The sequence below is a fragment of the Maylandia zebra genome, linkage group LG4 (assembly GCF_041146795.1).
Source record: "Maylandia zebra isolate NMK-2024a linkage group LG4, Mzebra_GT3a, whole genome shotgun sequence".
Classification (NCBI taxonomy): domain Eukaryota; kingdom Metazoa; phylum Chordata; class Actinopteri; order Cichliformes; family Cichlidae; genus Maylandia; species Maylandia zebra.
Window position 1 is genome coordinate 32727357 of NC_135170.1, and position 72089 is coordinate 32799445.

At 40.9% G+C, this 72089-nt stretch overlaps 2 protein-coding genes, 1 long non-coding RNA gene and 2 pseudogenes across 8 annotated transcripts in view; 4 read left to right on the top strand and 1 right to left on the bottom strand.

Moving 5' to 3' along the window:
- Positions 1–722: 722 nt before the first annotated feature.
- On the top strand, positions 723–26541 carry LOC106674892 (amine sulfotransferase). Of its 4 annotated transcripts, none has more exons than XM_024801783.2 (8): positions 723–877; positions 9896–10005; positions 13985–14133; positions 14227–14426; positions 25279–25405; positions 25769–25863; positions 25968–26139; positions 26221–26541. In XM_024801783.2, the coding sequence occupies exons 2-8, from the start codon at positions 9995–9997 to the stop codon at positions 26328–26330; spliced, it is 864 nt and encodes a 287-aa protein (XP_024657551.2). In that variant the 5' UTR covers positions 723–877; positions 9896–9994; the 3' UTR covers positions 26331–26541. The 4 variants fall into 4 exon arrangements, with proteins under 4 accessions (XP_024657551.2, XP_024657549.2, XP_024657550.2 ...); XM_024801782.2 differs by lacking the exon at positions 723–877 and adding an exon at positions 6528–7654; XM_024801781.2 differs by lacking the exons at positions 723–877; positions 9896–10005 and adding an exon at positions 2787–2842.
- A 12418-nt stretch (positions 26542–38959) lies between these two features.
- LOC112429972 (amine sulfotransferase-like) lies at positions 38960–47092 on the top strand (annotated as a pseudogene). Its single transcript, XR_013098409.1, has 7 exons — positions 38960–39120; positions 43095–43243; positions 43337–43536; positions 45828–45954; positions 46320–46414; positions 46519–46690; positions 46772–47092. The product of XR_013098409.1 is annotated as an amine sulfotransferase-like (transcript).
- A 1136-nt stretch (positions 47093–48228) lies between these two features.
- On the bottom strand, positions 48229–50215 carry LOC143418408 (uncharacterized). Its single transcript, XR_013098411.1, has 2 exons — positions 49867–50215; positions 48229–49656 (listed from the first exon to the last, which is right to left on the bottom strand). It is a non-coding gene; the product is annotated as an uncharacterized LOC143418408 (long non-coding RNA).
- Positions 50216–51385: 1170 nt separating this feature from the next.
- Positions 51386–72089, top strand: part of LOC101474316 (amine sulfotransferase-like) — a 53772-nt gene continuing 33068 nt past the window's right edge. The window contains exon 1 of the mRNA XM_076883431.1: positions 51386–52531. Within this exon, the coding sequence (XP_076739546.1) occupies positions 52491–52531 (41 nt within the window). The 5' untranslated portion in view covers positions 51386–52490. The remainder of the gene's footprint in view (positions 52532–72089) is intronic.
- On the top strand, positions 54375–67664 carry LOC143412367 (amine sulfotransferase-like; annotated as a pseudogene). Its single transcript, XR_013098410.1, has 8 exons — positions 54375–57327; positions 59581–59690; positions 63671–63819; positions 63913–64112; positions 66400–66526; positions 66892–66986; positions 67091–67262; positions 67344–67664. The product of XR_013098410.1 is annotated as an amine sulfotransferase-like (transcript).

Below are 72089 nucleotides of genomic sequence, written 5' to 3' on the forward strand. Positions count from 1 at the left end.
TTTTTCCTTTAATTCTGTTTTTTTTCCTTTTCGCCCAATGTTAGGCCTATCTGACCTCAACTGTTTAGCTGCCAATAATGGTGGATGTTATGCTATTACAGTACTGTTACACAGAATGTATGTTAATCCATGCAGGATTCATATTTGAATATGTTATTTCTGATAAATAAAATTCATACATTCATAATAATCAGTATTGTGTTTTTGTAGTAATTTGCACCTAAAACCTAAAACTTTTTTCATTTGATGAGTAACACTATAAATAATATCAAACTTAACTCTAGTTATGAGTTAAATTTTACTCTATATGGTAGTAGAAATTTTACTCCATGAGAGTTTAGTTTTAACTCCTATAAAGAGTTGAAAAATCAACTCCCGGAAAAGAGTTACTCTAACTCTGCACTAGAGTTTATTCGATGGTCACGCATGTACACTCAAATGTAGTTAATCTGAACTCCCAGAGAGTTTATTCCAAAGACCAGAATTTGCTGTGCACATAAATAAGTGACATCATATTCAGTACTAACTTTTGAAAGTTTACTCTTCGGCCGCTCCACCTTCTTTCCTGAAGAAATATCCACACCCAGGAATACTGGGATACACGGGACCACGAAGTCTACACCGGACCCACTCTTCAAATTTGGGAAAATTAACCGCATTTGTCGATCGCATTTGGAGTACACTTCGAATTGGGACTCCCTTCGGCGCGTCGCTGTGACGTAATCGATCTACAAACGCGCACTACAAAGCGTGTGGTCGCTGGATTGGGACAGAGCTGTACATACACTCTTACAGACTGGAGGAGCCAGGAATCAAACCATTAACCATCAGATCAGCAGGTGACCTGCTCTACTGCCTAAACTGCAGCCACTCAGAGGTAAGCATGAGTAAATCGTCACTAGGTTTTGGATAAAGTGTACACTCACAAACCTGTCAAATCTGCATTTGAAACATTGGCTACTATAGCAGTATAGTATTGCAACGTGGCATTTGGCTCTTCTAACTAAAATAGGAAAACAGGAACATAAATTGTGCCATCTATGCCAGGCCTGGCCCATATCTGGATGAAATACGTCTTATCATACCAGAAGTCAACCAGCAGTACTCGCTTGATACCAGATGCAGGCCAGACATGCTTGCTATGTGGGTATAAGTTACATATACTGTATATAACTAGCAGCTCTCTCCAGCTGTGTCGATCTATATTATCTTTTTTGACCCCAAGTGTTTATTTCCAGAGAAAAGAAACAGCAGACTATGCTAATAGGATGTGATGTTACAACACTAGTCAAATATTAATGCATAATATTTGTTTATGACATAATTCTTTGTTATGGAAAAAAATATTTTTTAAATAATCATGAACATTAGGAGTAGTGATTTTAGAACTTTATGTATATAATTTGTCATTTTTTACTGATGTAGGCCAAAAATAAATACTTAGTACCATTTAATTTAGTTTAAAGGCTTATTTGCAAGATGCAGGAACCTAAAACATTAAAAGCTAAAAATTTATTTCGCATGAAACGGGAATTAAAACATGGTGATAGAGCCAGGTGCAGATGCAAGTCAGATGTTAATTTGGCTGTAGGCTATGGCACTTGGCCACAGCTGGAGCTAGTTGACACAACTTGGTCAGGAGCAATAGGATTGACGGAGTGTGTTTAAATGAACCTGACAAATGTCACAGATGAAATATTAACTGTTTATTTCCTGGATTGATGTCTACTACACATCTGTTTGACCGTTACCAGTTAATCTGTGACACCAGTTAATCTGGAACACCGGCAGATGAGTTTGCACTCTTCCGTAAGAGAAATATTCCAGCGTGAAAAGTAAAGACAGCAGACAGTGTGAGGAGAGGTTCTGGTTCGGTTGTTGTGGGTAATCACTCAAGGTCAGGTAAGGTTCATTCATTTAAATTCGATTCTAAGCTTGATAAAAGTCTAATAAAAACCAATGCCTGCAATTACTGTCATGAAAGGGGCGATTGTGGCTCAAGAGTTGGGAGTTCGCCTTGTAATTGGAAGGTTGCCGGTTCGAGCCCCGGCTTGGACAGTCTCGGTCGTTGTGTCCTTGGGCAAGACACTTCACCCGTTGCCTACTGGTGGTGGTCAGAGGGCCCGGTGGCGCCAGTGTCCGGCAGCCTCGCCTCTGTCAGTGCGCCCCAGGGTGGCTGTGGCTACATGTAGCTTGCCATCACCAGTGTATGAATGTGTGCGTGAATGGGTGGATGACTGGATATGTAAAGCGCTTTGGGGTCCTTAGGGACTAGTAAAGCGCTATATAAATACAGGCCATTTACCATGAAAGGTCCCTGGAAGGCAGAATTTGCAAGGTTGCAGGCCAAAACCACAAGAATTACATCTTATATTAAACCGGCTGCAGCCTCTGCACCTGTTACATGAGTTACATGTGCAAAATGCCTGATGATGTTTTGTTAATTCCTGCTGTTTGGGATGCTATAGTCCTTTTATTAGGGATGTTTTTGTTTTCTTGGTGGGAAGTGGGGATAAAGTCCCAGTTTAAATTCTGAGTGATTCAGGAGACTATGACTCCTATATAGTGAACCTGTATAGTGTGCTGCCCTTCTCAAAGGAGTCTGACACAGGTGACTGCCTCCTCAGTAGTGGGAGGGGTTTTACCACCCTCCCTGTTCCTTTGCATAAGCTCATCAAACCATTAAGCTAGCACCATTACAACTTATTCTTCTGATATTGGAACCTTTTGAACATCTTGTTCTATACTGTGTGGGTCCTTTGCTGCCCTCAACATCTGGAAATAAGTATCTTCTTGCAGTGATGTGTCAAAGTACCAAAATTCCTGCTGGATATCCACTGAGGTCAGTGACGAGCAAGGCATTGGTGACAGCTCTAACTCAGTTTGTTTCGGTGTGAGTGGTCAGAGTTCAAATTTTTCATCTCACATGTTCGTCGAAGTTTTGTAAACCCTGCACATAAACCATAATTGGTCATCAAGATACCATGCACAAAGACAGGGTGCTCTGGAAAGGTTTCCCCAGATGCTAAAGTCTCTTTAGCGTACCTATTGTATAAAGCTTAGTAGAGACTGGGAAGAGGGTCTTCCATGGCTGATTTTGGCTGAAAGAAAACATAGGTTTCAGCCCTAATGAGCTTGGGTTTTGACATAGTGTGCGTCGGCCCTTGGCTGTAATAAAAAATAAAGGGGTTTATTCCGAGCCACCTAAAAAACTTGGTTGAGTTTGTAAATGGATTTAGACTTTCATTGCTTGTAGCTGGGATTGCCAGTTGTCAGTTTTGTTGTGGGGACCAAGTTTCAGCCTTTTTGCCAGTTGTGGCATCTCTGTATCGTCCCCCATTTACAGGCCCTCACAGGTCCTTAATGAGAAACTTTTGATCTAAATTACTTTCAACCCTAAAATGAAAAAAGTTGGTTCAGCGCTGTCATGTAAACTTACTCAAACCGTATTATGCAAGTGACCAAAATTCTAGTCGGTGTGTTAAGGACACCGTTCACCCTTGTTTGTTTCTTCACTTCCGTAATTTTCTGAAATTGATGAAATACCAGAGCCTGATGACAGTTTGGTCATTTGAAAAAATTTCAGTCTCTTTGTATTCTGGATAAATTCCTGTCTCATTTGCCGGTAGATAAATGCAATGAGCTGTCAGAACTGATTTTGTATTGCTGTTTGTTTGGTGAGGTTCCTACTTGCACGGACTTGATTGATCATGATACATGATACATGATGCAAATGCATTTTCTTTCCATCAACGAACTATTAATTGAGCAGATTTGACACGGTTTCTTGAGCTAATTCAAAACTTGCCCCCTCCCTCTGCTATTAGTGTACCATATTTAGTTCCAAATAATTAATGAAGTAATTATGAAGTAGAATCAAGTAATCTAGAGGTGGTTGTAGAAGTAGGCTGAGTGTAAAGTCTCCCAGTTCATCAGGGCCAGAGTTGGAGATCTGTGACTCTCTGAAGGTCTAACAATATCAGAGAGAAAACAGCACTTTGGACTCTCCAGGTTATCTTTTCAGCAAATAATGCTGTGGCAATGTTGTGGAGGATTGTGGAGGCTCAAAGCATGTGCATGATGATAAGAGGTGTAGGGGTCATTCACTCTATTGGTCTTGCTGCAAACACCCAGGTAATACAACACTTACCTTTCTACTGTTAAACTGGTTCTAAAAGTAATGCAGGTTCAGGTGAATTTCTTTTTGTAGTTTTCTGTCTTGAGAACTTGTTTACATATATTATCAGACTGTTTCGATGCTTTGTTGTTTATCAACCTCTGACTCAACCTGGCTGTCACTGCACACATGTGCTTTAGTGAGTCATAGTGGTTTTAATGATTTACTATGAGTTACTAAATTGTGTTTAACATAATAATAATAATAATGGATTGGATTTATATAGCGCTTTTCAAGGCACCCAAAGCGCTTTACAATGCCACTATTCATTCAGACTGACAGAAGTGAGGCTGCCATATCGCGCCATCGGCCCCTCTGGCCAACACCAGTAGGCGGTAGGGTAAAGTGTCTTGTCCAAGATCGAACCGGCGACCTTCCGGTTACAGGTGCTGTTAAAACTGTTCAATGTTTTGCAAAAAGACTGATTTATTAAAAAAGCTTAGGACACTGAGAATGTGGTTCGGAGAATGGGAAGTGTTTTACCATTTCAGATAAACCGCAGAGGCATGACCAAGGAGTATTTGGAGTAAATTATTTCAGTAATTCATATTAATTGCAATTTAATGTAAATAAATTTAAAAAAAGTCTAACATTGCTCCTAATGGGACTATGATAATTGCAATTATGAGTGTTTATTAAATAGCATTTATAGGAGAAGAGTCTGGAGTGGGTGAATTGCTTGAAAGTGTGAGTGCAGTGCCTTTGCCAGTGTCCAACTTCTTGGTGAATATCTCAAAAAAGTTGACTTTTTATCTATACGTAACCTTTCCTGGTGGGGGAAATGTTTTTTCACTCATCCAAGTGATTTCTCAGTCTAAGCTGACTGCATGCTTCCACTTGTTGAACAGTACTTTTGCATAATGACTGAAATTTCAATCATTATGCAAATTTGAAAATGCTACGTCCTGATGAAGAGAATCAACTTTTTAGAGATTTCCTTAACTGAAGGGCTGAGCATGCATCTAGACTTTTTGGTGAATATGCTTTGAGATCAGGTCAGCAATATGAGAATGCTTTGGACTGTTGAATGATTTTCTTACCAGTTAAATTTCTTTTTAGGTTTATGATTTCCTCCTTATAGTACTGTTTGCTGACTTAATCTTATCAGTTCTGTCTGTGCCATAGCTAATTATTCTATTTCAAGTAGAGTTGCCTGCATTGGTGATATGAAGTCCTTCATAAGATGCGTGATAGAGAAATTCTACTTCTCTGAAATATTCCCATATTGAACAACTGTAAAACCAGTTGTTCAATGTCCGTCATTTACAATATTACATTCACAATAATATATTTTTGATTGGATCAACCTTTTCTTCTGTACTGCTTGTGTTTAGTGTAACACATTTTAACACATTTCTTAATCTGAGAGTCACATTCAAACAGTGCAAATGTGCACTCGCGTTGTTTTTGGCACTGGCTTTCTGGTTGGTTCAGTAGCATTGAGTCTTAAATACAGGTTTCATTCTGGATGAAGCACTCAAATTTTCAAGCAAGAATTCTGATAAGATTTGATTTTAAATACAGATTCCTATAGTACAGTGTTAGACTTTTTGTCTCCACTTTGTGGTAACATATTGGCGTCACTGTTGCCAGCGTCATACGGTGACGCCGTGTTACGATATCTTACCGTTCTGCAGGATGATACAGTTTTTTGCTGTTGTGGTATAATACTCTTGGACAAATTATGGTAACGCACTGTAGCTTTTTTTTTTTTATGTCGTTATGTCGTAAATTACGTCAACAAAGTAACATCATACAGTGATTAAGAAATTGGTATACTACCGTTTATTCATGGTATGTCACTGTAAGCCCACTGCAAGGTAATTAACTGCAACATATTTACCAGTAACTTACCGTTAACACGCATCATCAGTACCAAAAATATTCATCTCTGTTAGAGGATACCGTGTTCCTACAGGCGGTCATTTACTGTTGAGCAGGTTGTAATTTACCGTAATTTCAGGAAACAGTAACATACTGTAAGAGACTGGAGGGTTCCAAAAAAAATTGTATTGTATGAAAAAAAAAGTATCATTTATTCATTTATATGTATTTTTATATAAAAACACACACACACACATATATATATATATATATATATATATATATATACACACACACACACAAAATATAATTCATGTGCTTCACACCACTTTTTCATTTCTGTTCTGATTTTCCTCTGCAGAAATACACATTTCCAAAGTCAAAAACTGAAAAGAACTGAAAACATATTTTCATTGAGGAAGCACTTGTTTTTACTAAACTATGTAATACATGTATTTTCTCAGATGGTTGTACAAACAATAACGATATTATGTCATATCCATATCATGCCAGACAACATATACTCAAGTGTTGGGTTTTCTTAGTTATTTTTTGTAGGGTCTTAAACCTACAATGTGAAGTTGGCACCTTACAAATAAACTGAATTGTAATAAATATAATATCAAGCCCCACACTTCTGCCTTTATATAAACTTTGTCCAAAATACTGGCTCACACCACCAAATCAATGCACAAAGCAGGGTCCACAAGGACATGGATGAGCGTGTGTGGTGTGAAGGAACTTGACTGACCTGCACTGAACCCTGATCTTGCTTTGTGGACTGAGTTCATTGATTTGTAGGGTGAGCCAATACATGTGACAATTAAAGTGTAAGTAGTGAAGTCCAAGGTCAGTGAGAAGTACTGAGTGATGCAACTCGAGCACAAAGTACAATTCAGAATCATTAACAAGTATAACAGCTATCTTCCCAAAAACCAAGCCATCATCAGTGTCATCTACAATGGAAACATAGCCTTCGACATACTTGGTACCTTTGTAGACAACTGCTGACACATCCAAAGTGGTCTGATTAGTGCAGCCTGCTTTTGCCACAGCTTCTTGAATGACAGTTCTTTGAACTGTAGGTGGAAACAGTTGGCTCACTGAGAGGTAGGACTGCAGTAACTGATGCCGTTCTGTCACAGTCTTGCATAAGTTGACAAACTTGTGCACTGTTTTTGTACATGCTTTGAAATATGAGTGCTTGCTCTCAAATCTAAGGGTCCACAAACAAATGAGTGGTCCAAAGTGAAGGATAAGCTCTGCATAATGTAACAAATAGTGATGTTTAGCTTTTAAAGCTTTGTCAGGAAACCTACTGTGTCGCAGATGTATATAGTCCTCTATCAGTATCTTTAGGTAGGCAATGTCATTGTGACTTATTTTGGGGGAACATACAAGATCAACAATGTCTCTAAGTTTAAGGCATAACTACCAAACCTCACTATCCACAGGATGTTTTATCTTTCCACCAATGTACAGAGGCAGAAGTCGCAGAAGACACCAGTTCTGTGCTGCTGAACTCCCCCAGCCTCTGCCCTGTTTTCACCCCACATGGCTTACTTAAAGCATCACTTCCTACGTGTTTGAACTGTACAATTGCTCTGTTTAACTGGCAGAGGTGGGACCAAGTCATTGTTTTGCAAGTCTCAAGTAAGTCTCAAGTCTTTATCCTCAAGTCTCAAGTCAAGTCTCAAGTAATGTCAGGCAAGTCAGAGTCGAGTCTCAAGTCACTGGTGTAAAAGTCCGAGTCAAGTCACAAGTCTGAAACTTTGAATTTCAAGTCCTTTCGAGTCTTTAAAAAAAACAAACGAAAAAATAATGTTGCAGTTATATGCTAAATGTAAATATTAGACCATGTAATTTTAAAATCTGTGTTTTTCTCAACACATACAAAATAGTGAACTTAGAAAATATACACAAATTGTGAAATTGCACCTCTTTAAAATGCAGCTCAATTAAACTTAGCTCCAAGAATAATTTTCACCGACAGTTCTGAGATGCGCTGCATGTTATTCTTGGATGCGGTTGTAGGACCAGCTTTAAAATCGCATGACAAAAATATCATACACATTAAAAAAAACTGTATCACCAACGTAGCCTGGAAAACATTTGCTAGTTAGATGAAGTCAGCTATCTCATCTTAGCATATTTATATGCTTATTTATAATTATACGGTTCTTGGAGTGAGTGCATACACTCATGAAGTTTAGTAACTTCCGGTCACTGCAACAAGCCCAGGTACAGTTTACCGACGGATGGGTGCAGGACCTTGAAATGCACCGTGTAGAACGAAAGACCATCGTACGTATCATAAGTTTACCAGTCTCACAAATCGTCTTCATAAATACACATTCGTTAACCGTTTATTAATATAACCTTTGAGCTCAACGGTAATTAATTAGTAGTGGAAATAATTTCTGGTAGCATCACAGAAATGTAGCAGTGACAATAATATTGTATGCTGTAATCGTACTGGGCAATTAGTGATACAAAAAACCTGTTTTATCCTGTGAATAAAAGTATGTGTTTTTGTCAATGTACCATAATAACAGAAGCGAAACGCAATATTGTATCAGGATAATTCACTATTTATGCACAATAAATAAAGGAGCATAGCGCGACAATTTCTGTTCAGCGCCAGACTTGCTTGTAACCTATATCACCAATTATGTTAAGAAAAATGACGTATTAACTACAACAGCAGACTGACCTTTGTGTAAATGCTTGGAGCAGACTAACCTGTGAGCTGGAGTGTTCTAGGACGTTATATTTGATCTTTGAATGGCTGCAATCCAGTCGCCTCTTTGTTACTTCGGAAACATGGCTCGAACAATTTCTCTTCCACGACGTAATCCGATAACAACCGATCTCTTTACCCGTCGGCTTCCCGTGGCTGTCATGCGACCGGCTATTGCAGTTAATAATACAACAGCTTCTTGACATTTTTGTGTTTCTTTTTATCGCTGTGTGACTGATTTTAATTGAAAGCCTGCGTGTGCTAGTACCGCTTGCCACGAGTTCCCAGAATCCTTTGCGGTTCTACCCGTGAATGACGTCACATTTTCAATCTCTATATAATATGCATGTTAAATTTTATATTTGGGGTGAAATATCAAGTCTTTTCAAGTAAACCGGTTCAAGTCCAATTCAAGTCCCAAGTCATTGGTGTAAAAGTCCAAGTCAAGTCACAAGTCTTAGAACATTTTTTCAAGTCAAGTCTAAAGTCATAAAATTAATGACTCGAGTCTGACTCGAGTCCAAGTCATGTGACTCGAGTCCACACCTCTGTTAACTGGTTGTATGTGAAATGCCCTTCCACTTGCACAAGGGTATCAATACAAAGCGACAAGTCACTGGAAACCACTCCTTCAAATAAATCATGGCCCAAACATGGAGGTAACCCAGAGCACACATGGAAAGACTTCAGTGAATTAAACACAGAGTCAAATTTAATTCCATTCACAACCAAGTGGTAACTTGTAGATAGGACCTCAACACTGTCTTTATAGTTATCAGCTGTTCTTTTTTGTCCAAGTGATAGTGGATCATTGATAAAGCTTTCCCTGTCAATTAAGCATTATCTGCAAAAATGTTTGCTGCAGCTGAAATTCTCAGTGAAACCACCTATGCAGTGGGAGCCCAGATTGTCTCCTAAGATGGCTATCAAAGCTGCCTTCATTATGGTTCCATCCTCTACCAGAACCCCTGTCTCTTCCATATCTTTAAGGTCTGCAATAAGACTGGAAAAAACTTTGTTATGGACAAAAGTTTTGAAGTCAGTGTCCTTGGAAAGCAGAACAAGTTGCATTGCATCAACAGAGGACCGGTTATGTGGTAAGATCTCACCTAGAGTCATGTACACTGCCAGGATTTTATGTTTATTTTTTCCAGACCCTAATGGATTAACCACTTCAAATGCATCTCACCCTGGGTCAACACACCTGAATCACATGATTAGTTCATTACCAGGCCTCTGGAGAACTTCAAGACATGTTGAGAAGGTAATTTATCCATTTAAATCAGCTGTGATGGATCAAGCGCTTTGGGATCCTTAGGGACTAGTAAAAGCACTATATAAATACAGGCCATTTACCATTTATTGTTGTATGAACTACACTTCTTGTAAAAAAAACTGATTGGTAATGCGTTTGAGAAAAGCTCCTGCTGTGAACTTCCTTCTGTGAGGGCACACACACACACACACACAGAGAGAGGGGGAGATCATTAATATAAAGGATTGGAGCCGTTTTTGGATTTTCACTTGTTGTTGACTTTAATATGAGTGGTCACATAAAATTCATTCCAATTTTTTGCCTTTGCTTCAATTAGGTTGTTTCTTTAAATCTACAACACTTTCCTTTTCAAAACGTTTACTGACATAGTAAGGAGGTAGCTAGGGAACTCAGTAAGTATGAGCAACAGTAGCTTAAGGACACTATCTCCAATAAAGAGGATTTCATCATCTGCAGTTCATAAAAAAGTGCCATATTAAAAACAATTCAGCAGACCTTCAGAGTGCAGATACAAACTGTTTTCAGCTATAGAGGTAGAGGTACACTTCATGCACTTATCAACATACAGTTTAGAGGCTTGCATTAGAGTGCATTGGTGCTTGGGCATCTTTTATTTAGCATGGTTATACCATTGTGAATGTAGCTATATAAACATGCTCAAGAGTCTATCATATGTTTGACATGCAACTAAAAATTCGAAAATATATTTTTAAATCAGTAACTTTGCAAATTTAGAGGAATTGTTTTTGGACAACATATGTATCACATTTTAAACAGGGTTTGAATAATCAGCGCCGACATACAGACATTTATGCACTGGGTATAACAGACATGCTTACCGTGTGAAAGGCCCTCTGATGTCTTGGAGCAGAGAAACAAGCTGTATTGTTGCTTTTCTGTATTGTATAAGCAAAGTCGTATAAGCAAAAATGACTAAGATGTTGGTGTTAACATGTCTTTTTATTTCATTCACACAGACAATGAATACTGAACAGCATACATTAAACCAGGTATCTCCCAACCCAGTAGTTACCAATCATGCGAAGCATGGCTGGTTTAACACAACGGGCATAATGACTTGCTTCTATCAGCTGTGCAATATTGTCGTTAATTGCACATACTATATGTTGTGATGATCTCAGTTCAGTCATGGTGTGTTCTGCAATCCTGCTGAATTGTGTTTTAGTCCCATCGTTTGTGTATGCGCGTACAAACAGGCATATGGTGGGGATGAATCGGAATGTCTTGAGCCTCAGCATCACATCGTCGTAGTAGGTGTCAAAGTAATATTCGGGCAGTTCGAGCAAACAGCAGTGTTGCACCTGACTGGGATGAGCTGTTCGACATCCGTAGCATGTTTCCTGTAGAAAGGCGTTTAGCGCCAACATCACCAGGTGATGGGTTGCAAGCATTGCTTTTTACGATGAGTGCATCGGGTGCATACACCTGTAGACGTACCTAGAGCGGCTGTGGCTTGGATGATGTTCCAGCTGTTCGTGATGGTTGATACCGACGTCATCATGCACTCCTTAGTTAGAGGTGTCTGTGTTCCTTAGGTCACTCTGTTGATGTTCCAAATGATGAAAGAGTCTTTATATGTATAAGGGTTAGACCAGACCACTAGGAGGTGTCATTACCCCCCGGGGGTTGGTCATGGTTTCAGTTGACCTCTGACATGATAAGATAAGATAATGGAACTGTTTGTAAGGGAACTACAGTTGGGATGTGAGAGTGCTGGGATGCTCTTGATAAGGGAGCCTCTTTTATTGTTTCATGACTTCTTTTGCTGACTGTTGGGGGCCTAACTGTAACCCCCTCTGTCTAACTGTTGCAGAGTTAAGAATCTGTAGTTTTTAGAAGTAACACAAGAAAAGTTTATTTCTAAAGGAATACCTGTTGTTTGTGGTGCTCTATTTAAAGCTATTAGCCTCTGTGTCTTTTCGGAGCGCTAAAGAAAAAAGTAAAATGCTCCTAAAGTAGTTAACTCATCTATGTGTAATCAACAAGTCTTACTGTTGCAGTGTATTTGTGACTAGTAGATAATTATAGGGCTAGTTGCATTAAAGGAACATTGGGGGTTGATACAGTGCTAGTGTGGCTAGGTGTGAATATGTGCTTTTAGAAGTATCACAGTTTATTTCTAAAGGGATACATGTTGTTTGTGGTATTCTGTTTAAAAACTATTAGCCTGTGAAACTATTAGAAAAAGTGAAATCTTCCTAAACTAGTTAAATTAAATGCTGTGTGGGAATACACGGTTTTTAGAAGTATCACTGTTTATTTCTAAAGGGATACCTGTTATTTGGCAGCATGGTGGCACGGTGGTTAGCACTGTGGCCGCACAGCAAGAAGGTCCTGAGCAAAAAAAAGTGCCATTATATTACTACTGACAGCTTTTTCCACCAGGCCAGGAACTTCAACATTATGCACTCCACACTGTATATAAATGCCACTTGTTTTACACAATATCCAACTACCAACCTCTGTATATTTTAGATATTTTATTTATTGTTTACTCTATTTAATTTGTAAAATATGTATACACACACACATAAACACACACACACGTAGAAAAACATATTTAGTATACACATCCAGTAATGCATACACTCTTATATTGTACATATATTTATTACTCTCAGATTTAGCCATTCTTATATTTTACTTGTTTTATGTTATTGTATTTTTTGCACACCTCTGTTGCTTGTGAAGCTCGCACACAAGAATTTCACTTGCATGTACTGTACCAGTGTACCTGCACTTGTGATGTGACAATAAAAGTGATTTGATTTGATTTATCGTTATGTTTTTTACAACTACATGAATGTACTATTGCTATGTGATTTTTTTGTTTTTTTACTATTACTGAAGGCTAACTAGATTTTTTCAAAATCTTAATGTAAAACGAGTAACAGTATGGTGGACACATTAGGCAAGGCTCCACTTTTTGCAGTGACCTCATATAGAAAACTATTTCTGTATCAGTAATATGTTTTCTTTTTCTCTGTTGATAATCATGTGGAACTGCACATGATTATTTGCAGCTAGCAGGTTGCTAATGCTATCCATCAAGTCTAAAAACAGTATGTTACAATGTGGAGATAATCTGATCAAAAATGATCAGGTTATATTCTAATTTGTATTCAGGCGTACATGTGCACTATGTTTATTCAGAGAGGTTAAGCTTGTGTTTCTGTCATGGAGGGATTGTGCTCAACTGAATGAAGGTTATCAGACATTATGAAACAGATGATACGTAAAAGCGAATTTTGCCAAAGTGCTTCTTTTTTTAAATTATCTTTTTTTTCTTAAAGAAATCTACTACATCATGTGTAATTTTTTTGTCATGTATAATTTCCATTGCAAATATTAACCACAGTTAAATTAAGAGAGGATGGCAGTAAAAACTCTGGAGGTGTGATGCCATCAAGTACACTGCTGTAGAACGATCGCACTGCATTCTCGGGAGGACTCCCGTGTAAACTTATGAAGTCTGGACTAGCAAGAACACAAGGACTGGCGTACTTGAGTATTTAGAAATGGCCTAACAGTCTGCAGTCTATGAACTAACGCCAGCTAACGCCAGATAACAATGTTAGCTTGGTGGCGAGTAGCATTCAGTAATTGTAATAAAAATCACACAGCAATAATACATCAAAGATACTGAGGTTTCGCCCATCCCTTTCTTTTTATGAAGTGGTGTTTTAGTTTCCAAGTAAGAAAACCATTCATGCCCGTTCACTGCTGGCCCTGTTATTCTGGCTCTGGGTCCATTGTGTAACTGACGCCACCAACATTAACAGGACGCTTACATTAGAGCTTCTTATTGCACGTTTTGTCTGGGTTTCCAGCAATCAAAATCAGAGTATTCCCTTACTCCCCAACACTGCTCACCCAGCATCAACAAACACCATGTGACTCACAGATTTTTCGTTCCTGTGTATATTTTTTTATCTGTCTTATGTAGAACCAGTATGGAGCAGATCAGAGACCGTGTTTTCAAGCATAAAAACTACAATTTTGTGGTCAGTCTGTCAACTCCAGAGTACATAGACTCTCTTGAGAGTTTTGAAATAAAAGACAGTGATGTCTTCCTTGTCACTTATCCAAAATCAGGTTGGTGAAAAATTTCATACATTATTTATATTTGCTGTTTTGTGCTAGCCAGACTGATCCACTGATCACCTCTAATGTCTTTCCCCACATCAGGCACTGTATGGGTTCAGCAGATCATCATTTCCATCCACGAACTGGATGGGAATCAGACTAAATATTCAAACAACATGGAGAGGATGCCGTGGCTGGAGTACAAGATGGCTGACTACACTCTTCTTCCCTCTCCACGACTCTTCACCTCGCATCTCCCTGAACACATCATGCCTCCAGGAGTGAAGGAGAAGAAGGCAAAAGTCAGTACCTTATAGAAGCTCAATTTTCTTCTGGTTTTTTTTTTTTTGCAAAAATAGAGCAAATTAAATTAGATTTGTACTTGCTAAGTTTAATTACATTTTTGTGATGTTACCTATTGGTCACTGAAGTCCAGTTTTTTGGGACTTGCACTTTGACACTTGGTAGCTTTTACAAACCAGCAAATCCTAGCAAATGAAAATAGAGTGGTTGATCTTTAATTATTTTCAAAACAAATGTTGTTTATTTGACAGTGTATAGGGTGCCCCAAGCAAGTGAGACTTAAAACAATGAGCCTCTAACACAATTTTGTAATGGGATCATAAATCAAGGAATCTGAGGGTCATTTTTATCATAGACTTCTGCACAAACACGTGGTTCCAGGTCCAAAAAGCTAGCACTAGCATTTGTTTTATTTTAAATAATTCTGTGTTTTTCCATCCGTCCATTTTCTTCTGCTTATCCGGGGTCCGGGTCGCGAGGGCAGCAGAACAAGCAGAGAAGCCCAGACCTCCCTCTCCCCAGCCATTTCCTCTAGCTTGTCCGGGGGAAAACCAAGGCCGAGAGATATAATCTCTCCAGCGTGTCCTGGGTCTACCCCGGGGCCTCCTCCCGGTGCGACATGCCCGCGAATCGCCACCTTATCGTGGTAAATGGTAAATGGCCTGCATTTGTATAGCGCTTTTACTAGTCCCCCCTAGGGGACCAAAGTGCTTTACACACTCAGTCATCCACCCATTCACACACACACTCTCACACACTGGTGGAGGCAAGCTAAAGTTGTACCCACAGCAGACTGACAGAAGCGAGGCTGCCATATCGCACCATCGGCCCTTCTGGCCAACACCAGTAGGCGGTAGGTCTTGCCCAAGGACACAACGACCGAGACTGTCCGGGCCGGGACTCGAACTGGTGTAACCCCTGGTCAGCTTCTCTTTCCAGCGCTGTGTGAATAAAACTCTCTGGACTCGAAGTGGGTAGAGCTCAGGCGTGATTTATTCCCCTGCAATAACATGGGACATGAATAACCATGGGTTTCAGCAACAGGATTCCGCCCAAACACAGCGAAAGCTTCATTGCTACTAACTATAGGCTTATGATCGTATAGTGGAACTCTTAGTTTTCCCAAATAAATAAAAACAAATATTGATTGAAAAATAAAATGGCAACAATACTTATCACGGAAAATAAAATAGAAACATTACTGCGTTGTGGTTTAGATAACAAAAGAAAAATTAATTCACTTAAATGCACATTCATGTAAATATAAATAAACCAAAGCCAAAATTCCCTTTTACGTACAATAGTAAATGGAACAATGCTGCCATCTACTGGGCAAACTTAATAAGCAATATGTCTTAAACAGAATTAGCCTGCAGCTCAACCATATACATGTTTCAAAGTACACATACCTGCAATAACATGGGACATGAATAACCATGGGTTTCAGCAACAGGATTCCGCCCAAACTATTGAGAGAAGTTTCAAAATTATTAGACACGACAGCCTCCTCTAGCTGTTAGCCGCTAGCTCCACGTGTCCATTTTTCTTACCGTCTAATCTATTAACTGCAAAACACGGTCATAAACCTGAAATCTACTCAAGTACTACCGTATGGGCAGTTCATGCAGTTAGTGCACTGTCATATTAGCTTCAATGAGGATTTTCAAATATGTTTTAAACTCATGCTCTGTGAGAGCGGACGGAGAGGAACTTACCACAGCGAAAGCTTCATTGCTACTAACGATAGGCTTAGGGGGTAGCCCGTTTACCAGTAGCAGACTTCCGCTGCGGATTTTCAAAATAAAAGTTCCAAAATAAACCCATGGTTGCGATCCCAAGTTTAACAGGAATTTAACAACAACAAAACCATATCCATTCTTTTACATCGTTACATACACCCCCCTTAAATTCTGTTAAACTCCAAACCAGTTCAAGGGAGTATCAAGGGCCAGAAACAAAAGAACTATGAACAGCAGGTGCTTCGGGGTAAAATCGATACACTAACATTAATCATTGTCGATACAGAATCCTTTTATATAAAAGTGTCGAGACATTGGGTGGTACCAAGCCCAATACCTTCAACAGACTAGAGAAGATGCCATCTACACCTCCTTAACATCACATATAAGAGCACCCGAAATAATACTCCAAATCACATCCTGGACCACACAAAAAAAATAAGTCGAAAGATACATGAAACCAAGTCAATTCCCTCAGAGCTAAAACATACTAGTCAGAAATGCAAAAACTGACCCTGAAACAGAAGAAGTTTCCTCAACTTTCTGCGCTGCCATCTCACAAATCAGTCTCTTGGGAGGCCTAACACTTCTCCCATACCTAGTGATAGCTAGCCCATCCATGCCCGCCTGAATAGTCTGAGGCTGTGTGCAAATAGCAAGATCTAAGTCAACATCAGCCATGGGAACCACAGGAGCCACGGCAACAGGTTCAGAGCCTTGACGGAGAGCAGCATCACTGATCACGGGAGCAGGCAAGGGGAATTCACTAATGGAGTTTTCAAACACTTCAGCATTAACTTCAGGGGGTGGGTCCTCCGCTGCGATAGAGCCACTGCTGGGGTCCACAACGCAGAGAGAATGGTGTCCCACGTCGAGGGAACCTTCAACTTCCACCGGCTCATTAGCGAGACCCTGTATCTTCAGCAGCCAGTCCAGTGTCCTGTCATGATGATCCATCTGTGTTGACCTCACAGACCCTTGGTCATCTCCACTGTTCGGGTTCCCTCCGTCCAAGTCAGCACGGGAGGCCAGACTCCCTTCCACACCTAAGCCCAGGAAGTTAACAGGGAGAAGGAGGTTCCTGTGTACAACTCTTTCCTTGCCTGTGTGGCTCTCTCTTATCCTGTACACATTGATCCCAGACCTAACTGACACAACATCATAAGGCGTGGGATCCCACTTGTCGGCTAACTTTCTTTTTCCCCTTTCACCACGATTGGCCAACAACACTCTATCACCTACAGCCAGAGGTGAGCCTTTGACTTTGCGGTTGTAGAGTCTGGCATGGCGCGCTTGCTCGTGAAAAGCGTGGTTCTGGGCAATCTGTGAGGCATCAAACAGGTCTTTCCGCAACCGTGAGACAAACTCATGGTGGCTGATCACATCATCATTTTGCAGCACATGTTGGAACATCATGTCAACAGGGAGGCGTGGGACTCGCCCAAACATGACATAAAAGGGGGCCAAACCAGTCGTCTCATGCACTGTGCAATTGTAGCAGAACGTGAGAGTGCGTAACATCTGAGGCCACCTAGCCTTGGCTGTAGAAGGGAGAGTCCTCAGCATATTCCCAAGTGTCCTGTTGAACCGTTCAGTGACCCCATTGCCCATAGGATGATATGGCGTAGTATGCGATTTCTGCACACCTGCCATCTCTAAGAGGTCCTTCAACAGTCTGCTCTCAAAGTTTGATCCCTGATCCGAATGAATCCTCTTGGGAAAGCCATAAACACAAAAGAAATCATCCCACAACCTGCGTGCGACATGTTTTGCAGACTGGTTTCGGCAGGGGAAGGCATGTGCCATCTTGGAGAAATGATCGGTTATGACCAGGACATCCACTTTCTTATTATCGCTGAGCTCAGCAGTCCAAAAGTCTATGCACACTAGCTCCATCGGCTCTGACGTCTGGATGTTCTCTAGTGGTGCACAGGCATGAGGTTCAGGTGTTTTTCCAACCACACATCTCTCACACTGTCGAACATGGTTGGTTATGTCTCTCTCCATCCCGACCCAGAAAAACCTCTCACGGGCGAGGGAAAGTGTTCGTGCCTGGCCCTGATGGCCTGCATTATCATGAAGGCTGAGGAGGACTTGAACCTTCAGGCTATCAGGAACAACAAACTGAAAAATCTTTCTACTCAAGCGGTGATGCCTCATCACCCTGTACAGGATGCCGTTCTGTACTTTAAGCTTCTTCCACTGCCTGAGAAGTCCACCAACACCACCTGGTTCTGAAGCTGCTTCTCGCCTCGTAGCCTTCCTTTTTCTTCGCACATAGAAAAGGACTCTGTTTATTGCCTGATCTTGTTGCTGAAGGCTCGAGAGCTGGCTTTGGGGAAGAGGAACGACCGGGTCCACCTCAGGGAGCTGTGATAAAGGTGGGTTGACATTGGTCAAACCATGGTCACACTGCGCACTCAGCACAGCTGACACCTCATCAGCATCGATCGAACCCCTCTCGCTCTGAAGGTCGCACTCAGAAACAGAGTCTGGTGAGTCTGGCTCTGTGTCTTGAACAATGTGGCAGTTGTTAGTCAGCCGAAAAGCATCCTGCACAGTACCTCTCACAACCCCGTTGACCTCATCTAGCAGGGCAACATAAGGTTCTTTCAGCAAACGATGACCAATACATGACTCGACAAATGGTTCACGGCTCAAAGCATCAGCAACTGTATTTCTAACCCCTGGCACATACTTTAGATCAAAATCATATGCCGCGAGCTTCGCCACCCATCTCTGCTCACAAGCATCTAAACGTGGCTTTGTCAAGATGTAGGACAAGGGGTTATTGTCTGTCCAAGCAGTGAAGTGCCTTCCTTTCAGCCAGTGGCTGAACTTGTCACACACGGCCCATTTAAGCGCCAAGAACTCTAGTCTGTGCGCTGGGTAGTTCATCTGAGACCGTGACAATGTCTTGCTGGCAAAGGCAACAGGTCGAGCCACTGTCTCGCCAGGAGAAACCTGTGAGAGTACTGCCCCGATGCCATCAAAGGAGGCATCAACCGCCAGGATGAAAGGCTCACTAAAGTTGGGATGAGCCAGGGTGACAACATTAACTAGTTCCATCTTGAGCGTTTGAAATGATGTGCGACATGCTGATGTCCAGTCACTTGGTGTCAGAGATGGTTTGGCAGAGGGTTGCTTCCTGAGCTTCTTTCCTTTCCTCCCATGGGGAATTGCCTGTCGTCCCGAAAGTAACCTGAACAAGGGCTTGGCCTTCGCAGAACAATCAGGGATGAAATGTTGGTAATAGAGGATCATTCCTAAGAAGGACCGGATCTTCTTCTGGGAGGGAGTCACACCATCGCTCTCCATAAGCTGTTCTTCCCTGATGTTGGTAATGGTGTTAACCTTGTCCGGATCAGTTCTCACACCATCCGCACAAATGACATGTCCAAGAAATCTAACTGACCTCTTAAGAAGATGGCATTTCTTAGGGGCCAGCTTAAGGTTGTGACTCCTCAACCGAGAGAAGACCATCTCAAGACGCTGAAGGGCAGTTGCCTCGTCAGGCGCAAACACCATCAAGTCGTCCAAGTAACAAAGCAAGCTGCTGAAATTCTCGTCACCAAAGATCGACATCATCATTCTCATGAATGTCGCCGGACTGTTCGACAGGCCCTGAGGCATCTGGTTGTACTCATGGAGACCAAAGGGCGAGGAGAATGCTGTGTATTTCTTGTGAGGCTCGTAGAGAGGCACATTGTAAAATCCAGAGGTCAAATCCATTGTTGAAAAGAGAACATTTCCACTGAGAGCAGCCAGGGCGTCGGCTTGGTGTGGCAGCGGGTGCGCGTCTTTAACAGTCTTTGCATTGAGCCATCTGAAATCAGTGCAAATGCGCAGGCTGCCATCCTTCTTCCACACCAAGACCAGCGGCGATGCATACTCACTGTTCGACTTCCGGATTATGTCCCTTTCTTCCATCTCATTCAGAGCAGTTCTTAGCTTCTCATACTGACTCGGCGGTACTCTGCGATAAGGCAAACGAAAAGGCTTCTCATCCACAAGGTGTATTTTGTGGACAAAATCGGTAGCTTCTCCACAGTCCATTTTATCCTTAGAAAAGATAGACTCATACTTTTCCACAAGCTGCAGAAGCTGATCTTTCCATCTGTCAGACACCTCACAACTGTCTAAGTCCAAGTCTTGTAGTCCTAGTCTGTGCAAGAGTTCCTTCCTTTGTTCAACAGACCTTATGGGAACAGAACCCTGTTCAAAAGAGTGGCTGTTAGACATGATCTTTTCAGGGGGAGACAGCTCTTCAACTGCGACACAGAGGTAGACATCAGCGATTTTACAGTTCTTCCTCAGAATCACACGCTTGTTGCTGGGGTTAATCACCTTGAGAGGAACCCATTTGTCACCCCACAATGATGAGACGGAGCGGCCAACCAGGATGTCTCTGGGTCTACACCGTGACTGTGTAGGCTCAACAATAACAGTGCAGCCTGCTGATAGAGGTGAAGAGGGAGGTAATTTACCCCACACAAGGTGTTCCTGAAGGGGTTCCAGCGTAACACGCTGTCTCAACTTCACTGTGCCAATCTTATCAGGCACCGCCCCTCCTCGCCAACGCTCAACATTGGAAAGCATGGATAAAAACTGTCTACAGTCATCATTGGTGACATCACCTGAAATAGATACAAGCCTCCAATACTCATCCGTATTCTTCATTACATGACTCAACGACTTAATAGCGTTACTGCCAATAATCATGTCGTCACTTTGGCCTGGAATAACCAGCGTGGGGATGAGCAGCTTGAAACCATAAAGAGTCACTTCCAAATCACAAACTGCTTTAGGTTGGAACTGGTGGCCCCCAGCACCAACAACAACAATGTCATTAGCTGGTTCGAGCTTCAGATCAGGGCAGGACTGTAAAAGCCGCGTAGCAGTAGCCTCACTAATAGAGCACGACATAGAGCCACTGTCGATCATGGCTCTCAGTGAAACTCCGCCTACAGTCCCCACAGTCGTATAAAACAAACTGTCAGATTTCTTAATTCTTTGCGTCATTTGGAAGACAACTGTCGTACCAGGTGGCGAAGTGGAGCACAGAGATTCATACATGGATCCCAGGTCATCGCTGTCGCAAGTGGGAGAGTCACTCAGATGATCCACACTTTCCTCCCTCAAATGTGGATCAACTAGTTTTCCGACCGTCGAGGGGCAGAAGACGACGAGGATCCAGGACAGGCACGCCTGGTGTGGTCAGGTGAGTGGCACAGAAAACAGAGTTTGTGATCTCGGCAGTGCATGAAAGCTGTGTGCGACATATCATGACAGACGGAGCAGGGCTTATCATGTAGGCCCTCAATCCTGGAACGTCTGGAGTTAGGCCGTGTGGTCAAACCAGGCTGAAAGGATCTTTGCAGAAGAACCTTCTCAAGCATGCCTATGAGCCGCTCCAAAGCAGCTGAATCTGTCGACTGTGGCTGAATGTGCTTCTCTGTTGGCTGGACAGGCAACGCTGTTGATATCTGCTGCGTATTCACTGCAACTCTCTCGGCCGTCGTGCTGCTTGAGTTCAACGTTCCTCCAGAGTGGGACTCACACAGGATTTCCTGGACCTCATTGGCTGTCCATTTATCAATTGTCTTTGATCTAAAGATCATGGCAAGCTCAGGGGAGGGACAGTTTTTGATGAACATTCGGGTGACCTCAGTGCTGGGGCTACCCAATGCCTGTCCTCGTTCCTTCAGGCGCTCAACAGCAAGATCAACAGCACGGTGCAGCCTAAGCCAGTAATCGAATGCACTTTCGCCTTTCTCTGGGAGAGTGGTGTAGAAGTCTGCCAGTGGAAGAGGTGAGCACTGAGCAGAGTCAAAGTGTCTCCTCAGGATTCCAAAAATAGCCTCAGGATCACGTGTGACATCTACGACACTGTTTCTAATGCCAACCTGGACCACATCCTTAGCCTTGCCTCTCAAATGAACAAGAATCTCCTCAGCCTGTTCTTCGGGTCTCAGACTCCCCAGCTTTATAAAGGCTCTCATCAGATCCTCCCACTCTCTCACAGAAATGAGATCAGAACCATCCCCTCTAAAGCATGGTGGGTCCTTAAGCTTCCTGTGGGACACAAATTGCACCGGCGCAGCATCAACAGCAGATGTAGATGACACAGCATGGAAAGGTGTGGCCGTAGGTGCAGGTAAGGGGGTACTAGCAGACGGGCTGAGCTGGGTTAAGATACTCTGCGCTACTCTCTGACCAACCAGTTGGATCACATCCCCCATCTGACTCACAATCTCCGTGGCAATAGTATCTGGGTTAGGAGAAGGTGAACTGTTGTTCTGAGACGTGTGTGACACATGGCTAGGGGGAGGGACAACAACCCCTTCACTGGACTGGGGCCCTGGGATCCCCTGACTATCCCCCCTAACAAAACCACGCCCACTAACAGGAGTGTCATAACGCAAACGCAAAGGGGAACATAACAACCCCCTACCCCTACCAACAACATTAGGAGTACTCGATCCCTCCTCTGTGATGTCCATCACAACAACTAGAATAAAACAAAAATGCTATATATGCTCCTTTTTAAAAAAAAATTGTGTCAGAAAGAACAACAATGAATCACAAACGTGCAGCGCTGAAACTGGCCCACGTTGCTGAGAGGAGTCCACCGTCCAAACACTCGATTGACGGCTCACGGCACCAATGTAACCCCTGGTCAGCTTCTCTTTCCAGCGCTGTGTGAATAAAACTCTCTGGACTCGAAGTGGGTAGAGCTCAGGCGTGATTTATTCCCCTGCAATAACATGGGACATGAATAACCATGGGTTTCAGCAACAGGATTCCGCCCAAACACAGCGAAAGCTTCATTGCTACTAACTATAGGCTTATGATCGTATAGTGGAACTCTTAGTTTTCCCAAATAAATAAAAACAAATATTGATTGAAAAATAAAATGGCAACAATACTTATCACGGAAAATAAAATAGAAACATTACTGCGTTGTGGTTTAGATAACAAAAGAAAAATTAATTCACTTAAATGCACATTCATGTAAATATAAATAAACCAAAGCCAAAATTCCCTTTTACGTACAATAGTAAATGGAACAATGCTGCCATCTACTGGGCAAACTTAATAAGCAATATGTCTTAAACAGAATTAGCCTGCAGCTCAACCATATACATGTTTCAAAGTACACATACCTGCAATAACATGGGACATGAATAACCATGGGTTTCAGCAACAGGATTCCGCCCAAACTATTGAGAGAAGTTTCAAAATTATTAGACACGACAGCCTCCTCTAGCTGTTAGCCGCTAGCTCCACGTGTCCATTTTTCTTACCGTCTAATCTATTAACTGCAAAACACGGTCATAAACCTGAAATCTACTCAAGTACTACCGTATGGGCAGTTCATGCAGTTAGTGCACTGTCATATTAGCTTCAATGAGGATTTTCAAATATGTTTTAAACTCATGCTCTGTGAGAGCGGACGGAGAGGAACTTACCACAGCGAAAGCTTCATTGCTACTAACGATAGGCTTAGGGGGTAGCCCGTTTACCAGTAGCAGACTTCCGCTGCGGATTTTCAAAATAAAAGTTCCAAAATAAACCCATGGTTGCGATCCCAAGTTTAACAGGAATTTAACAACAACAAAACCATATCCATTCTTTTACATCGTTACACTGGCAACCTTCCGATTACAAGGCGAACTCCCAACTCTCAACTCTTGAGCCACGATCGCCCCATGGTGGTGGGCTTCCGGTGGTGGAGGGGTTTGTGTGTCCCGAGGATCCCAGGGCTATCCCTGGTAGGGTCTCCCATGGCAAATTGGTTCTGGGTGAGGGACCAGACAAAGAGCGATTCAGAAGTCCCCTATGAAAAAACCAGAGAGGGAGCAGTTCACCCTGCCCGGGATAGGGTTACCTGGGCCCTGCCCTGGAGCCAGGCCCTGGGGAGGGTGCCTGAGGGCGAGCGTCTGGTGGCCGGGCCTTAGTCCATGGGGCCCAGCCGGGCACAGCCCGAAAAAGGGACATGGGCCCATCTTCCTGCGGGCCCACCACCCGCAGGATTCACCGTAGGGGTCGGGTGCAGTGTGAGCCGGGCTTGGGACCAATCTCCGTCTACCAAGACTGGCAATTCTGTGTTTTTATTTCAGTATATTTTTTTTGTCCTTTTCCTTTCGTACAATGAGGTCATTGCAGAGTAAGGCTATGTTCACACTGCAGGCGAAAGCGCATCAAATCCGACTTTTTTGACCCTATGCGACCCATATCCGTTCATGGTATGACAGTGTGAACAGCAGAAGTCCGACATTTTCAAATCCGACCTAAGTTACTTTCGTATGTGGTACTGAATCCGATACATATCTGATGTTTTAGAAAGCGACTGCTGTTTGAATGGTCATGTCGCATTAAATCCGTCTTTTACGTCACTGACACAAGACAGATGCCAATTATCAGCGCCCAAGAAGACATTGTGAACGCTTCCTGGCCATCCAGTGAAACTTTTGGGAATACAACGTTGGAGAAACGTGAACATTTTATTTGTACTGTATAATCTGCAGATTCTGACAGAAATCTGCAACTATCCCTATCCTTTGAAGCATTGCTCCTCTCTAAAACAGCAATAAGGATCATTATTAGGCCATTTGTAAATAACAAAATAACTTTATAACTTAAAGCAAAATTGGGAAACGTAAAGTCCGAAACAAGTCTTTATATTAAGGACCATCTGTCAAACAATACTGTTTGGTCTGGGTCTAAACAGAGCGCGTTGTGTGTGATGTCTTCTTTTGCGCATGCAGGCCCCTTTGAGGGTTCACACTAGAGCGCATTTGCTGTCACATTTTATTTGTAGTGTGAACAAGCAGACACAAAAATCAGATTTGATCAAAAAATTGGAATTGTGCACTAAGACCTGCAGTGTGAACGTAGCCTAAGAGGTTCATCAAATCAAGTAGAAATAGGAGAAAAAGAACTATAAAAATGTACAGGCTTTAAAACATATTTTAAAAGATATTATTTGAAATCAAATTTTGACCCTAAATTTTAAATTGTTTTTTTTTTTAAACTATTGACTTTTATAATTTTTACATTTAAGTAACTAACTGTTAATATTCTGAATTTTTTTAAAAATATATATCAGATCGTGTATTTGATGAGGAATCCAAAGGACAACATGGTGTCTTTTTATCACTTCAGCAAAGCCCTGGCAGACCTGGAAACTCCCGAGAGCTTTGACCAGTTTTTTGAGTGGTACATAACAGGAAACGGTAAGTTTCCTCACTTTATAGTAATCAGTAATTGATTCATCATTACGTGTGGACCCTCTGTTAGAGGGCCTGCGCTTTAGTACCCAGTGATTTTGTGGTGCTGTGCTAGTATTTAGCACCGACTCCAGTTTTGTGTGTGTGTGTGTGTGTGTCATGTGCGGATTGAGCACATTGACAAAATCTGTACTACATTCGGAGGCACACTACCACTGCATGATTAGCATGGGGGACTGATCATGCCTGCAGTCATGCTGTAGGTAACTACAGAGCTTACACTTGAGCTCCTCCTCTGACATGAGGGTTGTATGTGAACTCAATTAAATGACAATGCCAAATGACTGGATGCATTATGCCACTACACAGTTTTTGCGTCATCCTGGTTTGACCACGTCAGGGAGTGGTATTTAAACAGAGACCAGTACAACATCCTCTTCCTGACCTACGAGGAAATGATTTTGGTAAGATGTTTCTTCGCATTTTTTGTTGTTCCTAAGGAAACTCAAATAAAATATCTGGCAGAGTTTAAGGTTCTTTTTCTGTTGTGTTCCTGCTTTTCTTTCAGGACCTGAAAGGATCAGTGAAGAAGATCTGCAACTTCTTAGGGAAAAACCTGACTGAAGCTGCTATCAGTCAAGTTGTGGAAAAAGCTACATTTCAGAACATGAAGAATGACTCGAAAGCAAATTATCAGCATTTTCCGCCAGAGGACTTCAGTGGAATATTCCTGCGCAAAGGTAGCATAACAGACCTGCAGCTGCTGTGCAGGTAAATGTGACTTCAGGGTATCAGGTTTTGTGCTTTTCTCTTCATTACAGGTCAGATTGGAGACTGGAAGAACACACTGACTGTTGCACAGAGTGAAAGAGTGGATCAAGTCCTTCGGGAGAAACTTGGTGATTTGCCTTTAAAGTTCATCTGGGAATAAGCAGAGAAACCCGTCTCCCAGGAGTTTTTAAAGCATTGATCATTAAGTGCATTAATCAGAAAACCATAAAAATGTGTTTTTCTGCTATTTAAATAATAAAAAAAACATCAACAAAAGATTAATGTTTGTTCACCCAAGATGGATTCATGTCATGTAGATCATGATTCCAGAAATCAACAACGTTCATTAATAAAATGTTTATCAGTCAGTACACGGTGCTTTGGATTCTCATAATGTCTGAATAGTCACTAACTATTAATTGTGTTTTTGAATTACATTGCTTTTGAAAGTAGCCTTGACCTTCAAATATAAGAAATGTTTTTACATAAATTGTCACGGCTCGGGTCAGCGGCCGTGTGAAGGGTGGAAAGGAGGACTCAAATGCAGCACTTATTCAGACGTGAGGGTGATTTATTAACAATACCAAACATAAAGTGGAGATGGCAAACAGAACTAAGGATGAACTAAACTGGGAGAAACTAAGCCAAGGAGTAGCAAACCTGAACATCGAAGTGAGAAACAGCAGGGAGAGCACGCAGGGAATTTCACAGGGTATGAACACAGACAACGCGACGAGGAACAGAGGTAACACACACCATAAGTTCACAGAGAGACACTGGGAAATTACACACAGGTGGGAGACACAGCTGGACCCGATTAACCTGACGAGACAGGGGAACACTAACACCAGGGACCAATAGAGGGAGCACAAACCCAGAACCCAGTATCTAAAATCCCAAAACACAAACCATCCCAAAACAGCCCATGAATAATAAAGAGAATAATAACAATAAAGAACACAAACACAAAGTCACTGAGTCATGGTCGCAGGACCATGACATAAATGTACTTTTGCCATGAAGACAGTCTTTCGTTATTTAATCTGATACAGAATCAAACCTCAGACCTGCAAACAGCATCCACTGGATATCATGTAATTAATATGTGCAATACAGGTTCTTAACACGTAATTTATTGCAAGATAATAGTCTATTAAAAAATAATAATAATAATATAAAATAATCTTATTTCTTTAATGGTACTTACATTTGTGAGGTTAAGCTGAAAAGAATGATACCAAGCGAGGCAAGATAAAAATAAATAAATAAAATAATTTAAAGGTGAAATACAAATGTAACATCAAAAGTAGTCAGAAATGGCCAATTGTATTTTGGACCCCATAGGGTTAACCCAACAAAACATTTAAAACTTAGGTTTAAATTTTAGTTCATAACAGTGCAGGATTCTGACATTTTGTGTAAATTTAAGCATGTAGCAATTTGATTTTTTCTAACAAAAAGGTGTGAAACTTAAGTTGTTTGTTGTTTAAGACTTGTGTTTGTAACACACCCCCCCCCCCCCCCCACACACACACACACACACACACATGTTGTGTAGCTTTCTGGAATTTATACTTATTGGGTTACATATTTATTTATTATACAGGCTATACAGTACATAAAATCTAAATTCACATATTTTATGTAACTGAAATGTTTAATTATGTGGGTTACAGAAAATAATTAAGTTATAGACTATATATGTATGAAACATTGTATACTTACTGCATTTGAATCATTTTAACCATTTGTAACACCAGCATATATGCTTAAAAACAAAGGCTTTGATTTTGCCACCCAATTTGATTTCCAAGCCACCCTCATAAAAGTTCTCTAGATCCACCCCTGGCCATGGGACAGTTTGACAGTATCTTTTGTGTGGTTTTAGACTTGGACGAGTTTCTAAAACACTAGATCAACAAAAACATCAGAACATACACTCTTTTGCCCATTAATCATGCCTACTTATGGGGCACCGTTTGTAAAGTGACGCATTTCGGGCAATTTGTCCAAAGTTTGTTGATTGCGTTAAAAATTTTAATTGCGTTAATCGTGATCGTTGACAGCCTTACGGTGTGTTCACACCGAACGCGATGGACGCGAATAAAACGCCCCAAACGGTATGGCAAGCCGTTAGAGCCATAAATCGCCACTTTCCTAACCCGTTTGTTTCAGAAAGAGCATACTGTCATTTACTTGCTTTTATTATTTATTTATATGCCCTCCGCGGACCATCTCTGCACTGCGTGGGTGATTAGTGGCTCCCTGCACAGTAAGGGCTGCACACACAGGGACAAGACGCACTCGGTTACGATCGGATCTTCCCTGGGCAGGGGGAGGTGATGAACTGTATGCCACTTTTTCATTGGCATACATTAAGTACAATGTTTTATTGCCTACGGTGGGGCAGGTCACATACTGGGTGAAGGTGGGCAGTGTGGAGTCCAGCGAGACATGATTAAAGTCCCCTGATATTAGAAGAAGAGCTCTCGGAGATTGCGTTTGCAGTCTGCGGACCACAGAGAGTCACAGGCTACCTCCACGGATGCTAACCGCTAATAGCGCAATGTCTGTGTTGCAGAGTTGTTCTTTCACAGCGATGTGCCCAGAGATACCACAACCGTCTTTAACAAACACTGCCAGCCTCCCTCCTTTCCTCTCACCGCTGTCTCTCGTCTTGTCCGCCCGCAGCAGCTGGAAGCCGGGCAGCCTACTCACAGAGGGAGTACCGGGATACTGCCACTGTGACCGGGTTAGCGTCATTAGCTCCTCAATCATATCAGGGAGCGATCTCACATTTAAAGTGATTACAGGAAGGAGAGATGGTGTGTGAGGTGTCCTCGGGAGACATCACCCCCGTTTCTTCCCTCACTGGGGATGTAGGGTCTGTCTGCCGGTAGCGCAGCTGCAGGGCGCAGCGCTAACAGCTGATCCCTAATGTAAACAAAGGAGCCATGCGCCGAGTGTCCAAACACGGGTGAAAAAAGTGGAGACAAAAGAAGAGAAAAGTCAACATAACTAGCACGAAGCGGTAATGCAAGATGGCAGGATCTGATTGCTAAAACATAAGTTAAAGGTTAAGAGAAGTAAAGAGGAAAATAAGAAAGAAGCTCAGAAATGAGCAGAGCTAGCTCTGCTCATTACCTGTTAGCTGCCATAACAGGTAACACAGTTAAGGTTTCAGAAAAAGTATTCTGTCGTTTGTTTGCTCGATCATGCCTTAAACACATCAAAATGCATAGTGGGATTATAATACAAGTGAATACTGTGACAAGCACTGGTACTGAATAGGCAATCACTTAGCAGCAAGGTGAATCGGTGATGCATTAGTGTGGTCTGCACTTCCTCTTCTTTGATTGGGTGAAATGAGTTGAAAGTAATTGGATGAGGGAACCATGGGGAGTGCCCTGCATAATTTCAATAAAACGCCGTTTTAAACGCCGTTATAGCTGGCAGAGAACGCCGTAAAAAACGCCGTTCAAAGATGCATAAAAACGGCGTTTTGTGCCGAGTAACGTAAAAAACGGCGTTTCCGTCTGTCTTTGAACGCCGCTTTTTACGTCACTCGGATGGTGCGTTCAGGGCACCATCCGAGTGGCGGAAAAAGCGGCGTTTGTCGGAACAGAACGCCGCTTTTTTCGGCGTTTTGAATAATTAAACGGCGTTTTTTTTACGCCATTTCTTAACCAAACGGGTTAGGAAAGTGGCGATTTATGACTCTAACGGCTTGCCATAAAATGTAGTTAATCTGAACTCCCAGAGAGTTTATTCCAAAGACCAGAATTTGCTGTGCACATAAATAAGTGACATCATATTCAGTACTAACTTTTGAAAGTTTACTCTTCGGCCGCTCCACCTTCTTTCCTGAAGAAATATCCACACCCAGGAATACTGGGATACACGGGACCACGAAGTCTACACCGGACCCACTCTTCAAATTTGGGAAAATTAACCGCATTTGTCGATCGCATTTGGAGTACACTTCGAATTGGGACTCCCTTCGGCGCGTCGCTGTGACGTAATCGATCTACAAACGCGCACTACAAAGCGTGTGGTCGCTGGATTGGGACAGAGCTGTACATACACTCTTACAGACTGGAGGAGCCAGGAATCAAACCATTAACCATCAGATCAGCAGGTGACCTGCTCTACTGCCTAAACTGCAGCCACTCAGAGGTAAGCATGAGTAAATCGTCACTAGGTTTTGGATAAAGTGTACACTCACAAACCTGTCAAATCTGCATTTGAAACATTGGCTACTATAGCAGTATAGTATTGCAACGTGGCATTTGGCTCTTCTAACTAAAATAGGAAAACAGGAACATAAATTGTGCCATCTATGCCAGGCCTGGCCCATATCTGGATGAAATACGTCTTATCATACCAGAAGTCAACCAGCAGTACTCGCTTGATACCAGATGCAGGCCAGACATGCTTGCTATGTGGGTATAAGTTACATATACTGTATATAACTACCAGCTCTCGCCAGCTGTGTCGATCTATATTATCTTTTTTGACCCCAAGTGTTTATTTCCAGAGAAAAGAAACAGCAGACTATGCTAATAGAATGTGATGTTACAACACTAGTCAAATATTAATGCATAATATTTGTTTATGACATAATTCTTTGTTATGGAAAAATTTTTTTTAAATAATCATGAACATTAGGAGTAGTGATTTTAGAACTTTATGTATATAATTTGTCATTTTTTACTGATGTAGGCCAAAAATAAATACTTAGTACCATTTAATTTAGTTTAAAGGCTTATTTGCAAGATGCAGGAACCTAAAACATTAAAAGCTAAAAATTTATTTTGCATGAAACGGGAATTAAAACGTGGTGATAGAGCCAGGTGCAGATGCAAGTCAGATGTTAATTTGGCTGTAGGCTATGGCACTTGGCCACAGCTGGAGCTAGTTGACACAACTTGGTCAGGAGCAATAGGATTGACGGAGTGTGTTTAAATGAACCTGACAAATGTCACAGATGAAATATTAACTGTTTATTTCCTGGTTTGATGTCTACTACACATCTGTTTGACCGTTACCAGTTAATCTGTGACACCAGTTAATCTGGAACACCGGCAGATGAGTTTGCACTCTTCCGTAAGAGTAATATTCCAGCGTGAAAAGTAAAGACAGCAGACAGTGTGAGGAGAGGTTCTGGTTCGGTTGTTGTGGGTAATCACTCAAGGTCAGGTAAGGTTCGTTCATTTAAATTCGATTCTAAGCTTGACAAAAGTCTGATAAAACCAATGCCTGCAATTACTGTCATGAAAGGTCCCTGGAAGGCAGAATTTGCAAGGTTGCAGGCCAAAACCACAAGAATTACATCTTATATTAAACCGGCTGCAGCCTCTGCACCTGTTACATGAGTTACATGTGCAAAATGCCTGATGATGTTTTGTTAATTCCTGCTGTTTGGGATGCTATAGTCCTTTTATTAGGGATGTTTTTGTTTTCTTGGTGGGAAGTGGGGATAAAGTCCCAGTTTAAATTCTGAGTGATTCAGGAGACTATGACTCCTATATAGTGAACCTGTATAGTGTGCTGCCCTTCTCAAAGGAGTCTGACACAGGTGACTGCCTCCTCAGTAGTGGGAGGGGTTTTACCACCCTCCCTGTTCCTTTGCATAAGCTCATCAAACCATTAAGCTAGCACCATTACAACTTATTCTTCTGATATTGGAACCTTTTGAACATCTTGTTCTATACTGTGTGGGTCCTTTGCTGCCCTCAACATCTGGAAATAAGTATCTTCTTGCAGTGATGTGTCAAAGTACCAAAATTCCTGCTGGATATCCACTGAGGTCAGTGACGAGCAAGGCATTGGTGACAGCTCTAACTCAGTTTGTTTCGGTGTGAGTGGTCAGAGTTCAAATTTTTCATCTCACATGTTCGCCGAAGTTTTGTAAACCCTGCACATAAACCATAATTGGTCATCAAGATACCATGCACAAAGACAGGGTGCTCTGGAAAGGTTTCCCCAGATGCTAAAGTCTCTTTAGCGTACCTATTGTATAAAGCTTAGTAGAGACTGGGAAGAGGGTCTTCCATGGCTGATTTTGGCTGAAAGAAAACATAGGTTTCAGCCCTAATGAGCTTGGGTTTTGACATAGTGTGCGTCGGCCCTTGGCTGTAATAAAAAATAAAGGGGTTTATTCCGAGCCACCTAAAAAACTTGGTTGAGTTTGTAAATGGATTTAGACTTTCATTGCTTGTAGCTGGGATTGCCAGTTGTCAGTTTTGTTGTGGGGACCAAGTTTCAGCCTTTTTGCCAGTTGTGGCATCTCTGTATCGTCCCCCATTTACAGGCCCTCACAGGTCCTTAATGAGAAACTTTTGATCTAAATTACTTTCAACCCTAAAATGAAAAAAGTTGGTTCAGCGCTGTCATGTAAACTTACTCAAACCGTATTATGCAAGTGACCAAAATTCTAGTCGGTGTGTTAAGGACACCGTTCACCCTTGTTTGTTTCTTCACTTCCGTAATTTTCTGAAATTGATGAAATACCAGAGCCTGATGACAGTTTGGTCATTTGAAAAAATTTCAGTCTCTTTGTATTCTGGATAAATTCCTGTCTCATTTGCCGGTAGATAAATGCAATGAGCTGTCAGAACTGATTTTGTATTGCTGTTTGTTTGGTGAGGTTCCTACTTGCACGGACTTGATTGATCATGATACATGATACATGATGCAAATGCATTTTCTTTCCATCAACGAACTATTAATTGAGCAGATTTGACACGGTTTCTTGAGCTAGTTCAAAACTTGCCCCCTCCCTCTGCTATCAGTGTACCATATTTAGTTCCAAATAATTAATGAAGTAATTATGAAGTAGAATCAAGTAATCTAGAGGTGGTTGTAGAAGTAGGCTGAGTGTAAAGTCTCCCAGTTCATCAGGGCCAGAGTTGGAGATCTGTGACTCTCTGAAGGTCTAACAATATCAGAGAGAAAACAGCACTTTGGACTCTCCAGGTTATCTTTTCAGCAAATAATGCTGTGGCAATGTTGTGGAGGATTGTGGAGGCTCAAAGCATGTGCATGATGATAAGAGGTGTAGGGGTCATTCACTCTATTGGTCTTGCTGCAAACACCCAGGTAATACAACACTTACCTTTCTACTGTTAAACTGGTTCTAAAAGTAATGCAGGTTCAGGTGAATTTCTTTTTGTAGTTTTCTGTCTTGAGAACTTGTTTACATATATTATCAGACTGTTTCGATGCTTTGTTGTTTATCAACCTCTGACTCAACCTGGCTGTCACTGCACACATGTGCTTTAGTGAGTCATAGTGGTTTTAATGATTTACTATGAGTTACTAAATTGTGTTTAACATAATAATAATGGATTGGATTTATATAGCGCTTTTCAAGGCACCCAAAGCGCTTTACAATGCCACTATTCATTCAGACTGACAGAAGTGAGGCTGCCATATCGCGCCATCGGCCCCTCTGGCCAACACCAGTAGGCGGTAGGGTAAAGTGTCTTGTCCAAGATCGAACCGGCGACCTTCCGGTTACAGGTGCTGTTAAAACTGTTCAATGTTTTGCAAAAAGACTGATTTATTAAAAAAGCTTAGGACACTGAGAATGTGGTTCGGAGAATGGGAAGTGTTTTACCATTTCAGATAAACCGCAGAGGCATGACCAAGGAGTATTTGGAGTAAATTATTTCAGTAATTCATATTAATTGCAATTTAATGTAAATAAATTTAAAAAAAGTCTAACATTGCTCCTAATGGGACTATGATAATTGCAATTATGAGTGTTTATTAAATAGCATTTATAGGAGAAGAGTCTGGAGTGGGTGAATTGCTTGAAAGTGTGAGTGCAGTGCCTTTGCCAGTGTCCAACTTCTTGGTGAATATCTCAAAAAAGTTGACTTTTTATCTATACGTAACCTTTCCTGGTGGGGGAAATGTTTTTTCACTCATCCAAGTGATTTCTCAGTCTAAGCTGACTGCATGCTTCCACTTGTTGAACAGTACTTTTGCATAATGACTGAAATTTCAATCATTATGCAAATTTGAAAATGCTACGTCCTGATGAAGAGAATCAACTTTTTAGAGATTTCCTTAACTGAAGGGCTGAGCATGCATCTAGACTTTTTGGTGAATATGCTTTGAGATCAGGTCAGCAATATGAGAATGCTTTGGACTGTTGAATGATTTTCTTACCAGTTAAATTTCTTTTTAGGTTTATGATTTCCTCCTTATAGTACTGTTTGCTGACTTAATCTTATCAGTTCTGTCTGTGCCATAGCTAATTATTCTATTTCAAGTAGAGTTGCCTGCATTGGTGATATGAAGTCCTTCATAAGATGCGTGATAGAGAAATTCTACTTCTCTGAAATATTCCCATATTGAACAACTGTAAAACCAGTTGTTCAATGTCCGTCATTTACAATATTACATTCACAATAATATATTTTTGATTGGATCAACCTTTTCTTCTGTACTGCTTGTGTTTAGTGTAACACATTTTAACACATTTCTTAATCTGAGAGTCACATTCAAACAGTGCAAATGTGCACTCGCGTTGTTTTTGGCACTGGCTTTCTGGTTGGTTCAGTAGCATTGAGTCTTAAATACAGGTTTCATTCTGGATGAAGCACTCAAATTTTCAAGCAAGAATTCTGATAAGATTTGATTTTAAATACAGATTCCTATAGTACAGTGTTAGACTTTTTGTCTCCACTTTGTGGTAACATATTGGCGTCACTGTTGCCAGCGTCATACGGTGACGCCGTGTTACGATATCTTACCGTTCTGCAGGATGATACAGTTTTTTGCTGTTGTGGTATAATACTCTTGGACAAATTATGGTAACGCACTGTAGCTTTTTTTTTTTTATGTCGTTATGTCGTAAATTACATCAACAAAGTAACATCATACAGTGATTAAGAAATTGGTATACTACCGTTTATTCATGGTATGTCACTGTAAGCCCACTGCAAGGTAATTAACTGCAACATATTTACCAGTAACTTACCGTTAACACGCATCATCAGTACCAAAAATATTCATCTCTGTTAGAGGATACCGTGTTCCTACAGGCGGTCATTTACTGTTGAGCAGGTTGTAATTTACCGTAATTTCAGGAAACAGTAACATACTGTAAGAGACTGGAGGGTTCCAAAAAAAAAATTGTATTGTATGAAAAAAAAAGTATCATTTATTCATTTATATGTATTTTTATATAAAAACACACACACACACATATATATATATATACACACACACACACAAAATATAATTCATGTGCTTCACACCACTTTTTCATTTCTGTTCTGATTTTCCTCTGCAGAAATACACATTTCCAAAGTCAAAAACTGAAAAGAACTGAAAACATATTTTCATTGAGGAAGCACTTGTTTTTACTAAACTATGTAATACATGTATTTTCTCAGATGGTTGTACAAACAATAACGATATTATGTCATATCCATATCATGCCAGACAACATATACTCAAGTGTTGGGTTTTCTTAGTTATTTTTTGTAGGGTCTTAAACCTACAATGTGAAGTTGGCACCTTACAAATAAACTGAATTGTAATAAATATAATATCAAGCCCCACACTTCTGCCTTTATATAAACTTTGTCCAAAATACTGGCTCACACCACCAAATCAATGCACAAAGCAGGGTCCACAAGGACATGGATGAGCGTGTGTGGTGTGAAGGAACTTGACTGACCTGCACTGAACCCTGATCTTGCTTTGTGGACTGAGTTCATTGATTTGTAGGGTGAGCCAATACATGTGACAATTAAAGTGTAAGTAGTGAAGTCCAAGGTCAGTGAGAAGTACTGAGTGATGCAACTCGAGCACAAAGTACAATTCAGAATCATTAACAAGTATAACAGCTATCTTCCCAAAAACCAAGCCATCATCAGTGTCATCTACAATGGAAACATAGCCTTCGACATACTTGGTACCTTTGTAGACAACTGCTGACACATCCAAAGTGGTCTGATTAGTGCAGCCTGCTTTTGCCACAGCTTCTTGAATGACAGTTCTTTGAACTGTAGGTGGAAACAGTTGGCTCACTGAGAGGTAGGACTGCAGTAACTGATGCCGTTCTGTCACAGTCTTGCATAAGTTGACAAACTTGTGCACTGTTTTTGTACATGCTTTGAAATATGAGTGCTTGCTCTCAAATCTAAGGGTCCACAAACAAATGAGTGGTCCAAAGTGAAGGATAAGCTCTGCATAATGTAACAAATAGTGATGTTTAGCTTTTAAAGCGTTGTCAGGAAACCTACTGTGTCGCAGATGTATATAGTCCTCTATCAGTATCTTTAGGTAGGCAATGTCATTGTGACTTATTTTGGGGGAACATACAAGATCAACAATGTCTCTAAGTTTAAGGCATAACTACCAAACCTCACTATCCACAGGATGTTTTATCTTTCCACCAATGTACAGAGGCAGAAGTCGCAGAAGACACCAGTTCTGTGCTGCTGAACTCCCCCAGCCTCTGCCCTGTTTTCACCCCACATGGCTTACTTAAAGCATCACTTCCTACGTGTTTGAACTGTACAATTGCTCTGTTTAACTGGCAGAGGTGGGACCAAGTCATTGTTTTGCAAGTCTCAAGTAAGTCTCAAGTCTTTATCCTCAAGTCTCAAGTCAAGTCTCAAGTAATGTCAGGCAAGTCAGAGTCGAGTCTCAAGTCACTGGTGTAAAAGTCCGAGTCAAGTCACAAGTCTGAAACTTTGAATTTCAAGTCCTTTCGAGTCTTTAAAAAAAACAAACGAAAAAATAATGTTGCAGTTATATGCTAAATGTAAATATTAGACCATGTAATTTTAAAATCTGTGTTTTTCTCAACACATACAAAATAGTGAACTTAGAAAATATACACAAATTGTGAAATTGCACCTCTTTAAAATGCAGCTCAATTAAACCTAGCTCCAAGAATAATTTTCACCGACAGTTCTGAGATACGCTGCATGTTATTCTTGGATGCGGTTGTAGGACCAGCTTTAAAATCGCATGACAAAAATATCATACACATTAAAAAAAACTGTATCACCAACGTAGCCTGGAAAACATTTGCTAGTTAGATGAAGTCAGCTATCTCATCTTAGCATATTTATATGCATATTTATAATTATACGGTTCTTGGAGTGAGTGCATACACTCATGAAGTTTAGTAACTTCAGGTCACTGCAACAAGCCCAGGTACAGTTTACCGACGGATGGGTGCAGGACCTTGAAATGCACCGTGTAGAACGAAAGACCATCGTACGTATCATAAGTTTACCAGTCTCACAAATTGTCTTCATAAATACACATTCGTTAACCGTTTATTAATATAACCTTTGAGCTCAACGGTAATTAATTAGTAGTGGAAATAATTTCTGGTAGCATCACAGAAATGTAGCAGTGACAATAATATTGTATGCTGTAATCGTACTGGGCAATTAGTGATACAAAAAACCTGTTTTATCCTGTGAATAAAAGTATGTGTTTTTGTCAATGTACCATAATAACAGAAGCGAAACGCAATATTGTATCAGGATAATTCACTATTTATGCACAATAAACAAAGGAGCATAGCGCGACAATTTCTGTTCAGCGCCAGACTTGCTTGTAACCTATATCACCAATTATGTTAAGAAAAATGACGCATTAACTACAACAGCAGACTGACCTTTGTGTAAATGCTTGGAGCAGACTAACCTGTGAGCTGGAGTGTTCTAGGACGTTATATTTGATCTTTGAATGGCTGCAATCCAGTCGCCTCTTTGTTACTTCGGAAACATGGCTCGAACAATTTCTCTTCCACGACGTAATCCGATAACAACCGATCTCTTTACCCGTCGGCTTCCCGTGGCTGTCATGCGACCGGCTATTGCAGTTAATAATACAACAGCTTCTTGACATTTTTGTGTTTCTTTTTATCGCTGTGTGACTGATTTTAATTGAAAGCCTGCGTGCGCTAGTACCGCTTGCCACGAGTTCCCAGAATCCTTTGCGGTTCTACCCGTGAATGACGTCACATTTTCAATCTCTATATAATATGCATGTTAAATTTTATATTTGGGGTGAAATATCAAGTCTTTTCAAGTAAACCGGTTCAAGTCCAATTCAAGTCCCAAGTCATTGGTGTAAAAGTCCAAGTCAAGTCACAAGTCTTAGAACATTTTTTCAAGTCAAGTCTAAAGTCATAAAATTAATGACTCGAGTCTGACTCGAGTCCAAGTCATGTGACTCGAGTCCACACCTCTGTTAACTGGTTGTATGTGAAATGCCCTTCCACTTGCACAAGGGTATCAATACAAAGCGACAAGTCACTGGAAACCACTCCTTCAAATAAATCATGGCCCAAACATGGAGGTAACCCAGAGCACACATGGAAAGACTTCAGTGAATTAAACACAGAGTCAAATTTAATTCCATTCACAACCAAGTGGTAACTTGTAGATAGGACCTCAACACTGTCTTTATAGTTATCAGCTGTTCTTTTTTGTCCAAGTGATAGTGGATCATTGATAAAGCTTTCCCTGTCAATTAAGCATTATCTGCAAAAATGTTTGCTGCAGCTGAAATTCTCAGTGAAACCACCTATGCAGTGGGAGCCCAGATTGTCTCCTAAGATGGCTATCAAAGCTGCCTTCATTATGGTTCCATCCTCTACCAGAACCCCTGTCTCTTCCATATCTTTAAGGTCTGCAATAAGACTGGAAAAAACTTTGTTATGGACAAAAGTTTTGAAGTCAGTGTCCTTGGAAAGCAGAACAAGTTGCATTGCATCAACAGAGGACCGGTTATGTGGTAAGATCTCACCTAGAGTCATGTACACTGCCAGGATTTTATGTTTATTTTTTCCAGACCCTAATGGATTAACCACTTCAAATGCATCTCACCCTGGGTCAACACACCTGAATCACATGATTAGTTCATTACCAGGCCTCTGGAGAACTTCAAGACATGTTGAGAAGGTAATTTATCCATTTAAATCAGCTGTGATGGATCAAGCGCTTTGGGATCCTTAGGGACTAGTAAAAGCACTATATAAATACAGGCCATTTACCATTTATTGTTGTATGAACTACACTTCTTGTAAAAAAACTGATTGGTAATGCGTTTGAGAAAAGCTCCTGCTGTGAACTTCCTTCTGTGAGGGCACACACACACACACACACAGAGAGAGGGGGAGATCATTAATATAAAGGATTGGAGCCGTTTTTGGATTTTCACTTGTTGTTGACTTTAATATGAGTGGTCACATAAAATTCATTCCAATTTTTTGCCTTTGCTTCAATTAGGTTGTTTCTTTAAATCTACAACACTTTCCTTTTCAAAACGTTTACTGACATAGTAAGGAGGTAGCTAGGGAACTCAGTAAGTATGAGCAACAGTAGCTTAAGGACACTATCTCCAATAAAGAGGATTTCATCATCTGCAGTTCATAAAAAAGTGCCATATTAAAAACAATTCAGCAGACCTTCAGAGTGCAGATACAAACTGTTTTCAGCTATAGAGGTAGAGGTACACTTCATGCACTTATCAACATACAGTTTAGAGGCTTGCATTAGAGTGCATTGGTGCTTGGGCATCTTTTATTTAGCATGGTTATACCATTGTGAATGTAGCTATATAAACATGCTCAAGAGTCTATCATATGTTTGACATGCAACTAAAAATTCGAAAATATATTTTTAAATCAGTAACTTTGCAAATTTAGAGGAATTGTTTTTGGACAACATATGTATCACATTTTAAACAGGGTTTGAATAATCAGCGCCGACATACAGACATTTATGCACTGGGTATAACAGACATGCTTACCGTGTGAAAGGCCCTCTGATGTCTTGGAGCAGAGAAACAAGCTGTATTGTTGCTTTTCTGTATTGTATAAGCAAAGTCGTATAAGCAAAAATGACTAAGATGTTGGTGTTAACATGTCTTTTTATTTCATTCACACAGACAATGAATACTGAACAGCATACATTAAACCAGGTATCTCCCAACCCAGTAGTTACCAATCATGCGAAGCATGGCTGGTTTAACACAACGGGCATAATGACTTGCTTCTATCAGCTGTGCAATATTGTCGTTAATTGCACATACTATATGTTGTGATGATCTCAGTTCAGTCATGGTGTGTTCTGCAATCCTGCTGAATTGTGTTTTAGTCCCATCGTTTGTGTATGCGCGTACAAACAGGCATATGGTGGGGATGAATCGGAATGTCTTGAGCCTCAGCATCACATCGTCGTAGTAGGTGTCAAAGTAATATTCGGGCAGTTCGAGCAAACAGCAGTGTTGCACCTGACTGGGATGAGCTGTTCGACATCCGTAGCATGTTTCCTGTAGAAAGGCGTTTAGCGCCAACATCACCAGGTGATGGGTTGCAAGCATTGCTTTTTACGATGAGTGCATCGGGTGCATACACCTGTAGACGTACCTAGAGCGGCTGTGGCTTGGATGATGTTCCAGCTGTTCGTGATGGTTGATACCGACGTCATCATGCACTCCTTAGTTAGAGGTGTCTGTGTTCCTTAGGTCACTCTGTTGATGTTCCAAATGATGAAAGAGTCTTTATATGTATAAGGGTTAGACCAGACCACTAGGAGGTGTCATTACCCCCCGGGGGTTGGTCATGGTTTCAGTTGACCTCTGACATGATAAGATAAGATAATGGAACTGTTTGTAAGGGAACTACAGTTGGGATGTGAGAGTGCTGGGATGCTCTTGATAAGGGAGCCTCTTTTATTGTTTCATGACTTCTTTTGCTGACTGTTGGGGGCCTAACTGTAACCCCCTCTGTCTAACTGTTGCAGAGTTAAGAATCTGTAGTTTTTAGAAGTAACACAAGAAAAGTTTATTTCTAAAGGAATACCTGTTGTTTGTGGTGCTCTATTTAAAGCTATTAGCCTCTGTGTCTTTTCGGAGCGCTAAAGAAAAAAGTAAAATGCTCCTAAAGTAGTTAACTCATCTATGTGTAATCAACAAGTCTTACTGTTGCAGTGTATTTGTGACTAGTAGATAATTATAGGGCTAGTTGCATTAAAGGAACATTGGGGGTTGATACAGTGCTAGTGTGGCTAGGTGTGAATATGTGCTTTTAGAAGTATCACAGTTTATTTCTAAAGGGATACATGTTGTTTGTGGTATTCTGTTTAAAAACTATTAGCCTGTGAAACTATTAGAAAAAGTGAAATCTTCCTAAACTAGTTAAATTAAATGCTGTGTGGGAATACACGGTTTTTAGAAGTATCACTGTTTATTTCTAAAGGGATACCTGTTATTTGGCAGCATGGTGGCACGGTGGTTAGCACTGTGGCCGCACAGCAAGAAGGTCCTGAGCAAAAAAAAGTGCCATTATATTACTACTGACAGCTTTTTCCACCAGGCCAGGAACTTCAACATTATGCACTCCACACTGTATATAAATGCCACTTGTTTTACACAATATCCAACTACCAACCTCTGTATATTTTAGATATTTTATTTATTGTTTACTCTATTTAATTTGTAAAATATGTATACACACACACATAAACACACACACACGTAGAAAAACATATTTAGTATACACATCCAGTAATGCATACACTCTTATATTGTACATATATTTATTACTCTCAGATTTAGCCATTCTTATATTTTACTTGTTTTATGTTATTGTATTTTTTGCACACCTCTGTTGCTTGTGAAGCTCGCACACAAGAATTTCACTTGCATGTACTGTACCAGTGTACCTGCACTTGTGATGTGACAATAAAAGTGATTTGATTTGATTTATCGTTATGTTTTTTACAACTACATGAATGTACTATTGCTATGTGATTTTTTTTTTTACTATTACTGAAGGCTAACTAGATTTTTTCAAAATCTTAATGTAAAACGAGTAACAGTATGGTGGACACATTAGGCAAGGCTCCACTTTTTGCAGTGACCTCATATAGAAAACTATTTCTGTATCAGTAATATGTTTTCTTTTTCTCTGTTGATAATCATGTGGAACTGCACATGATTATTTGCAGCTAGCAGGTTGCTAATGCTATCCATCAAGTCTAAAAACAGTATGTTACAATGTGGAGATAATCTGATCAAAAATGATCAGGTTATATTCTAATTTGTATTCAGGCGTACATGTGCACTATGTTTATTCAGAGAGGTTAAGCTTGTGTTTCTGTCATGGAGGGATTGTGCTCAACTGAATGAAGGTTATCAGACATTATGAAACAGATGATACGTAAAAGCGAATTTTGCCAAAGTGCTTCTTTTTTTAAATTATCTTTTTTTTCTTAAAGAAATCTACTACATCATGTGTAATTTTTTTGTCATGTATAATTTCCATTGCAAATATTAACCACAGTTAAATTAAGAGAGGATGGCAGTAAAAACTCTGGAGGTGTGATGCCATCAAGTACACTGCTGTAGAACGATCGCACTGCATTCTCGGGAGGACTCCCGTGTAAACTTATGAAGTCTGGACTAGCAAGAACACAAGGACTGGCGTACTTGAGTATTTAGAAATGGCCTAACAGTCTGCAGTCTATGAACTAACGCCAGCTAACGCCAGATAACAATGTTAGCTTGGTGGCGAGTAGCATTCAGTAATTGTAATAAAAATCACACAGCAATAATACATCAAAGATACTGAGGTTTCGCCCATCCCTTTCTTTTTATGAAGTGGTGTTTTAGTTTCGAAGTAAGAAAACCATTCATGCCCGTTCACTGCTGGCCCTGTTATTCTGGCTCTGGGTCCATTGTGTAACTGACGCCACCAACATTAACAGGACGCTTACATTAGAGCTTCTTATTGCACGTTTTGTCTGGGTTTCCAGCAATCAAAATCAGAGTATTCCCTTACTCCCCAACACTGCTCACCCAGCATCAACAAACACCATGTGACTCACAGATTTTTCGTTCCTGTGTATATTTTTTTATCTGTCTTATGTAGAACCAGTATGGAGCAGATCAGAGACCGTGTTTTCAAGCATAAAAACTACAATTTTGTGGTCAGTCTGTCAACTCCAGAGTACATAGACTCTCTTGAGAGTTTTGAAATAAAAGACAGTGATGTCTTCCTTGTCACTTATCCAAAATCAGGTTGGTGAAAAATTTCATACATTATTTATATTTGCTGTTTTGTGCTGGCCAGACTGATCCACTGATCACCTCTAATGTCTTTCCCCACATCAGGCACTGTATGGGTTCAGCAGATCATCATTTCCATCCACGAACTGGATGGGAATCAGACTAAATATTCAAACAACATGGAGAGGATGCCGTGGCTGGAGTACAAGATGGCTGACTACACTCTTCTTCCCTCTCCACGACTCTTCACCTCGCATCTCCCTGAACACATCATGCCTCCAGGAGTGAAGGAGAAGAAGGCAAAAGTCAGTACCTTATAGAAGCTCAATTTTCTTCTGTTTTTTTTTTTTTGCAAAAATAGAGCAAATTAAATTAGATTTGTACTTGCTAAGTTTAATTACATTTTTGTGATGTTACCTATTGGTCACTGAAGTCCAGTTTTTTGGGACTTGCACTTTGACACTTGGTAGCTTTTACAAACCAGCAAATCCTAGCAAATGAAAATAGAGTGGTTGATCTTTAATTATTTTCAAAACAAATGTTGTTTATTTGACAGTGTATAGGGTGCCCCAAGCAAGTGAGACTTAAAACAATGAGCCTCTAACACAATTTTGTAATGGGATCATAAATCAAGGAATCTGAGGGTCATTTTTATCATAGACTTCTGCACAAACACGTGGTTCCAGGTCCAAAAAGCTAGCACTAGCATTTGTTTTATTTTAAATAATTCTGTGTTTTTCCATCCGTCCATTTTCTTCTGCTTATCCGGGGTCCGGGTCGCGAGGGCAGCAGAACAAGCAGAGAAGCCCAGACCTCCCTCTCCCCAGCCATTTCCTCTAGCTTGTCCGGGGGAAAACCAAGGCCGAGAGATATAATCTCTCCAGCGTGTCCTGGGTCTACCCCGGGGCCTCCTCCCGGTGCGACATGCCCGCGAATCGCCACCTTATCGTGGTAAATGGTAAATGGCCTGCATTTGTATAGCGCTTTTACTAGTCCCCCCTAGGGGACCAAAGTGCTTTACACACTCAGTCATCCACCCATTCACACACACACTCTCACACACTGGTGGAGGCAAGCTAAAGTTGTACCCACAGCAGACTGACAGAAGCGAGGCTGCCATATCGCACCATCGGCCCTTCTGGCCAACACCAGTAGGCGGTAGGTCTTGCCCAAGGACACAACGACCGAGACTGTCCGGGCCGGGACTCGAACTGGCAACCTTCCGATTACAAGGCGAACTCCCAACTCTCAACTCTTGAGCCACGATCGCCCCATGGTGGTGGGCTTCCGGTGGTGGAGGGGTTTGTGTGTCCCAAGGATCCCAGGGCTATCCCTGGTAGGGTCTCCCATGGCAAATTGGTTCTGGGTGAGGGACCAGACAAAGAGCGATTCAGAAGTCCCCTATGAAAAAACCAGAGAGGGAGCAGTTCACCCTGCCCGGGATAGGGTTACCTGGGCCCTGCCCTGGAGCCAGGCCCTGGGGAGGGACATGGGCCCATCTTCCTGCGGGCCCACCACCCGCAGGATTCACCGTAGGGGTCGGGTGCAGTGTGAGCCGGGCTGCGGACCAATCTCCGTCTACCAAGACTGGCAATTCTGTGTTTTTATTTCAGTATATTTTTTTTGTCCTTTTCCTTTCGTACAATGAGGTCATTGCAGAGTAAGGCTATGTTCACACTGCAGGCGAAAGCGCATCAAATCCGACTTTTTTGACCCTATGCGACCCATATCCGTTCATGGTATGACAGTGTGAACAGCAGAAGTCCGACATTTTCAAATCCGACCTAAGTTACTTTCGTATGTGGTACTGAATCCGATACATATCTGATGTTTTAGAAAGCGACTGCTGTTTGAATGGTCATGTCGCATTAAATCCGTCTTTTACGTCACTGACACAAGACAGATGCCAATTATCAGCGCCCAAGAAGACATTGTGAACGCTTCCTGGCCATCCAGTGAAACTTTTGGGAATACAACGTTGGAGAAACGTGAACATTTTATTTGTACTGTATAATCTGCAGATTCTGACAGAAATCTGCAACTATCCTTTGAAGCATTGCTCCTCTCTAAAACAGCAATAAGGATCATTATTAGGCCATTTGTAAATAACAAAATAACTTTATAACTTAAAGCAAAATTGGGAAACGTAAAGTCCGAAACAAGTCTTTATATTAAGGACCATCTGTCAAACAATACTGTTTGGTCTGGGTCTAAACAGAGCGTGTTGTGTGTGATGTCTTCTTTTGCGCATGCAGGCCCCTTTGAGGGTTCACACTAGAGCGCATTTGCTGTCACATTTTATTTGTAGTGTGAACAAGCAGACAAAAAAAATCAGATTTGATCAAAAAATTGGAATTGTGCACTAAGACCTGCAGTGTGAACGTAGCCTAAGAGGTTCATCAAATCAAGTAGAAATAGGAGAAAAAGAGCTATAAAAATGTACAGGCTTTAAAACATATTTTAAAAGATATTATTTGAAATCAAATTTTGACCCTAAATTTTAAATTGTTTTTTTTTTAAACTATTGACTTTTATAATTTTTACATTTAAGTAACTAACTGTTAATATTCTGAATTTTTTTTTAAATATATATCAGATCGTGTATTTGATGAGGAATCCAAAGGACAACATGGTGTCTTTTTATCACTTCAGCAAAGCCCTGGCAGACCTGGAAACTCCCGAGAGCTTTGACCAGTTTTTTGAGTGGTACATAACAGGAAACGGTAAGTTTCCTCACTTTATAGTAATCAGTAATTGATTCATCATTATGTGTGGACCCTCTGTTAGAGGGCCTGCGCTTTAGTACCCAGTGATTTTGTGGTGCTGTGCTAGTATTTAGCACCGACTCCAGTTTTGTGTGTGTGTGTGTGTGTGTGTCATGTGCGGATTGAGCACATTGACAAAATCTGTACTACATTCGGAGGCACACTACCACTGCATGATTAGCATGGGGGACTGATCATGCCTGCAGTCATGCTGTAGGTAACTACAGAGCTTACACTTGAGCTCCTCCTCTGACATGAGGGTTGTATGTGAACTCAATTAAATGACAATGTCAAATGACTGGATGCATTATGCCACTACACAGTTTTTGCGTCATCCTGGTTTGACCACGTCAGGGAGTGGTATTTAAACAGAGACCAGTACAACATCCTCTTCCTGACCTACGAGGAAATGATTTTGGTAAGATGTTTCTTCGCATTTTTTGTTGTTCCTAAGGAAACTCAAATAAAATATCTGGCAGAGTTTAAGGTTCTTTTTCTGTTGTGTTCCTGCTTTTCTTTCAGGACTTGAAAGGATCAGTGAAGAAGATCTGCAACTTCTTAGGGAAAAACCTGACTGAAGCTGCTATCAGTCAAGTTGTGGAAAAAGCTACATTTCAGAACATGAAGAATGACTCGAAAGCAAATTATCAGCATTTTCCGCCAGAGGAGTTCAGTGGAATATTCCTGCGCAAAGGTAACATAACAGACCTGCAGCTGCTGTGCAGGTAAATGTGACTTCAGGGTATCAGGTTTTGTGCTTTTCTCTTCATTACAGGTCAGATTGGAGACTGGAAGAACACACTGACTGTTGCACAGAGTGAAAGAGTGGATCAAGTCCTTCGGGAGAAACTTGGTGATTTGCCTTTAAAGTTCATCTGGGAATAAGCAGAGAAACCCGTCTCCCAGGAGTTTTTAAAGCATTGATCATTAAGTGCATTAATCAGAAAACCATAAAAATGTGTTTTTCTGCTATTTAAATAATAAAAAAAACATCAACAAAAGATTAATGTTTGTTCACCCAAGATGGATTCATGTCATGTAGATCATGATTCCAGAAATCAACAACGTTCATTAATAAAATGTTTATCAGTCAGTACACGGTGCTTTGGATTCTCATAATGTCTGAATAGTCACTAACTATTAATTGTGTTTTTGAATTACATTGCTTTTGAAAGTAGCCTTGACCTTCAAATATAAGAAATGTTTTTACATAAATTGTCACGGCTCGGGTCAGCGGCCGTGTGAAGGGTGGAAAGGAGGACTCAAATGCAGCACTTATTCAGACGTGAGGGTGATTTATTAACAATACCAAACATAAAGTGGAGATGGCAAACAGAACTAAGGATGAACTAAACTGGGAGAAACTAAGCCAAGGAGTAGCAAACCTGAACATCGAAGTGAGAAACAGCAGGGAGAGCACGCAGGGAATTTCACAGGGTATGAACACAGACAACGCGACGAGGAACAGAGGTAACACACACCATAAGTTCACAGAGAGACACTGGGAAATTACACACAGGTGGGAGACACAGCTGGACCCGATTAACCTGACGAGACAGGGGAACACTAACACCAGGGACCAATAGAGGGAGCACAAACCCAGAACCCAGTATCTAAAATCCCAAAACACAAACCATCCCAAAACAGCCCATGAATAATAAAGAGAATAATAACAATAAAGAACACAAACACAAAGTCACTGAGTCATGGTCGCAGGACCATGACATAAATGTACTTTTGCCATGAAGACAGTCTTTCGTTATTTAATCTGATACAGAATCAAACCTCAGACCTGCAAACAGCATCCACTGGATATCATGTAATTAATATGTGCAATACAGGTTCTTAACACGTAATTTATTGCAAGATAATAGTCTATTAAAAAATAATAATAATAATATAAAATAATCTTATTTCTTTAATGGTACTTACATTTGTGAGGTTAAGCTGAAAAGAATGATACCAAGCGAGGCAAGATAAAAATAAATAAATAAAATAATTTAAAGGTGAAATACAAATGTAACATCAAAAGTAGTCAGAAATGGCCAATTGTATTTTGGACCCCATAGGGTTAACCCAACAAAACATTTAAAACTTAGGTTTAAATTTTAGTTCATAACAGTGCAGGATTCTGACATTTTGTGTAAATTTAAGCATGTAGCAATTTGATTTTTTCTAACAAAAAGGTGTGAAACTTAAGTTGTTTGTTGTTTAAGACTTGTGTTTGTAACACACCCCCCCCCCCCCCCCCACACACACACACACACACACACATGTTGTGTAGCTTTCTGGAATTTATACTTATTGGGTTACATATTTATTTATTATACAGGCTATACAGTACATAAAATCTAAATTCACATATTTTATGTAACTGAAATGTTTAATTATGTGGGTTACAGAAAATAATTAAGTTATAGACTATATATGTATGAAACATTGTATACTTACTGCATTTGAATCATTTTAACCATTTGTAACACCAGCATATATGCTTAAAAACAAAGGCTTTGATTTTGCCACCCAATTTGATTTCCAAGCCACCCTCATAAAAGTTCTCTAGATCCACCCCTGGCCATGGGACAGTTTGACAGTATCTTTTGTGTGGTTTTAGACTTGGACGAGTTTCTAAAACACTAGATCAACAAAAACATCAGAACATACACTCTTTTGCCCATTAATCATGCCTACTTATGGGGCACCGTTTGTAAAGTGACGCATTTCGGGCAATTTGTCCAAAGTTTGTTGATTGCGTTAAAAATTTTAATTGCGTTAATCGTGATCGTTGACAGCCTTACGGTGTGTTCACACCGAACGCGATGGACGCGAATAAAACGCCCCAAACGGTATGGCAAGCCGTTAGAGCCATAAATCGCCACTTTCCTAACCCGTTTGTTTCAGAAAGAGCATACTGTCATTTACTTGCTTTTATTATTTATTTATATGCCCTCCGCGGACCATCTCTGCACTGCGTGGGTGATTAGTGGCTCCCTGCACAGTAAGGGCTGCACACACAGGGACAAGACGCACTCGGTTACGATCGGATCTTCCCTGGGCAGGGGGAGGTGATGAACTGTATGCCACTTTTTCATTGGCATACATTAAGTACAATGTTTTATTGCCTACGGTGGGGCAGGTCACATACTGGGTGAAGGTGGGCAGTGTGGAGTCCAGCGAGACATGATTAAAGTCCCCTGATATTAGAAGAAGAGCTCTCGGAGATTGCGTTTGCAGTCTGCGGACCACAGAGAGTCACAGGCTACCTCCACGGATGCTAACCGCTAATAGCGCAATGTCTGTGTTGCAGAGTTGTTCTTTCACAGCGATGTGCCCAGAGATACCACAACCGTCTTTAACAAACACTGCCAGCCTCCCTCCTTTCCTCTCACCGCTGTCTCTCGTCTTGTCCGCCCGCAGCAGCTGGAAGCCGGGCAGCCTACTCACAGAGGGAGTACCGGGATACTGCCACTGTGACCGGGTTAGCGTCATTAGCTCCTCAATCATATCAGGGAGCGATCTCACATTTAAAGTGATTACAGGAAGGAGAGATGGTGTGTGAGGTGTCCTCGGGAGACATCACCCCCGTTTCTTCCCTCACTGGGGATGTAGGGTCTGTCTGCCGGTAGCGCAGCTGCAGGGCGCAGCGCTAACAGCTGATCCCTAATGTAAACAAAGGAGCCATGCGCCGAGTGTCCAAACACGGGTGAAAAAAGTGGAGACAAAAGAAGAGAAAAGTCAACATAACTAGCACGAAGCGGTAATGCAAGATGGCAGGATCTGATTGCTAAAACATAAGTTAAAGGTTAAGAGAAGTAAAGAGGAAAATAAGAAAGAAGCTCAGAAATGAGCAGAGCTAGCTCTGCTCATTACCTGTTAGCTGCCATAACAGGTAACACAGTTAAGGTTTCAGAAAAAGTATTCTGTCGTTTGTTTGCTCGATCATGCCTTAAACACATCAAAATGCATAGTGGGATTATAATACAAGTGAATACTGTGACAAGCACTGGTACTGAATAGGCAATCACTTAGCAGCAAGGTGAATCGGTGATGCATTAGTGTGGTCTGCACTTCCTCTTCTTTGATTGGGTGAAATGAGTTGAAAGTAATTGGATGAGGGAACCATGGGGAGTGCCCTGCATAATTTCAATAAAACGCCGTTTTAAACGCCGTTATAGCTGGCAGAGAACGCCGTAAAAAACGCCGTTCAAAGATGCATAAAAACGGCGTTTTGTGCCGAGTAACGTAAAAAACGGCGTTTCCGTCTGTCTTTGAACGCCGCTTTTTACGTCACTCGGATGGTGCGTTCAGGGCACCATCCGAGTGGCGGAAAAAGCGGCGTTTGTCGGAACAGAACGCCGCTTTTTTCGGCGTTTTGAATAATTAAACGGCGTTTTTTTTACGCCATTTCTTAACCAAACGGGTTAGGAAAGTGGCGATTTATGACTCTAACGGCTTGCCATAAAATGTAGTTAATCTGAACTCCCAGAGAGTTTATTCCAAAGACCAGAATTTGCTGTGCACATAAATAAGTGACATCATATTCAGTACTAACTTTTGAAAGTTTACTCTTCGGCCGCTCCACCTTCTTTCCTGAAGAAATATCCACACCCAGGAATACTGGGATACACGGGACCACGAAGTCTACACCGGACCCACTCTTCAAATTTGGGAAAATTAACCGCATTTGTCGATCGCATTTGGAGTACACTTCGAATTGGGACTCCCTTCGGCGCGTCGCTGTGACGTAATCGATCTACAAACGCGCACTACAAAGCGTGTGGTCGCTGGATTGGGACAGAGCTGTACATACACTCTTACAGACTGGAGGAGCCAGGAATCAAACCATTAACCATCAGATCAGCAGGTGACCTGCTCTACTGCCTAAACTGCAGCCACTCAGAGGTAAGCATGAGTAAATCGTCACTAGGTTTTGGATAAAGTGTACACTCACAAACCTGTCAAATCTGCATTTGAAACATTGGCTACTATAGCAGTATAGTATTGCAACGTGGCATTTGGCTCTTCTAACTAAAATAGGAAAACAGGAACATAAATTGTGCCATCTATGCCAGGCCTGGCCCATATCTGGATGAAATACGTCTTATCATACCAGAAGTCAACCAGCAGTACTCGCTTGATACCAGATGCAGGCCAGACATGCTTGCTATGTGGGTATAAGTTACATATACTGTATATAACTACCAGCTCTCGCCAGCTGTGTCGATCTATATTATCTTTTTTGACCCCAAGTGTTTATTTCCAGAGAAAAGAAACAGCAGACTATGCTAATAGAATGTGATGTTACAACACTAGTCAAATATTAATGCATAATATTTGTTTATGACATAATTCTTTGTTATGGAAAAATTTTTTTTAAATAATCATGAACATTAGGAGTAGTGATTTTAGAACTTTATGTATATAATTTGTCATTTTTTACTGATGTAGGCCAAAAATAAATACTTAGTACCATTTAATTTAGTTTAAAGGCTTATTTGCAAGATGCAGGAACCTAAAACATTAAAAGCTAAAAATTTATTTTGCATGAAACGGGAATTAAAACGTGGTGATAGAGCCAGGTGCAGATGCAAGTCAGATGTTAATTTGGCTGTAGGCTATGGCACTTGGCCACAGCTGGAGCTAGTTGACACAACTTGGTCAGGAGCAATAGGATTGACGGAGTGTGTTTAAATGAACCTGACAAATGTCACAGATGAAATATTAACTGTTTATTTCCTGGTTTGATGTCTACTACACATCTGTTTGACCGTTACCAGTTAATCTGTGACACCAGTTAATCTGGAACACCGGCAGATGAGTTTGCACTCTTCCGTAAGAGTAATATTCCAGCGTGAAAAGTAAAGACAGCAGACAGTGTGAGGAGAGGTTCTGGTTCGGTTGTTGTGGGTAATCACTCAAGGTCAGGTAAGGTTCGTTCATTTAAATTCGATTCTAAGCTTGACAAAAGTCTGATAAAACCAATGCCTGCAATTACTGTCATGAAAGGTCCCTGGAAGGCAGAATTTCCAAGGTTGCAGGCCAAAACCACAAGAATTACATCTTATATTAAACCGGCTGCAGCCTCTGCACCTGTTACATGAGTTACATGTGCAAAATGCCTGATGATGTTTTGTTAATTCCTGCTGTTTGGGATGCTATAGTCCTTTTATTAGGGATGTTTTTGTTTTCTTGGTGGGAAGTGGGGATAAAGTCCCAGTTTAAATTCTGAGTGATTCAGGAGACTATGACTCCTATATAGTGAACCTGTATAGTGTGCTGCCCTTCTCAAAGGAGTCTGACACAGGTGACTGCCTCCTCAGTAGTGGGAGGGGTTTTACCACCCTCCCTGTTCCTTTGCATAAGCTCATCAAACCATTAAGCTAGCACCATTACAACTTATTCTTCTGATATTGGAACCTTTTGAACATCTTGTTCTATACTGTGTGGGTCCTTTGCTGCCCTCAACATCTGGAAATAAGTATCTTCTTGCAGTGATGTGTCAAAGTACCAAAATTCCTGCTGGATATCCACTGAGGTCAGTGACGAGCAAGGCATTGGTGACAGCTCTAACTCAGTTTGTTTCGGTGTGAGTGGTCAGAGTTCAAATTTTTCATCTCACATGTTCGCCGAAGTTTTGTAAACCCTGCACATAAACCATAATTGGTCATCAAGATACCATGCACAAAGACAGGGTGCTCTGGAAAGGTTTCCCCAGATGCTAAAGTCTCTTTAGCGTACCTATTGTATAAAGCTTAGTAGAGACTGGGAAGAGGGTCTTCCATGGCTGATTTTGGCTGAAAGAAAACATAGGTTTCAGCCCTAATGAGCTTGGGTTTTGACATAGTGTGCGTCGGCCCTTGGCTGTAATAAAAAATAAAGGGGTTTATTCCGAGCCACCTAAAAAACTTGGTTGAGTTTGTAAATGGATTTAGACTTTCATTGCTTGTAGCTGGGATTGCCAGTTGTCAGTTTTGTTGTGGGGACCAAGTTTCAGCCTTTTTGCCAGTTGTGGCATCTCTGTATCGTCCCCCATTTACAGGCCCTCACAGGTCCTTAATGAGAAACTTTTGATCTAAATTACTTTCAACCCTAAAATGAAAAAAGTTGGTTCAGCGCTGTCATGTAAACTTACTCAAACCGTATTATGCAAGTGACCAAAATTCTAGTCGGTGTGTTAAGGACACCGTTCACCCTTGTTTGTTTCTTCACTTCCGTAATTTTCTGAAATTGATGAAATACCAGAGCCTGATGACAGTTTGGTCATTTGAAAAAATTTCAGTCTCTTTGTATTCTGGATAAATTCCTGTCTCATTTGCCGGTAGATAAATGCAATGAGCTGTCAGAACTGATTTTGTATTGCTGTTTGTTTGGTGAGGTTCCTACTTGCACGGACTTGATTGATCATGATACATGATACATGATGCAAATGCATTTTCTTTCCATCAACGAACTATTAATTGAGCAGATTTGACACGGTTTCTTGAGCTAGTTCAAAACTTGCCCCCTCCCTCTGCTATCAGTGTACCATATTTAGTTCCAAATAATTAATGAAGTAATTATGAAGTAGAATCAAGTAATCTAGAGGTGGTTGTAGAAGTAGGCTGAGTGTAAAGTCTCCCAGTTCATCAGGGCCAGAGTTGGAGATCTGTGACTCTCTGAAGGTCTAACAATATCAGAGAGAAAACAGCACTTTGGACTCTCCAGGTTATCTTTTCAGCAAATAATGCTGTGGCAATGTTGTGGAGGATTGTGGAGGCTCAAAGCATGTGCATGATGATAAGAGGTGTAGGGGTCATTCACTCTATTGGTCTTGCTGCAAACACCCAGGTAATACAACACTTACCTTTCTACTGTTAAACTGGTTCTAAAAGTAATGCAGGTTCAGGTGAATTTCTTTTTGTAGTTTTCTGTCTTGAGAACTTGTTTACATATATTATCAGACTGTTTCGATGCTTTGTTGTTTATCAACCTCTGACTCAACCTGGCTGTCACTGCACACATGTGCTTTAGTGAGTCATAGTGGTTTTAATGATTTACTATGAGTTACTAAATTGTGTTTAACATAATAATAATAATAATGGATTGGATTTATATAGCGCTTTTCAAGGCACCCAAAGCGCTTTACAATGCCACTATTCATTCAGACTGACAGAAGTGAGGCTGCCATATCGCGCCATCGGCCCCTCTGGCCAACACCAGTAGGCGGTAGGGTAAAGTGTCTTGTCCAAGATCGAACCGGCGACCTTCCGGTTACAGGTGCTGTTAAAACTGTTCAATGTTTTGCAAAAAGACTGATTTATTAAAAAAGCTTAGGACACTGAGAATGTGGTTCGGAGAATGGGAAGTGTTTTACCATTTCAGATAAACCGCAGAGGCATGACCAAGGAGTATTTGGAGTAAATTATTTCAGTAATTCATATTAATTGCAATTTAATGTAAATAAATTTAAAAAAAGTCTAACATTGCTCCTAATGGGACTATGATAATTGCAATTATGAGTGTTTATTAAATAGCATTTATAGGAGAAGAGTCTGGAGTGGGTGAATTGCTTGAAAGTGTGAGTGCAGTGCCTTTGCCAGTGTCCAACTTCTTGGTGAATATCTCAAAAAAGTTGACTTTTTATCTATACGTAACCTTTCCTGGTGGGGGAAATGTTTTTTCACTCATCCAAGTGATTTCTCAGTCTAAGCTGACTGCATGCTTCCACTTGTTGAACAGTACTTTTGCATAATGACTGAAATTTCAATCATTATGCAAATTTGAAAATGCTACGTCCTGATGAAGAGAATCAACTTTTTAGAGATTTCCTTAACTGAAGGGCTGAGCATGCATCTAGACTTTTTGGTGAATATGCTTTGAGATCAGGTCAGCAATATGAGAATGCTTTGGACTGTTGAATGATTTTCTTACCAGTTAAATTTCTTTTTAGGTTTATGATTTCCTCCTTATAGTACTGTTTGCTGACTTAATCTTATCAGTTCTGTCTGTGCCATAGCTAATTATTCTATTTCAAGTAGAGTTGCCTGCATTGGTGATATGAAGTCCTTCATAAGATGCGTGATAGAGAAATTCTACTTCTCTGAAATATTCCCATATTGAACAACTGTAAAACCAGTTGTTCAATGTCCGTCATTTACAATATTACATTCACAATAATATATTTTTGATTGGATCAACCTTTTCTTCTGTACTGCTTGTGTTTAGTGTAACACATTTTAACACATTTCTTAATCTGAGAGTCACATTCAAACAGTGCAAATGTGCACTCACGTTGTTTTTGGCACTGGCTTTCTGGTTGGTTCAGTAGCATTGAGTCTTAAATACAGGTTTCATTCTGGATGAAGCACTCAAATTTTCAAGCAAGAATTCTGATAAGATTTGATTTTAAATACAGATTCCTATAGTACAGTGTTAGACTTTTTGTCTCCACTTTGTGGTAACATATTGGCGTCACTGTTGCCAGCGTCATACGGTGACGCCATGTTACGATATCTTACCGTTCTGCAGGATGATACAGTTTTTTGCTGTTGTGGTATAATACTCTTGGACAAATTATGGTAACGCACTGTAGCTTTTTTTTTTTTATGTCGTTATGTCGTAAATTACGTCAACAAAGTAACATCATACAGTGATTAAGAAATTGGTATACTACCGTTTATTCATGGTATGTCACTGTAAGCCCACTGCAAGGTAATTAACTGCAACATATTTACCAGTAACTTACCGTTAACACGCATCATCAGTACCAAAAATATTCATCTCTGTTAGAGGATACCGTGTTCCTACAGGCGGTCATTTACTGTTGAGCAGGTTGTAATTTACCGTAATTTCAGGAAACAGTAACATACTGTAAGAGACTGGAGGGTTCCAAAAAAAATTGTATTGTATGAAAAAAAAAGTATCATTTATTCATTTATATGTATTTTTATATAAAAACACACACACACACATATATATATATATATACACACACACACACAAAATATAATTCATGTGCTTCACACCACTTTTTCATTTCTGTTCTGATTTTCCTCTGCAGAAATACACATTTCCAAAGTCAAAAACTGAAAAGAACTGAAAACATATTTTCATTGAGGAAGCACTTGTTTTTACTAAACTATGTAATACATGTATTTTCTCAGATGGTTGTACAAACAATAACGATATTATGTCATATCCATATCATGCCAGACAACATATACTCAAGTGTTGGGTTTTCTTAGTTATTTTTTGTAGGGTCTTAAACCTACAATGTGAAGTTGGCACCTTACAAATAAACTGAATTGTAATAAATATAATATCAAGCCCCACACTTCTGCCTTTATATAAACTTTGTCCAAAATACTGGCTCACACCACCAAATCAATGCACAAAGCAGGGTCCACAAGGACATGGATGAGCGTGTGTGGTGTGAAGGAACTTGACTGACCTGCACTGAACCCTGATCTTGCTTTGTGGACTGAGTTCATTGATTTGTAGGGTGAGCCAATACATGTGACAATTAAAGTGTAAGTAGTGAAGTCCAAGGTCAGTGAGAAGTACTGAGTGATGCAACTCGAGCACAAAGTACAATTCAGAATCATTAACAAGTATAACAGCTATCTTCCCAAAAACCAAGCCATCATCAGTGTCATCTACAATGGAAACATAGCCTTCGACATACTTGGTACCTTTGTAGACAACTGCTGACACATCCAAAGTGGTCTGATTAGTGCAGCCTGCTTTTGCCACAGCTTCTTGAATGACAGTTCTTTGAACTGTAGGTGGAAACAGTTGGCTCACTGAGAGGTAGGACTGCAGTAACTGATGCCGTTCTGTCACAGTCTTGCATAAGTTGACAAACTTGTGCACTGTTTTTGTACATGCTTTGAAATATGAGTGCTTGCTCTCAAATCTAAGGGTCCACAAACAAATGAGTGGTCCAAAGTGAAGGATAAGCTCTGCATAATGTAACAAATAGTGATGTTTAGCTTTTAAAGCTTTGTCAGGAAACCTACTGTGTCGCAGATGTATATAGTCCTCTATCAGTATCTTTAGGTAGGCAATGTCATTGTGACTTATTTTGGGGGAACATACAAGATCAACAATGTCTCTAAGTTTAAGGCATAACTACCAAACCTCACTATCCACAGGATGTTTTATCTTTCCACCAATGTACAGAGGCAGAAGTCGCAGAAGACACCAGTTCTGTGCTGCTGAACTCCCCCAGCCTCTGCCCTGTTTTCACCCCACATGGCTTACTTAAAGCATCACTTCCTACGTGTTTGAACTGTACAATTGCTCTGTTTAACTGGCAGAGGTGGGACCAAGTCATTGTTTTGCAAGTCTCAAGTAAGTCTCAAGTCTTTATCCTCAAGTCTCAAGTCAAGTCTCAAGTAATGTCAGGCAAGTCAGAGTCGAGTCTCAAGTCACTGGTGTAAAAGTCCGAGTCAAGTCACAAGTCTGAAACTTTGAATTTCAAGTCCTTTCGAGTCTTTAAAAAAAACAAACGAAAAAAGCATGTTGCAGTTATGCTAAATGTAAATATTAGACCATGTAATTTTAAAATCTGTGTTTTTCTCAACACATACAAAATAGTGAACTTAGAAAATATACACAAATTGTGAAATTGCACCTCTTTAAAATGCAGCTCAATTAAACCTAGCTCCAAGAATAATTTTCACCGACAGTTCTGAGATAAGCTGCATGTTATTCTTGGATGCGGTTGTAGGACCAGCTTTAAAATCGCATGACAAAAATATCATACACATTAAAAAAAACTGTATCACCAACGTAGCCTGGAAAACATTTGCTAGTTAGATGAAGTCAGCTATCTCATCTTAGCATATTTATATGCATATTTATAATTATACGGTTCTTGGAGTGAGTGCATACACTCATGAAGTTTAGTAACTTCAGGTCACTGCAACAAGCCCAGGTACAGTTTACCGACGGATGGGTGCAGGACCTTGAAATGCACCGTGTAGAACGAAAGACCATCGTACATATCATAAGTTTACCAGTCTCACAAATCGTCTTCATAAATACACATTCGTTAACCGTTTATTAATATAACCTTTGAGCTCAACGGTAATTAATTAGTAGTGGAAATAATTTCTGGTAGCATCACAGAAATGTAGCAGTGACAATAATACTGTATGCTGTAATCGTACTGGGCAATTAGTGATACAAAACAACTGTTTTATCCTGTGAATAAAAGTATGTGTTTTTGTCAGTGTACCATAATAACAGAAGCGAAACGCAATATTGTGTCAGGACAATTCACTATTTATGCACAATAAATAAAGGAGCATAGCGCGACAATTTCTGTTCAGCGCCAGACTTGCTTGTAACCTATATCACCAATTATGTTAAGAAAAATGACGCATTAACTACAACAGCAGACTGACCTTTGTGTAAATGCTTGGAGCAGACTAACCTGTGAGCTGGAGTGTTCTAGGACGTTATATTTGATCTTTGAATGGCTGCAATCCAGTCGCCTCTTTGTTACTTCGGAAACATGGCTCGAACAATTTCTCTTAAACGTCGTAATCCGATAACAACCGATCTCTTTACCCGTCGGCTTCCCGTGGCTGTCATGCGACCGGCTATTGCAGTTAATAATACAACAGCTTCTTGACATTTTTGTGTTTCTTTTTATCGCTGTGTGACTGATTTTAATTGAAAGCCTGCGTGCGCTAGTACCGCTTGCCACGAGTTCCCAGAATCCTTTGCGGTTCTACCCGTGAATGACGTCACATTTTCAATCTCTATATAATATGCATGTTAAATTTTATATTTGGGGTGAAATATTTGGGGTGAAATATCAAGTCTTTTCAAGTAAACCAGTTCAAGTCCAATTCAAGTCCCAAGTCATTGGTGTAAAAGTCCAAGTCAAGTCACAAGTCTTAGAACATTTTTTCAAGTCAAGTCTAAAGTCATAAAATTAATGACTCGAGTCTGACTCGAGTCCAAGTCATGTGACTCGAGTCCACACCTCTGTTAACTGGTTGTATGTGAAATGCCCTTCCACTTGCACAAGGGTATCAATACAAAGCGACAAGTCACTGGAAACCACTCCTTCAAATAAATCATGGCCCAAACATGGAGGTAACCCAGAGCACACATGGAAAGACTTCAGTGAATTAAACACAGAGTCAAATTTAATTCCATTCACAACCAAGTGGTAACTTGTAGATAGGACCTCAACACTGTCTTTATAGTTATCAGCTGTTCTTTTTTGTCCAAGTGATAGTGGATCATTGATAAAGCTTTCCCTGTCAATTAAGCATTATCTGCAAAAATGTTTGCTGCAGCTGAAATTCTCAGTGAAACCACCTATGCAGTGGGAGCCCAGATTGTCTCCTAAGATGGCTATCAAAGCTGCCTTCATTATGGTTCCATCCTCTACCAGAACCCCTGTCTCTTCCATATCTTTAAGGTCTGCAATAAGACTGGAAAAAACTTTGTTATGGACAAAAGTTTTGAAGTCAGTGTCCTTGGAAAGCAGAACAAGTTGCATTGCATCAACAGAGGACCGGTTATGTGGTAAGATCTCACCTAGAGTCATGTACACTGCCAGGATTTTATGTTTATTTTTTCCAGACCCTAATGGATTAACCACTTCAAATGCATCTCACCCTGGGTCAACACACCTGAATCACATGATTAGTTCATTACCAGGCCTCTGGAGAACTTCAAGACATGTTGAGAAGGTAATTTATCCATTTAAATCAGCTGTGATGGATCAAGCGCTTTGGGATCCTTAGGGACTAGTAAAAGCACTATATAAATACAGGCCATTTACCATTTATTGTTGTATGAACTACACTTCTTGTAAAAAAACTGATTGGTAATGCGTTTGAGAAAAGCTCCTGCTGTGAACTTCCTTCTGTGAGGGCACACACACACACACACACACAGAGAGAGGGGGAGATCATTAATATAAAGGATTGGAGCCGTTTTTGGATTTTCACTTGTTGTTGACTTTAATATGAGTGGTCACATAAAATTCATTCCAATTTTTTGCCTTTGCTTCAATTAGGTTGTTTCTTTAAATCTACAACACTTTCCTTTTCAAAACGTTTACTGACATAGTAAGGAGGTAGCTAGGGAACTCAGTAAGTATGAGCAACAGTAGCTTAAGGACACTATCTCCAATAAAGAGGATTTCATCATCTGCAGTTCATAAAAAAGTGCCATATTAAAAACAATTCAGCAGACCTTCAGAGTGCAGATACAAACTGTTTTCAGCTATAGAGGTAGAGGTACACTTCATGCACTTATCAACATACAGTTTAGAGGCTTGCATTAGAGTGCATTGGTGCTTGGGCATCTTTTATTTAGCATGGTTATACCATTGTGAATGTAGCTATATAAACATGCTCAAGAGTCTATCATATGTTTGACATGCAACTAAAAATTCGAAAATATATTTTTAAATCAGTAACTTTGCAAATTTAGAGGAATTGTTTTTGGACAACATATGTATCACATTTTAAACAGGGTTTGAATAATCAGCGCCGACATACAGACATTTATGCACTGGGTATAACAGACATGCTTACCGTGTGAAAGGCCCTCTGATGTCTTGGAGCAGAGAAACAAGCTGTATTGTTGCTTTTCTGTATTGTATAAGCAAAGTCGTATAAGCAAAAATGACTAAGATGTTGGTGTTAACATGTCTTTTTATTTCATTCACACAGACAATGAATACTGAACAGCATACATTAAACCAGGTATCTCCCAACCCAGTAGTTACCAATCATGCGAAGCATGGCTGGTTTAACACAACGGGCATAATGACTTGCTTCTATCAGCTGTGCAATATTGTCGTTAATTGCACATACTATATGTTGTGATGATCTCAGTTCAGTCATGGTGTGTTCTGCAATCCTGCTGAATTGTGTTTTAGTCCCATCGTTTGTGTATGCGCGTACAAACAGGCATATGGTGGGGATGAATCGGAATGTCTTGAGCCTCAGCATCACATCGTCGTAGTAGGTGTCAAAGTAATATTCGGGCAGTTCGAGCAAACAGCGGTGTTGCACCTGACTGGGATGAGCTGTTCGACATCCGTAGCATGTTTCCTGTAGAAAGGCGTTTAGCGCCAACATCACCAGGTGATGGGTTGCAAGCATTGCTTTTTACGATGAGTGCATCGGGTGCATACACCTGTAGACGTACCTAGAGCGGCTGTGGCTTGGATGATGTTCCAGCTGTTCGTGATGGTTGATACCGACGTCATCATGCACTCCTTAGTTAGAGGTGTCTGTGTTCCTTAGGTCACTCTGTTGATGTTCCAAATGATGAAAGAGTCTTTATATGTATAAGGGTTAGACCAGACCACTAGGAGGTGTCATTACCCCCCGGGGGTTGGTCATGGTTTCAGTTGACCTCTGACATGATAAGATAAGATAATGGAACTGTTTGTAAGGGAACTACAGTTGGGATGTGAGAGTGCTGGGATGCTCTTGATAAGGGAGCCTCTTTTATTGTTTCATGACTTCTTTTGCTGACTGTTGGGGGCCTAACTGTAACCCCCTCTGTCTAACTGTTGCAGAGTTAAGAATCTGTAGTTTTTAGAAGTAACACAAGAAAAGTTTATTTCTAAAGGAATACCTGTTGTTTGTGGTGCTCTATTTAAAGCTATTAGCCTCTGTGTCTTTTCGGAGCGCTAAAGAAAAAAGTAAAATGCTCCTAAAGTAGTTAACTCATCTATGTGTAATCAACAAGTCTTACTGTTGCAGTGTATTTGTGACTAGTAGATAATTATAGGGCTAGTTGCATTAAAGGAACATTGGGGGTTGATACAGTGCTAGTGTGGCTAGGTGTGAATATGTGCTTTTAGAAGTATCACAGTTTATTTCTAAAGGGATACATGTTGTTTGTGGTATTCTGTTTAAAAACTATTAGCCTGTGAAACTATTAGAAAAAGTGAAATCTTCCTAAACTAGTTAAATTAAATGCTGTGTGGGAATACACGGTTTTTAGAAGTATCACTGTTTATTTCTAAAGGGATACCTGTTATTTGGCAGCATGGTGGCACGGTGGTTAGCACTGTGGCCGCACAGCAAGACGGTCCTGAGCAAAAAAAAGTGCCATTATATTACTACTGACAGCTTTTTCCACCAGGCCAGGAACTTCAACATTATGCACTCCACACTGTATATAAATGCCACTTGTTTTACACAATATCCAACTACCAACCTCTGTATATTTTAGATATTTTATTTATTGTTTACTCTATTTAATTTGTAAAATATGTATACACACACACATAAACACACACACACGTAGAAAAACATATTTAGTATACACATCCAGTAATGCATACACTCTTATATTGTACATATATTTATTACTCTCAGATTTAGCCATTCTTATATTTTACTTGTTTTATGTTATTGTATTTTTTGCACACCTCTGTTGCTTGTGAAGCTCGCACACAAGAATTTCACTTGCATGTACTGTACCAGTGTACCTGCACTTGTGATGTGACAATAAAAGTGATTTGATTTGATTTATCGTTATGTTTTTTACAACTACATGAATGTACTATTGCTATGTGATTTTTTTGTTTTTTTACTATTACTGAAGGCTAACTAGATTTTTTCAAAATCTTAATGTAAAACGAGTAACAGTATGGTGGACACATTAGGCAAGGCTCCACTTTTTGCAGTGACCTCATATAGAAAACTATTTCTGTATCAGTAATATGTTTTCTTTTTCTCTGTTGATAATCATGTGGAACTGCACATGATTATTTGCAGCTAGCAGGTTGCTAATGCTATCCATCAAGTCTAAAAACAGTATGTTACAATGTGGAGATAATCTGATCAAAAATGATCAGGTTATATTCTAATTTGTATTCAGGCGTACATGTGCACTATGTTTATTCAGAGAGGTTAAGCTTGTGTTTCTGTCATGGAGGGATTGTGCTCAACTGAATGAAGGTTATCAGACATTATGAAACAGATGATACGTAAAAGCGAATTTTGCCAAAGTGCTTCTTTTTTTAAATTATCTTTTTTTTCTTAAAGAAATCTACTACATCATGTGTAATTTTTTTGTCATGTATAATTTCCATTGCAAATATTAACCACAGTTAAATTAAGAGAGGATGGCAGTAAAAACTCTGGAGGTGTGATGCCATCAAGTACACTGCTGTAGAACGATCGCACTGCATTCTCGGGAGGACTCCCGTGTAAACTTATGAAGTCTGGACTAGCAAGAACACAAGGACTGGCGTACTTGAGTATTTAGAAATGGCCTAACAGTCTGCAGTCTATGAACTAACGCCAGCTAACGCCAGATAACAATGTTAGCTTGGTGGCGAGTAGCATTCAGTAATTGTAATAAAAATCACACAGCAATAATACATCAAAGATACTGAGGTTTCGCCCATCCCTTTCTTTTTATGAAGTGGTGTTTTAGTTTCGAAGTAAGAAAACCATTCATGCCCGTTCACTGCTGGCCCTGTTATTCTGGCTCTGGGTCCATTGTGTAACTGACGCCACCAACATTAACAGGACGCTTACATTAGAGCTTCTTATTGCACGTTTTGTCTGGGTTTCCAGCAATCAAAATCAGAGTATTCCCTTACTCCCCAACACTGCTCACCCAGCATCAACAAACACCATGTGACTCACAGATTTTTCGTTCCTGTGTATATTTTTTTATCTGTCTTATGTAGAACCAGTATGGAGCAGATCAGAGACCGTGTTTTCAAGCATAAAAACTACAATTTTGTGGTCAGTCTGTCAACTCCAGAGTACATAGACTCTCTTGAGAGTTTTGAAATAAAAGACAGTGATGTCTTCCTTGTCACTTATCCAAAATCAGGTTGGTGAAAAATTTCATACATTATTTATATTTGCTGTTTTGTGCTGGCCAGACTGATCCACTGATCACCTCTAATGTCTTTCCCCACATCAGGCACTGTATGGGTTCAGCAGATCATCATTTCCATCCACGAACTGGATGGGAATCAGACTAAATATTCAAACAACATGGAGAGGATGCCGTGGCTGGAGTACAAGATGGCTGACTACACTCTTCTTCCCTCTCCACGACTCTTCACCTCGCATCTCCCTGAACACATCATGCCTCCAGGAGTGAAGGAGAAGAAGCCAAAAGTCAGTACCTTATAGAAGCTCAATTTTCTTCTGTTTTTTTTTTTTTGCAAAAATAGAGCAAATTAAATTAGATTTGTACTTGCTAAGTTTAATTACATTTTTGTGATGTTACCTATTGGTCACTGAAGTCCAGTTTTTTGGGACTTGCACTTTGACACTTGGTAGCTTTTACAAACCAGCAAATCCTAGCAAATGAAAATAGAGTGGTTGATCTTTAATTATTTTCAAAACAAATGTTGTTTGACAGTGTATAGGGTGCCCCAAGCAAGTGAGACTTAAAACAATGAGCCTCTAACACAATTTTGTAATGGGATCATAAATCAAGGAATCTGAGGGTCATTTTTATCATAGACTTCTGCACAAACACGTGGTTCCAGGTCCAAAAAGCTAGCACTAGCATTTGTTTTATTTTAAATAATTCTGTGTTTTTCCATCCGTCCATTTTCTTCTGCTTATCCGGGGTCCGGGTCGCGAGGGCAGCAGAACAAGCAGAGAAGCCCAGACCTCCCTCTCCCCAGCCATTTCCTCTAGCTTGTCCGGGGGAAAACCAAGGCCGAGAGATATAATCTCTCCAGCGTGTCCTGGGTCTACCCCGGGGCCTCCTCCCGGTGCGACATGCCCGCGAATCGCCACCTTATCGTGGTAAATGGTAAATGGCCTGCATTTGTATAGCGCTTTTACTAGTCCCCCCTAGGGGACCAAAGTGCTTTACACACTCAGTCATCCACCCATTCACACACACACTCTCACACACTGGTGGAGGCAAGCTAAAGTTGTACCCACAGCAGACTGACAGAAGCGAGGCTGCCATATCGCACCATCGGCCCTTCTGGCCAACACCAGTAGGCGGTAGGTCTTGCCCAAGGACACAACGACCGAGACTGTCCGGGCCGGGACTCGAACTGGCAACCTTCCGATTACAAGGCGAACTCCCAACTCTCAACTCTTGAGCCACGATCGCCCCATGGTGGTGGGCTTCCGGTGGTGGAGGGGTTTGTGTGTCCCAAGGATCCCAGGGCTATCCCTGGTAGGGTCTCCCATGGCAAATTGGTTCTGGGTGAGGGACCAGACAAAGAGCGATTCAGAAGTCCCCTATGAAAAAACCAGAGAGGGAGCAGTTCACCCTGCCCGGGATAGGGTTACCTGGGCCCTGCCCTGGAGCCAGGCCCTGGGGAGGGACATGGGCCCATCTTCCTGCGGGCCCACCACCCGCAGGATTCACCGTAGGGGTCGGGTGCAGTGTGAGCCGGGCTGCGGACCAATCTCCGTCTACCAAGACTGGCAATTCTGTGTTTTTATTTCAGTATATTTTTTTTGTCCTTTTCCTTTCGTACAATGAGGTCATTGCAGAGTAAGGCTATGTTCACACTGCAGGCGAAAGCGCATCAAATCCGACTTTTTTGACCCTATGCGACCCATATCCGTTCATGGTATGACAGTGTGAACAGCAGAAGTCCGACATTTTCAAATCCGACCTAAGTTACTTTCGTATGTGGTACTGAATCCGATACATATCTGATGTTTTAGAAAGCGACTGCTGTTTGAATGGTCATGTCGCATTAAATCCGTCTTTTACGTCACTGACACAAGACAGATGCCAATTATCAGCGCCCAAGAAGACATTGTGAACGCTTCCTGGCCATCCAGTGAAACTTTTGGGAATACAACGTTGGAGAAACGTGAACATTTTATTTGTACTGTATAATCTGCAGATTCTGACAGAAATCTGCAACTATCCTTTGAAGCATTGCTCCTCTCTAAAACAGCAATAAGGATCATTATTAGGCCATTTGTAAATAACAAAATAACTTTATAACTTAAAGCAAAATTGGGAAACGTAAAGTCCGAAACAAGTCTTTATATTAAGGACCATCTGTCAAACAATACTGTTTGGTCTGGGTCTAAACAGAGCGTGTTGTGTGTGATGTCTTCTTTTGCGCATGCAGGCCCCTTTGAGGGTTCACACTAGAGCGCATTTGCTGTCACATTTTATTTGTAGTGTGAACAAGCAGACAAAAAAAATCAGATTTGATCAAAAAATTGGAATTGTGCACTAAGACCTGCAGTGTGAACGTAGCCTAAGAGGTTCATCAAATCAAGTAGAAATAGGAGAAAAAGAGCTATAAAAATGTACAGGCTTTAAAACATATTTTAAAAGATATTATTTGAAATCAAATTTTGACCCTAAATTTTAAATTGTTTTTTTTTTAAACTATTGACTTTTATAATTTTTACATTTAAGTAACTAACTGTTAATATTCTGAATTTTTTTTTAAATATATATCAGATCGTGTATTTGATGAGGAATCCAAAGGACAACATGGTGTCTTTTTATCACTTCAGCAAAGCCCTGGCAGACCTGGAAACTCCCGAGAGCTTTGACCAGTTTTTTGAGTGGTACATAACAGGAAACGGTAAGTTTCCTCACTTTATAGTAATCAGTAATTGATTCATCATTATGTGTGGACCCTCTGTTAGAGGGCCTGCGCTTTAGTACCCAGTGATTTTGTGGTGCTGTGCTAGTATTTAGCACCGACTCCAGTTTTGTGTGTGTGTGTGTGTGTGTGTCATGTGCGGATTGAGCACATTGACAAAATCTGTACTACATTCGGAGGCACACTACCACTGCATGATTAGCATGGGGGACTGATCATGCCTGCAGTCATGCTGTAGGTAACTACAGAGCTTACACTTGAGCTCCTCCTCTGACATGAGGGTTGTATGTGAACTCAATTAAATGACAATGTCAAATGACTGGATGCATTATGCCACTACACAGTTTTTGCGTCATCCTGGTTTGACCACGTCAGGGAGTGGTATTTAAACAGAGACCAGTACAACATCCTCTTTCTGACCTACGAGGAAATGATTTTGGTAAGATGTTTCTTCGCATTTTTTGTTGTTCCTAAGGAAACTCAAATAAAATATCTGGCAGAGTTTAAGGTTCTTTTTCTGTTGTGTTCCTGCTTTTCTTTCAGGACTTGAAAGGATCAGTGAAGAAGATCTGCAACTTCTTAGGGAAAAACCTGACTGAAGCTGCTATCAGTCAAGTTGTGGAAAAAGCTACATTTCAGAACATGAAGAATGACTCGAAAGCAAATTATCAGCATTTTCCGCCAGAGGAGTTCAGTGGAATATTCCTGCGCAAAGGTAACATAACAGACCTGCAGCTGCTGTGCAGGTAAATGTGACTTCAGGGTATCAGGTTTTGTGCTTTTCTCTTCATTACAGGTCAGATTGGAGACTGGAAGAACACACTGACTGTTGCACAGAGTGAAAGAGTGGATCAAGTCCTTCGGGAGAAACTTGGTGATTTGCCTTTAAAGTTCATCTGGGAATAAGCAGAGAAACCCGTCTCCCAGGAGTTTTTAAAGCATTGATCATTAAGTGCATTAATCAGAAAACCATAAAAATGTGTTTTTCTGCTATTTAAATAATAAAAAAAACATCAACAAAAGATTAATGTTTGTTCACCCAAGATGGATTCATGTCATGTAGATCATGATTCCAGAAATCAACAACGTTCATTAATAAAATGTTTATCAGTCAGTACACGGTGCTTTGGATTCTCATAATGTCTGAATAGTCACTAACTATTAATTGTGTTTTTGAATTACATTGCTTTTGAAAGTAGCCTTGACCTTCAAATATAAGAAATGTTTTTACATAAATTGTCACGGCTCGGGTCAGCGGCCGTGTGAAGGGTGGAAAGGAGGACTCAAATGCAGCACTTATTCAGACGTGAGGGTGATTTATTAACAATACCAAACATAAAGTGGAGATGGCAAACAGAACTAAGGATGAACTAAACTGGGAGAAACTAAGCCAAGGAGTAGCAAACCTGAACATCGAAGTGAGAAACAGCAGGGAGAGCACGCAGGGAATTTCACAGGGTATGAACACAGACAACGCGACGAGGAACAGAGGTAACACACACCATAAGTTCACAGAGAGACACTGGGAAATTACACACAGGTGGGAGACACAGCTGGACCCGATTAACCTGACGAGACAGGGGAACACTAACACCAGGGACCAATAGAGGGAGCACAAACCCAGAACCCAGTATCTAAAATCCCAAAACACAAACCATCCCAAAACAGCCCATGAATAATAAAGAGAATAATAACAATAAAGAACACAAACACAAAGTCACTGAGTCATGGTCGCAGGACCATGACATAAATGTACTTTTGCCATGAAGACAGTCTTTCGTTATTTAATCTGATACAGAATCAAACCTCAGACCTGCAAACAGCATCCACTGGATATCATGTAATTAATATGTGCAATACAGGTTCTTAACACGTAATTTATTGCAAGATAATAGTCTATTAAAAAATAATAATAATAATATAAAATAATCTTATTTCTTTAATGGTACTTACATTTGTGAGGTTAAGCTGAAAAGAATGATACCAAGCGAGGCAAGATAAAAATAAATAAATAAAATAATTTAAAGGTGAAATACAAATGTAACATCAAAAGTAGTCAGAAATGGCCAATTGTATTTTGGACCCCATAGGGTTAACCCAACAAAACATTTAAAACTTAGGTTTAAATTTTAGTTCATAACAGTGCAGGATTCTGACATTTTGTGTAAATTTAAGCATGTAGCAATTTGATTTTTTCTAACAAAAAGGTGTGAAACTTAAGTTGTTTGTTGTTTAAGACTTGTGTTTGTAACACCCCCCCCACACACACACACACACATGTTGTGTAGCTTTCTGGAATTTATACTTATTGGGTTACATATTTATTTATTATACAGGCTATACAGTACATAAAATCTAAATTCACATATTTTATGTAACTGAAATGTTTAATTATGTGGGTTACAGAAAATAATTAAGTTATAGACTATATATGTATGAAACATTGTATACTTACTGCATTTGAATCATTTTAACCATTTGTAACACCAGCATATATGCTTAAAAACAAAGGCTTTGATTTTGCCACCCAATTTGATTTCCAAGCCACCCTCATAAAAGTTCTCTAGATCCACCCCTGGCCATGGGACAGTTTGACAGTATCTTTTGTGTGGTTTTAGACTTGGACGAGTTTCTAAAACACTAGATCAACAAAAACATCAGAACATACACTCTTTTGCCCATTAATCATGCCTACTTATGGGGCACCGTTTGTAAAGTGACGCATTTCGGGCAATTTGTCCAAAGTTTGTTGATTGCGTTAAAAATTTTAATTGCGTTAATCGTGATCGTTGACAGCCTTAGTTTGTTGGCGTGTTCGCCCAGGGCACCAAACAGGCTAGGACCACCCCTGCTGACATGCAACAATATTTTATTGAAATCAACAACGGTCCTAGATATTGTACAATGTACTTTTTCCAGAATGTATATAAAAGATGCAGAAATGACTTTACATTATATGCCTGGTTAGGAATAATTAAATGGCCTATTTACTGCATACAAACCTAACAGGTTTCTAAAGTCTGCAAGATCTGGTCACCTTGTAGTGCACAGTTAAGGAACTAAGAATGATATATATATATATATATATATATATATATATATATATATATATATATATATATATATATATATATATGTGTGTGTGTGTGTGTGTGTGTGTGTGTGTGTGTGTGTATATATATATATATATATGTATATATATATATGTATATATATAAACACCCAGCACGCCCCTGCGGGCGGTTTATCCTTCAAGCTCGGGTCCTCTACCAGAGGCCTGGGAGCTTGAGGGTCCTGCGCAGTATCTTAGCTGTTCCCAGGACTGCGCTCTTCTGGACAGAGATCTCTGATGTTATTCCCGGGATCTGTTGGAGCCACTCGCCTAGCTTGGGAGTCACCGCACCTAGTGCTCCGATTACCACGGGGACCACCGTTACCTTCACCCTCCACATCCTCTCGAGCTCTTCTCTGAGCCCTTGGTATTTCTCCAGCTTCTCGTGTTCCTTCTTCCTGATATTGCTGTCATTCGGAACCTCTACATCGATCACTACGGCCGTCTTCTTCTGTTTGTCTACCACCACTATGTCCGGTTGGTTAGCCACCACCATTTTGTCCGTCTGTATCTGGAAGTCCCACAGGATCTTAGCTCGGTCATTCTCCACCACCCTTGGGGGCATCTCCCATTTTGACCTCGGGACTTCCAGATTATACTCGGCACAGATGTTCCTGTACACTATGCTGGCCACTTGGTTGTGGTGTTCCATGTATGCCTTGCCTGCTAGCATCTTGCACCCTGCTGTTATGTGCTGGATTGTCTCTGGGGCATCTTTACACAGCCTGCACCTGGGGTCTTGCCTGGTGTGATAGACCCCAGCCTCTATGGATCTTGTACTCAGAGCTTGTTCTTGTGCTGCCATGATTAGTGCCTCTGTGCTGTCTTTCAGTCCAGCTTTGTCCAGCCACTGGTAGGATTTCTGGATATCAGCCACCTCCTCTATCTGCCGGTGGTACATACCGTGCAGGGGCCTGTCCTTCCATGACGGTTCCTCGTCTCCCTCCTCTTTCTTGGGTTTCTGCTGCCTGAGGTATTCACTGAGCACTCGGTCAGTTGGGGCCATCTTCCCAATGTATTCTTGGATGTTCCTTGTCTCATCCTGGACTGTGGTGCTGACACTCACCAGTCCCCGGCCCCCTTCCTTCCGCTTAGCGTACAGCCTCAGGGTGCTGGACTTGGGGTGAAACCCTCCATGCATGGTAAGGAGCTTTCTTGTCTTTATGTCAGTGGCTTCTATCTCCTCCTTTGGCCAGCCTATTACCCCAGCAGGGTACCTGATCACGGGCAGGGCGTACGTGTTGATGGCCCAGATCTTGTTCTTACCATTCAGCTGACTCCTCAGGACTTGCCTGACCCTCTGCAGGTACTTGGTGGTTGCAGCTTTTCTAGCGGCCTCTTCATGGTTCCCATGTATATATATATATATATATATATATATGAAGAGGCCGCTAGAAAAGCTGCAACCACCAAGTACCTGCAGAGTGTCAGGCAAGTCCTGAGGAGTCAGCTGAATGGTAAGAACAAGATCTGGGCCATCAACACGTACGCCCTGCCCGTGATCAGGTACCCTGCTGGGGTAATAGGCTGGCCAAAGGAGGAGATAGAAGCCACTGACATAAAGACAAGAAAGCTCCTTACCATGCATGGAGGGTTTCACCCCAAGTCCAGCACCCTGAGGCTGTACGCTAAGCGGAAGGAAGGGGGCCGGGGACTGGTGAGTGTCAGCACCACAGTCCAGGATGAGACAAGGAACATCCAAGAATACATTGGGAAGATGGCCCCAACTGACCGAGTGCTCAGTGAATACCTCAGGCAGCAGAAACCCAAGAAAGAGGAGGGAGACGAGGAACCGTCATGGAAGGACAGGCCCCTGCACGGTATGTACCACCGGCAGATAGAGGAGGTGGCTGATATCCAGAAATCCTACCAGTGGCTGGACAAAGCTGGACTGAAAGACAGCACAGAGGCACTAATCATGGCAGCACAAGAACAAGCTCTGAGTACAAGATCCATAGAGGCTGGGGTCTATCACACCAGGCAAGACCCCAGGTGCAGGCTGTGTAAAGATGCCCCAGAGACAATCCAGCACATAACAGCAGGGTGCAAGATGCTAGCAGGCAAGGCATACATGGAACGCCATAACCAAGTGGCCGGCATAGTGTACAGGAACATCTGTGCCGAGTATAACCTGGAAGTCCCGAGGTCAAAATGGGAGATGCCCCCAAGGGTGGTGGAGAATGACCGAGCTAAGATCCTGTGGGACTTCCAGATACAGACGGACAAAATGGTGGTGGCTAACCAACCGGACATAGTGGTGGTAGACAAACAGAAGAAGACGGCCGTAGTGATCAATGTAGCGGTTCCGAATGACAGCAATATCAGGAAGAAGGAACACGAGAAGCTGGAGAAATACCAAGGGCTCAGAGAAGAGCTCGAGAGGATGTGGAGGGTGAAGGTAACGGTGGTCCCCGTGGTAATCGGAGCACT

Coding starts and splice junctions, on each gene's coding strand:
- LOC106674892 (XM_024801781.2), top strand. CDS start 2,802: ATGTGTCAAAGTACCAAAATTCCTGCTGGATATCCACTGAG. Junction 25,406..25,768: donor GTGGTACATAACAGGAAACG/GTAAGTTTCCTC, acceptor GCCACTACACAG/TTTTTGCGTCATCCTGGTTT. Junction 25,864..25,967: donor CCTACGAGGAAATGATTTTG/GTAAGATGTTTC, acceptor CTTTTCTTTCAG/GACCTGAAAGGATCAGTGAA.